General features: G+C 55.6%; 3 protein-coding genes across 4 annotated transcripts; 2 read left to right on the top strand and 1 right to left on the bottom strand.

Moving 5' to 3' along the window:
• Window positions 1-11,342: 11,342 nt before the first annotated feature.
• On the bottom strand, window positions 11,343-42,425 carry RTN4RL1 (reticulon 4 receptor like 1). Of its 2 annotated transcripts, none has more exons than XM_079325111.1 (2): window positions 42,018-42,425; window positions 11,343-15,830 (listed from the first exon to the last, which is right to left on the bottom strand). In XM_079325111.1, the coding sequence occupies exons 1-2, from the start codon at window positions 42,028-42,030 to the stop codon at window positions 14,491-14,493; spliced, it is 1,353 nt and encodes a 450-aa protein (XP_079181237.1). In that variant the 5' UTR covers window positions 42,031-42,425; the 3' UTR covers window positions 11,343-14,490. The 2 variants fall into 2 exon arrangements, with proteins under 2 accessions (XP_079181237.1, XP_079181238.1); XM_079325112.1 differs by lacking the exon at window positions 42,018-42,425 and adding an exon at window positions 22,919-23,704.
• Window positions 42,426-43,804: 1,379 nt separating this feature from the next.
• Window positions 43,805-61,197, top strand: DPH1 (diphthamide biosynthesis 1). The gene is made up of 12 exons (XM_079325081.1): window positions 43,805-43,885; window positions 44,587-44,733; window positions 46,938-47,001; window positions 54,313-54,434; window positions 56,081-56,235; window positions 56,841-56,962; window positions 58,129-58,197; window positions 58,891-59,047; window positions 59,896-59,996; window positions 60,217-60,295; window positions 60,595-60,726; window positions 61,049-61,197. The coding sequence occupies exons 1-12, from the start codon at window positions 43,837-43,839 to the stop codon at window positions 61,121-61,123; spliced, it is 1,272 nt and encodes a 423-aa protein (XP_079181207.1). The 5' UTR covers window positions 43,805-43,836; the 3' UTR covers window positions 61,124-61,197.
• A 36-nt stretch (window positions 61,198-61,233) lies between these two features.
• On the top strand, window positions 61,234-62,286 carry OVCA2 (OVCA2 serine hydrolase domain containing; the record flags this gene model as incomplete). Its single annotated transcript, XM_079325082.1, has 1 exon — window positions 61,234-62,286. One exon carries the CDS (start codon window positions 61,234-61,236, stop codon window positions 62,227-62,229), a length of 996 nt encoding a protein of 331 aa, XP_079181208.1. The 3' UTR covers window positions 62,230-62,286.
• Window positions 62,287-63,987: the final 1,701 nt, after the last annotated feature.

Raw genomic sequence — 63,987 nt, 5'->3', positions numbered from 1 at the left:
GAGCCACAGAGCTTTCCAAAGGTTATCCCTCATCCCTGGGCCATCCTGTCCCCTCTTGGAGCTCAGGATGAGCATGCTGAACCATTGCCATCTTTACTCCTGGCTGGTGGAGCCACCTCTGTATAAATAACTTATGTTATGCAGCTTCCCTTCCCCTCTATTTTCATCCACTGGTATTAATAGTAGCTAATTATTGCTTTTACTATTAGGTCATGTGTTGTAAATACACTAAATGTGGATCGTGTCCCGTGCATGCTGGTTTGGGTGCTAATGCCTGGGTCCTGTCTCTTAACATGCAGCCTAATTGCATTGCTCTGCCTGGCATGCTGTTTTTGGGGATAATTGCTCCCAAAGTCTCAGCATTTTAATGTAAGTCAGTATTACATGGTATGGCTAAAAATTGTTCTAAACAAACATTGCGTCCTATCCCAGAAGAAATCATAGCAGAGCTTCCTAAGGGAAATGGGGTTTTCCTCCTCTCTCTTTCCTCTTCTCTCCCCTGCAGTTCAGTGTGCTGGGATTACTGGGGTGGCAGAATCCCTCAGAGCAGAGCCCTGCTGTCACTCTGCTGCCTCTGCATCCATGGGTGGCAGTGAGATGAGTCGGTGGCAACCTGGCCACTGGTGAAAAATCTTTTTAATTATTTAAGTGGTGGTAAACGCCTGCTCTTATTGGTATGGGCATAAGCTGCAGCTTCTCTAATTTTCCTCTTTAATCTCTCCTGGAAGAGCTGAGTGCCTGCTCTCCTTGGCGTTGTGTTTCCCTAAAGAAAGCTGCTTTGAAGAAGTCTGCTCCCTGCTCAGGATGCTGATGCGAATGAGTCCCTCAGCAAACAAGTTTCAGGCTTTTACACTAAAAGCACTTGAGGGTTATTTGTGAGTGTAATGTCAAGACAGCCTAATGGGAGATATGTGCCCCGCTCAGGTTTAAACCACGCAGCACTGTGAGCTTTCCAGGTGTGGTGTTAGTGCTGATTTTGCCTTTTTCTCCACTTTCCATTTGGGAGATGGAATGAAGCAGAGTCCCGTGTTGCCTTTTGCAAGGAGACTGTCTCCTCTGCTGACAGCACCAGAAGAAACATTCCTGCTGCTCTGTGGGACCTTTGGCTTCCCCCTATTACACCAGGAATGCAGACCCTGCTACTTTGCACAGGGAATGTTTTGTGCATGGATGTGTTCACTCCATCAGCAGCTGGTTCTGATAATGAGCAAGTCCTACACCCTGGGCTGTGCTGCTGGAGAAGAGTTAATTTTCCTCCCTTTCCCACTCTTTGGGGCACAGCAGAACATATGTGCTGTTACCTCTTAATTCTTCTGTGGAGCATTAGGACTAATAAAAACCTTTCAGGGTTTCTGATGTGAGAAGCAGCTGCCATTGCATGCTAAGAGAAAAAGACTGATTAAAATAAAAAGCCCCATGTACTTCTCCCAGTAACAGGGACAGGGAAGGAGCTTGTGACCCCCTCCTGTGGCAGGTGACACTCTTCTTTGCTTGACTAATTGCACCAGGGCTGCATACCTGGGTGGTAACGAGAGACTGAGCTGTGGCTGTACCCTTTAAATAACAGAACATTGAAGTGTCATTGCTTTCATGTTTGTCTACTTGCTTCTAATTATTGAAGGCAGCTGACTTTAAAGCATAGGCCATTTCCTCCCCTTCCTGCAGCGGGGTCATAACAGCTTGTTTATACACTCCTAAGCTGGTTTGCTGCAACAGATTGTGACTTTAAATAGAAGGTTGCTAAGAGTGAGGTAAGGGTGCCGGGAGAAATGAGTTTTCTCCAAACAAGTCACTTGGTATTTCGGGGAGATGGGAGCAGCAGGCAAAAACGCATCGGTGGCGAGGTGCGGGCTGGGCGGCGCTGGTTGGCGTTGGTGTAACAACACAGATCTGTACATATGTAGGTATATCTGCTCTTTTAGAAAGCACAGGGGGGTGTGATCCAGCCAGCCTGTGTCCTGGGAAAACCTCGCCCAGGATTTTCCTGGACCATCTCACGAGACTGTACCATTACTAGTTATTTATTCATCCTCGGCAAATGCCAGTAGCTCCTGTTTGGCATTGGGCTGAATATCAAGAAAGTTGATTCATTGACTTGAAAAAAACAAAACAAAGCCTACACTGGACAAATGCTAGAAAATATGTGTTGGTAAAGAGGTGGACTGAGTGATGAACATATTTTCTATCTCTCATTTCTCTGACTCATGGCCCTAACTTAGCGCAGATTTTATCTTATCAAAGAATTAATTACCCACATCCCTTAATTTCATATATATACAGTTTGAGATTGTTGTTTTTGTCTTCAAATGCCTCTTATCCTCTCCCCAGTAGACTGTTGCTGCTAAATAGATGGGATTATTCTTTTGGTGGCCACGCCAGATTTATTTATACTGCTAAATCTGGATGAGGAGTTGGGGTGAAGACAACTATCAGGCTGTCAAATTTAGCTTTACCCCCATGGATTTAGTCCCTGGCAGGCTTCTGCTGAAGTCTTGGAAAGTAAAATTCATTAGATGAACCTTAGCATGATTTTTCCATGGCTCTGATTTTAATCAAAGTGCGGATTTGAAATTGTTTTATCGTTAGAATCTGTTGACTGAAAGTCAATGCAAAGCAATTCCCCCCCTGCCTGGTGCAGAGATGCATCCTGTGTGCTTAGGTAAATCCCAGACTGAGGGAGTGGAACAGCAGAAAGGGTAGAAATTAGCCTCTGAGGTTTGCAAATGCACTGCAGGCTGATGTCTCTCTTGCATTTCAAGGACTGAGGTTCAATTGCAAGGCTGTTCTTCTGCTTACCCATAATGGGCAAACTAATCAATTAAAATGGTCTGTTCTTAAGCCATTGCAGAAGGGAAACCTTGTTTCTAGTAACTGCCTCGCAGGGTCTGGAGGATGCGGGTTTAACACAACAGCCTTTTATCTCCAGATCTGCAGCGTCAAGGCGCTGGTACCTGGGAGCACAGATTCTGGGGAGCCTCTTTAGCAGGTTACTAAAGAGTGTTTTTGCATAAGGCGGCGGAGTTGGTTTTCTCCGAAGACCAATTTACACAAGCCCCAGTGACTGCAGCGAGCCTGCAACTCCCAAACCTCAGGGCTGCGGCTCAGCATCCTAAAAAGAGATACTGAGGGAGCAGAGGAGAGCTGGAGGAGGGTCACACTCACGCCAGGGTTTTTGTACCTCGAGATAGAAGCCTGTGTGTTTAAGAGCTTGTTTTAAGAGCCTGCATGCCTGTGTTTTCCATACTTCCCGGTGAGATCCGCCCTGGGTGTACGCATTTGAATTTTAAGAGCTTTGCTTTCCAGGTCAGCACGGTGCCTAACTCAGACCCAGCTTCCTTGTGAATGAAAAATAAAAAAACGCCAAAACTCGGAGAGTAAGGCAATGTGTGTGCTGCTCAGTTCTGGGTGTGCTGACTGCAGCATGCTCCTCTGGGTAAGTACAGTGCTCATCCGAGGCTGCAGGTAACTCCCTTGCCTGGCCAAAATCCGCCCTGTGACAGGCGGCAATTTTCTGTGCTGGCAGAAAATGTTCTGTGCTCGCAGGCAGGACGAGGTCAGAGCGTCCTGGCGAGGATGGGGAGCACCCGGGCTGGAGCTGGTGATGTAAGGAGAGGTGTAAGGCAGGGGTGAAGCCAGACCCTAATGACAGCTTCTGCCTGCTCGCAGAATTCTGCATAGAGATCAGCACTTCCAGCAACAAAAGAAAGTAGGTCAGAGGCAGGTCCCCCTCCCGCCTGCGCGCTGGAAGCACATGTGTTGGATTACACGCCTGCGGATTGAGGCAGGACTCAGTGTGATGGGTGTTTTTCCTTCGGGAAGGTGCTGCCGCTCCCACCGTGAGCTTTTTCAGGAGCTGCTGCATTCCCAGTGCCTGGGGAGCTCGGGGATCTATTTGTGTATTAAAGTTCTGGGGGGGAGCTGCCCTCATTCCCCCTGGTTTGGGGATGGGGTGAGGCCAGCAGCAGCACCTGGGTGTGCTCCTGCTCCCTGCCCATGCTCTGGTACCTTCATTCTGAGCCTCTCCCTGCCTTGCCGCAGCCATGAAACTCCAGCTCTACTTGAACGATTACCCGACACGTTAATTGGGACTCCCGCTATGATTAAAAAGAAATTTCAGATTAAGCCCGCCATGCTGTAGAGCTCAGGGAGAAAACATCTCTTTATAAACACAGCAGGAATGTGGGGACTCCATTATTACTATTTTCTTTTAACTTTGAAGAAGCTGGCTCTGCTGTTTAAACCACAAGGAGACGAGTGTGGCCATCTCTCCACCATGGTCAGAGCTGAGTAGAAGGGATGCTTGCAGGGAGATAAAATTGCAGGGTGTTTCTCCTTCTTTTTTTATTTTATCTTAGTGTGATAACCATAATGGATTTATCTCTGGAGATTTCAGATCCTGTCTATGGGAGACTCAGGCTCTGCCACTTCTGGGCAGAGCTCAAAGAAGTTCTGTGGAAACCAGGTGAGTGGGCAAGTGTGGTGCTGGCTTCAAGGAGCAGAATATGGTGTTTAACATGTTTAATTCATTACACAACCTTTGCAGTGCTGTTGTTGGCCAGCTCTGAGGGTGTCTCCAGCTTGCCTTGTCCCTGGGGAACATCCCAGGTGAGCAGCATTTGATTGTTGATCCCATTGGACACCACTGGGCAGGTGAAGTGCTCCAAGACTGGTGATACTCTTCAACTCTCAAATATTTGCTCTAATTATTTTCAGTTTGGAAGGCTGTAATGTTGTTTCCAGTCAAAATCCAGCTCTCCTCCTCCCAACACTGCCTTTCTGATGGAAAACATCAGCTGAGAGTGTCTCCTCCTCCTCCTGTGAAGTTTCTGTGTGCAGTGGCTGAGGCAGGAAATCCTGTTGGGATGAGCTCCCTCTTGGCAGGGGCACAGGGAGCTTCCCCTGCCCATCACACAGCAGGGCACCAACTCCAGCCCTTCCAGGAGATAACTCAGTGTGTTCAATACCCAGAGCAGGAATCTCTGTGGGTCTGCAGCTTCCCAGCCCTGCCTCTGCTCCGTGCTGGACTCACTGAGCTGGGTAGATTATCCCCCGCTCCCCCCTGGATTTTTTTTCCCTTTAAACTTACCCTTTGGTGTTCCATCTGAAGCAGCATGAGGTGAGTAAACTCCACTGCTCAAAATAAGAGTGGATAAGCTCAGTTTACTTGCATTTATTCATGACTTCACCACTCCACTGGGGCCTGAAAATCAGAGCCAAAAGGAACTGCAGTGAAAATTGGCCTACATGCAATGGCTTTAAATAATCTGCCCTTTTGCTCTAGTTCTGGGCTGAGATGTGCTGGAAGCCTGAGGAGCTGGGATCTGCCTTGATGTAGGAACTGCTTTTTGTTTTGTTTCCCTGGTGTTGGTTGCTCTGTGTACAGTGTTACTTGGGGGAAGTTATAAAGTGGGGGGAAAAGAAAGGAAAAAAACACTGTATTTAGTGCACAACTCAGAATTACCAGAATCCGCACAATGAATTAGCTTTTATTTCCAAAGCTGTAAAAAGAGAGAAAATAGAAATAAAGTGAGCAGCTTATGTCCCAAATAGTGACACCTGGGAACAGGGTATTGTATTGGACTAAAAAACACCACTCTGCTGGAAGAGGAAGGGCTCATTTAATTGGGAATTCTTGTTTGCCCTTACATTTGTGCAGACTGTTAAGGCAAATATGATTCCCAGATGAGGTGTGGTACATGCATGTGCCTGACACTTGCACCAGGCAGGGAAGAAGTCACGCAAGCCATGGGAGAGCTGAGAGCTCTGGGTGAGGCTCAGCTTCAGCATCTGAGCAGAAATAGAAATGGATCCATCTGCAAACCAGGTCATCGCCGCTCTTGTGCTTTTCCTCTTGGGCCCCCTTGAATCACATCATGATTTTCTTTTCCCCCCCCCAACCCCCAGCTCCCTGCAGCTGGGATTACTTCTCACGTACTCTGCTCACATAATTGGCTCTAATAATTTCTCAGCTCTCAAGGCAAATATGTCCACCTTGCTCTCCCGTGGCAGGGCTGCACACACCCACTCCAGCCAGCACGTATGCCCTCCTTCCTGCTGCTCCTGCCTCTCCCTTCTCTCTCACTCTAATCTCCAGAATCCCCTTCTTCCTTCCTGGAGATCACTCAGCTGATGGCTTGGTGTGCTGTGCAGATGTCCTTGGCTGGTCCCAGCTCTGCAGGCACACAGGGAGATGGAGCCTCACAGGAGGAGCTGCTGTCAGGCAGGGCTGCTCTGTGCCTCTCTGCTCTCTGGATGCTGGCACCAACATTTCAGGGCAGTGCTGTGTCAGCAGCACATGTGGAGGGGGATTTTGGAGGTTTCCCATCTTTGCTCCAGAGAAAACCCTTCCAGCTCCCCAGGGAAGCTGGTGGCCAGGGTCCTGCCGTGCCAGCTGGAGTGCCAGGGAGCTGAGGCAGGCTGTTAACATCCCCTGGTATATTTAGTTCAGGTTTAACAGGGGCTCCATATGTGTGTGTTCTCTTGTTTCCTTTTGCTTTCTACGTGCTAAGTAGATGCAGGGAAGAGTGAATTCTTCCCGTGACAGTGAGGGTGAGGTTTCACTGCTTTGTGTTCTGTTCTCCTTTGTTGGGCTGCTTCCCCGAGCTGTGCCCTTAGAAAACATTGAGCTGGAGAGGAACAAGTGTCCCAGGGACTCCTTCTATCAGGGATCCCTGAAAAAGTGGTGAGGGACAGGATTCTCCTGGGAGCAGGGCACAGAGCTGTGGAACAGGACCCTGCATGCAGCCAACGCTGTGTGCCAGAGGATTTTGCACATTTGGTCCTCCCCAGGATCCTTTGGTGCCAAAATAGACACAGCTTTTTCTCTTAAATTATTATTTTTTACATTTTTGTATTTCAGAGTGAGGTTAAGGCATGAGCTGAAAATTATACAGATAGCCTGTGATTCCCAGGAGGGGTTCCAGGAGAGCTCATTCTGGGGATGTGGGGGCATGCAAGGCTCTTCATGAGACAGAACAAGCAGGAATGCTTCCTCAGAGATGTGTGAGGAGCCAACACCTTTGATTACAGGATATTTTAGCTGGAGAAGGATTGACTGGGGGAATCATGATGAAAACCTTTTCCAAGGAGAGCAATTTGTATGCACTATTGAGAAATCAGGCCTGAGAGGAGTTTCACAGGGTCTGTGGGGAAAAAAAGAAATAACCAAGCCATGCTGGTAGGCTCAGAGTGAAGGTGTTAAATCTCATCTAAGCGATGGGGAAGGTGCAGACAGGTCCTGTGCTGGGGGTACCTGCCCAGGTGGAGAGGGATGACCTGGTGCAGCTCAGATGGAAGGAAACAAAATCCATCTCTAGGGATGGCAACCCTTGCTGGGAGTGGGATCTGCTTCTCTGGGAAAAAAAGTGTATGGATGTGGGGGAGAAATGGAAATCTTCCCAGGCACGTCAGCAAATAGCCAAGAGTATCATTATTCCATGACAGCCTCAGACATCCTCAGCCTGTCACAGGAACAATTCTGTATTTTAATAGAAGTGTTTTTCTTTTGACCTGCCTGTGTGGCAGAGCAGCCCCTGAAAAGCAGGAGAGTTTTCACTGTTTCCATCAGATTTTTGGGTTTCCTCCAGCTCCATTTGTTTAAACCTCCTGCCCCCCAAGCAGGTTTGGGCAGGTGAGGGGCTGTGTGGATGCTGGAGCCTCACAGGGTGTAGCAGAACCTCGTTTTGGCAGGATGGAGGTGTAAGACACCAGGGAGGTTCTGTTGGCCAGCACATTATTACTAATCACGATTTGATTCTTAGATTTTGACACTCTCTAAGTGTCAGCTATAAACACAAAACAACCCCCACCTCCTGAAGCTTCCAGCAATGCCTTTTGTCCCTCAACAAGATCAAGGGTTGGGCTGCAAAACACTGATTTCTGCCTGGATCCCCAGAGAAGAGAACTCAACTCTTTTCATCCAAACAAGACCAGTAACTTAAAACCCGTGCTTTATCTTGGGTTTGTCCCCTTTTTAGCTGGAAAACACAGGATCCAGAGCATCTGGCGGGTGCTGCAGCGTGTTGGCAAAAGGAGACCACAAACAAATGGAGAGGAGAAATGGCAGAGAGGAAGGAAATTTTGAGTAATGTTAGGAAGTGTTTTACAAAGCAGATGGCAAACAACGCCTGCCTGACCCCGTGCCTGTCTGCAGCACCAGGGTGAGCTGGGACTGCAGGAAACTGTCCATAAATCAAAAACACCAAGACTATCAACTTTGTTTATTACTTGGGTTATTACTTGCTGAGTTTGACTCATGTAGCTATTTTGTTTAGTTTCTTTTTAGCTGTGTCCTCCCCCCAAAAAAAAAAGAATTATTGGAGCGTAACTACACCATTCCCTTTATCCTTAGGTTCTTTCTCTCTTTTTGAATTATTTGTTTTTTCCCCCAGAAGATAGCGAGGGAGCCGTGGTGGAGCTGGTGGTGTTAATGTTGTGCAGCAGGAGTGAAATAGCCTGGAGATGTGCAGCAAGAGCAGGGGCGTGTGCCCTAAATAGGTGGGTTAAACAGGGCTTATTCTGAGGGAAGCAGTAATTGCAGCTTGCATGAAGCAGTAATATTCTTTTGTGCATTATTTACCCAGGAACATCTGCTAATACATATACATTCTCCGGTGCATGTAAACAACTTGTGCAGGAAGAGGATTAGGAGATTTATAAAAAAATTAGAAGCAAGTTAAAAGGGCAATTAGAAGAGCAGAAAGAGATATTGAGCAGTGAATTAGGGAGGATATTTTAACACACAATCAGAGCTCCCCGAGACGTATTCAGAGCAGAGAGAAGGTAAAAGAGAAAATTGGCCAATTACGAAATGATAGCGGGGAATTGGTGACATGAGAGAAGGTAATGGCTGATTTGTTAAACAGTTATTTTGATTCTGTTTTCACAAAGGAGGAAGAGGATGGAGGGGCAGCTCCAGAAAGGACTCAGGCTGTGAGGATGAGGGTGGGGATGAGCCTGCAGAGAGATAAAGATGCATCTGCAGAGTGGCTGGGTGTGGGGAGAATTTCACCCGTGCTAACAGGGTGGGGGAAAAAATGGATTTTAGTGAGCAGCTATTTCCAGCAGGGAGCTGGAGAACGAGGGGCTTGTGTTATAACACCTGCTTTTGTTCACCAAATTGGCTGCCTTCGAGTGGGGACCAGAGAGGTGGTCACTGAGCTGACACATCCTGCTCCCTGCTGAAGGATGCTTCTCTGGGAAAGGGGAGGACAGGGCTGGTTGGGAACTCTGGAGGGGTGCTGCTCCTGGGGCTGCTTTTATGTGGGCAGAGATGTTTTAGGTTGATCAACGTGACACCTTCCCCAAAAACACACATTGCAGAGCGTGAGCACCTGTGTCCTGCTTTCAGAGCTGCTTTTGCTTCCATCTGTAACCCACAGACTCCAACGCAGTCAGGAATACAACAGCATCCCACCAGTGCTGGTGTCAGTGTCTCGTGTTTCTCCAAAGCAGGGGTGAGCTCAGGGGCTGCTGGATGTGGTGAGGGAGGGACAGGGGGATGGTGCCAACCAGCAGGACCTCAAGGAGACAGTGGTGAAAAGGGAAATCATCTTGGTGATGGGAAATGGGCTCTTGGGAAGTGTTCCTGGGGGAGTGGTTGAAGCTAAGACAGGGAAAGAATACACAGGCAGGGGATTAAGGGAAGGATAAACTTGAAGGACTGCAAAAAAAAGTGTTATTTAGCTGCAAGAAATGTGAAGTGGTGCTTTTGTTCTGCTCTGCCCCTCTGAAGGGGAACATGTCACAAAGCAACTTTCTGAGACAAAGGAAATACTTTGGAATTGGTGCAGGGGGGGGGCACAAGTGTGGTCTGGGAAGTGATGGGGAATACAGAGAAACTGCAGTCTCGTGGTGTTGGTTTAGACTGATAAACTAAAAATTTATTCTCAGTATCCAAGAGGTGTTTGGTTTTTCATCCTGCCTGGGAGGATAAAAGAGATGCAGTGTTGCGTGGTTTCTGATTTCAAAGCATGTACGAAAAGCTCCACATTAGCAATTATGGGATGAAACTGTGGAAAAGTGGCACAAAGGAGAGAAAATTGGCTCCGACTCAGGAAACGGGATTCTGCCGCTGGGAGTGAGTTCCCAGAGGCACAGTCTGGGGTCTCTTCTGGGTTCTCTGGTGTTTATTTTTTTTAATGGAAAGGATTTGCATGAACAGCCCAAAGTCAGAGCGTTAAAGCTCACTGATGGAAGGAAGGGGAAAGCTTGTCTCATCTTCCAGAGCAGCACAGACTGGAGAACACTAAAGGAAAGGCAAACTGATGAGCAAATAAAGGCTCAGGGGACATTTTCCCCAGGGGAGCTGTGGGGAGCTACTGGCAGCGTCGGCCCAGGCAACAGGGCCTGTCTGCCCCCATCACAAGAGGGGATTGGGGCACACCCAAAGGATGAGCTTGTGAAAGGAGCATGGGAAGGTTTAGAATTTATAGAATCACAGAATCATTTAGGTTGGAAAAGACCTCTGAGGTCATAAAGTCCAGCAGTTAACCAGCACAGCCAAAGCCACCAGTAAACCACATCCCAAAGTGCCACATCCACAGGTTTGTAAAATCCCCCCAGGGATGGGGACCCCAAGCCAGGTGCCCTTGGCCTTCTTGCCCACCTGGGCACACCTGGGCTCACGTTCAGCCAGTGCTGACCAGCACCTGCAGGTGCTTTCCCACCTCTCCAAACACTGCCCCAGCCCTGTAGTGCTGCATGGGGTTGCTGTGACCCAGGTGCAGGACCTGCCACGTGGCTTTGCTGGCCTCATCCCATTGGGCTCAGCCCACCACTGCAGCCCAGCAAAATCCCATCCCTCAAAGTGACCATGGTGCTTCTCACCACTCTGGGGTTCAGCTCTTCACCCCTGTCAGACACTTTGAGTGTCTGGGAGCAATTCTAATGAGATCCCAAGTTTCTCCAACTTATCTCCAGACAACCTCTGGCAGGTGAGGGTTGTACCCACATTCACTTGACTGGAGAGCTGCTGCTTCAGAGGAGAGGGGATTTCTGGCAGGCCTCAGAGCAGCATTCAAAATGCATGAAGACATGCTGTAGGAAGGAGCTGGGGCCGTGGTGAGCTGAACCACGCAGCTGGGAACTTCCTTATCCAGCCTGAGTGCCAGAGCATGCCACAAAAATTTAGTTTATCCTCAAAGAGCTGTGGTCATGGAAGAAAGGTGGGAGAGGGAGGGATGGCAGCTAAGGAGGAGACAGGAGGAATATCAGGAACCTGTGTGCCCTGGTTTGGGCTGGGTTAGTTGATTTTCTTTCTAGGAACCGTGGTTTGGGTTTGGGATGAGAATAATGATAACATGCTGATTTTTCATTGTTGCCCTGAGTGTTTGGCCTCAGTCAAGGACTCTTCTGTTCCTCTGAGGACACTGTGGGGGGCACAAGAAACTGGGAAGGGACAGCTGATCCCAACTGGCCAAAGGGATATCCTAAACCAAATGGAATCATGGTCAGTATTTAAACTGAGGGCCACTGTATCAGCAGGTGGTGAGAAACTGCACTGTGCATGACTTGGTTAGCATATTCCAATCCTATTGTTGCTATTATTATTTCTCCCATTTTTGTCCTATTAAAACAGCCTTATCTCAAGCCATGAATGTCACTTATATTTTTCCCAATCCTCTCCCCCATTCCAGCACAGCCATGTGGTGTTCAGCTGCCTGCCAGGTTAAACCACAATGCCATGTCAGGAGACATCTCCTATTTAGCAGTGTATCATGTCTCCCTTCTGGTTTTTAAACAGTTGCCTTTATCACTAGGAGTTAGAGCACTTGATTGACAAGCCTTGTAATACACCATGGAGTTGCCTTTATTTTTCCTACATGTTAAAGGAAAAAGATACTAAAAATACAATTACAGTTTTGAGCCAGGCATAGTCTGTTCTAATATAATTCATCTCAAAGACTATCCACCGTGCCTGTTGCACCCAAATCATTTATAAAACATTAGCATCTCCTGTGCTGACATTTCACTCCTATATTACAGGAGTTACACGCAGACTTAAAAAAAAATTAATAAAGTGCTTCTCTTCTTCATTCTCCCACTGAGAGCTTTGATTTCCAGAGTATGAAACGAAATAACCAACATAACAACATGCTCCACTTCTGAGGGACAGTGCCAGACTCATTCAGTTGCTATTGGTTATAGAGAGTAGGACATGAGGGAGCTATTTCAGATCACGGATTATTTGTTCTGGCTGCATTGGACATCCCTTTAGTGGAGCTTTAGAGCCCTGTAGACAGAAAAGTTTGGGTAGGAGCTGGAAGGCAGAGGGCTTGATGAAGTAACCTCTTCCTTTCTCCTCCCAGAATTACTCTTGCTATTCCCCAAGAAGGGTGTTTGAAAGAGAAGCATCCATGCCTCTGGCCTTCCTTGCTTGCAAGACAGAGAGAGGAGGCCGTGCCCCTCCAGCTTCCCACTCTAACATCCACCTGCTCGTAAACACAAGTGCATTGGGGAATTTTCTGCTTCTCTTCTCAGTGGGAGTTTCCCTTTTCATTTCCAGATACCTCCAAGGGATCTGCCACTATATAAATACCCTCTCCCCTTCCCCAAAGTGGTTGGGAGAGATTTCCCTAGCTGGCCCATCCTTCCTGGAGCTAATTGTGTGTCTGATGGAAAACTCCAGCTGTTTTCTTCAGGATTTCCTGCCCCACACCTGAGCCACAGGCTCGAAATGCCACCAGTGAGATACGGAAAGAACAGAAGCCTTTTCTTGTCCAAGATCACTTTTATTTCCCTTGTTTGATTAACTTCAGTGTCTGTTTGGTCTCACATATCCACGCTGACAGGGAATTCACACCAACTGCAGAATTTGGGCAGCAGCTCCCCGAGCCCATGGGCTGCTGTCAGGGAAGCTGCCGGTTCTGCCATGCCCCCAACCAGCAAATTCATCCCTCCAGCACATGGTTTAACCCAGGAAGAGGGGAACAGGATGCCCTTCTCCCTCTCCTCCACCTCCCCACAACCCCCTTTGTACAGCTCTCTTGGACCACGAATTTCTCTCTCCTGCCACAGACCACAAACCTCGGGCACTGTGCTTCTGGCCGGTCCTCTACAAGCTGTAGTTTCCCCCCTTATCTGACTCTTCCAGAATCTGTTCCTTTTAAGAAACAAAACCCCTCCTGACTCTGTCAGGTCTGTCTGCAGCCTGGGAGCTGCTCCTTGCTGCCCCAGTGAAAACCTTAGTCCAGCTATAAAGGTCCTCACGCCACCACCACGGCTGGGAAGCCCCTCTGTGCCTCCAGCCCCAAAACCATCCCCTTTCCTCCCTGGGGCCTCCGAGTGCTCTCCAGAGTCAGAGCTCTATGGCCCTATTTATTTGGGATAATTAATCTCTCTTTAGCCCCCCACACCGGTTACAAATTAGGATGTAAGGGTAAATTTTGGCTCTCTGGGTATGGACTTTGCTGCATCACACACAACCACCCCCCCAGCCCTCCCAAAGTTTAGTGCTCTGAATTGCTGAGAACATTGGTCCGTTGTGGTTCCCCCGCGTGTACTGAGCCCGCCCGATGGCTTTCAGCATCTGTAGGCACTGCTGCCGGTTTGTTTTCTCAAGGAAAAAAAAAAAAAATCATATACTGGTCTGCTATAAATTCAATAATACAATCCTTAGTTCTGAAGATACAGTTTCCATATAGTTTATAAACATTGTAAGACATACATATGGATAATTGAGGGGAAGAGGGAGAGCCTGTGCAATTGTTGGTTTTTTTTTTTTCAGATGTGTGAACATGGTTACAAAAAACACACCTCCTGCAGGTACCTCATTTCTTTATGTGTTGGGTTTGTTGGGGTTTGGTTTTTTGTTTGTTTGATTCCACCTCTACTTAGTCTTTCCTTTGGTTGTTGGCTACTCCAAGCCCAGCAGGCAAGCCCTGTTCTGCTGTAATGCCTGAGATATTCAGGGGTTTGAGATTGTCTTCTAAGAGATTCCCAGCCAACTTTGGCCTCTGGGTTTGGAGCCAAAAGGGCTAAAACGTGGGAGAACCAAATGTCCTTATTACATCGGTATCAGTGTCCTTGCACTCACTTTCAGAGAGAAACAGTGTAGGCTTAATCGGTGATGGTTTTTACAGCAATTATGTTCCTTTCGGTAATTGGAGGGGTCGCTCGGAGCGCTCTCAACGAACGGGATTTCACAAGAGCATGGATACAGTCCATTTGTCCGGGTGTTGTCACCGACAAATCGGCTACCGTCCCCGTTATCTGCTTTTTGTAAGGTTGGCTTTGCTGTTGCTGTTGCTGTAGGTGCTCGGTTAGGCTGTTTGTGACAAGGTGTGATAATGCCTTTTAATCTGCTCCCGCTGCGCTCGGCACAGTCCGGCCGGGCACGGAGACAAACCCTCAGAAGCCGAGACAACGTTCTTCCCTTCGCCAGGCCAACGCTGAGCCACGCACAAAAAAAGAAGAAGAAAAGAAACTCTGGTCCTTTGTAGATTGGTGGCAGTACAGCTCCGCTCCGTCCGCGGCCGGAGGGAGGGGGGCTCAGCGGATGACGGCCGCCAGCACCACCATAAAAACCAGGAGTGACGCCCTGAGCCCCGGGCAGCCGGCGGCCTGCTGGACCCCGCTGGGCGGGCGGATGGGCGTCCGCCGGGTGCACTTACCCTTGCGCTTGGGGGACAGCGTGGGCACGGCCCCAAAGCTGTACTTGTGCTGATAATCAGGCACATAGTCTGGCACCTCCTGCCCGCTTTTGCGCGGCCCCAGGGACTCCGGTTTGGAGGTTCGGTTGCGGCTTTTGTGGCTGGTGCAGTTCTTGCCGGGTTTGCGGTAGCCCGGCCGGGAGCCGGGGGGGCCGGCGGGCTGGCTGCTGTGCAAACTGTTCTCAGCCCCTCGCTCCTTCCCCTTCTCCTTGGAGGAGTGGTGAGGGTGGTGGGATTTGGAGGTGTGTGTTTTCATCTGGTGGAGCGACTCGGACCCTGAACAGTTCCTAAAGTCTTCTGCTCTTAGCACCTTGAGGTCCTTGCCGTGCATCTGCTCGGGGGACTCGCAGATGACGCTGGAGCTGGAGCCTCTGAACCTGTGCAGCCATTCCCAGAGGGAACGGGCTTTGCAGTCGCAGCTCCATGGGTTCCCGTTCAGCCTGAGAAACTCCAGGGCTCCCAGGTGGGCCAGGCAGTCCCCCTGCAGCTCTGAGAGGCTGTTATTGAACAGGAAAAGGGTGGTCAATCTTCGGAGGTCATGAAAAGCCCGCCTATGAATCCACTGCAGCTGATTTTGATGGATGAGCAGCCGATCCAGGTTTATTAGTCCCCTGAACGTGTTCTGATGGAGGCTCCAGAGCTTGTTTCCATGGAGAAAAAGATGGCTGAGGTTAACCAAGTCAACAAAAATATCATCCTGAAGGAACTCGATGTGGTTGTCTTGCAGGTAAAGGTATTGCAGGTTGTGGAGGCCACCGAAAATCCCGCTGGGGAGGGAGCTCAGCCCACACTTGTACAGATACAAGGCGTGGAGTTTCACCAGCCCTTGGAAAGTGTCTGCAGCTAAAGCCCTTAAGTAGCGGTTGTCCCCCAGGTCCAGCTCCTCCAGGTTGACGAACCCATCGAAGGTGTTGGGGTCGATGAAGGTGATGTTGTTGGAGTAGATCCAGAGGGTGACCATGGAAGGGCTGAAGTGGCCCCGCAGCAGCAAGGTGATCTGGTTGTTCTGGAGGAAGATCCTCTCGCTGTCCTCGGGGATGCCCTCGGGGATGGTGACGAAGTTGTGAGCCTGGCAGCTGACGGTCATCGGGGAGGGGTAGCACACGCAATCAGTGGGGCAGCCCAGGGCAGCGGGCACCTTCAGCCCCAGCAGCACCAGCAGCAGCTCCGCAAACCCCCCTGTGCGGAGAGAGGGGAGAGCGGCGTCAGCGGGAACCGGGCACCTCCCGCCCACCCATCGCTGCTGCCGAGACTATTCCGGGTGAAAAACGCCCCCAATTAGCTCAGCCCTCCTCTCCGCTCATGAATTACCCACGCGGCTGTGATGAGTAGGCTCATCACCCACGGCAGTTCAAACGTGATGTATGGAGTACTCCCTGCCTCCCCTCCCTGCCTGCAACAGGCGGCTGCTCGTGTTCCCAGCCCCGAGCAGGCAGGAGAAACTTTTCTCGGTGAGAATTCACGCTGGCAGCGCAGGCAGCAGAGCCCCTTCGCCTGCAGGCAAGGAAACGCCGCGGTGTGAGAGCAAACAGAGGAAATTCAAACTCTCGCAGGTGCCCCCACTCCTGCTGAAATGCATCTGTTAAATCGCCTGCACATATCGGAGAGGAAAAGCTGCAGAGATTCAGAGATTCCCAGCGAGCCACCTAAAATTACACGTGTGCAGTGCATCCCACTCCCCCCAAAGGCACAGACCCATCCCCACCGTCTCCTTTCACTACAGCTGTTAGACACCACCATCCACTCCGAAACCCGAGTGATTTACAGGGAAATATGTTGTCAGCAGTTGGTGGAAAAGGCTGAGCCGAAAACTCCGTTTGGAGGTGGGATGCTCAGACATATTTTTAAAAGGATGTCCTGTGGCAGAGCATATTGCATCCTCTAATGCTACAGTATGTGCCTGTGGCTGGGGCTCTCTCGCAGCAGAGAAGCAGAGAGCCAGGCAGAACCATCCCCTCCCTCTGCTCAGCTCTCAGAGCTCGGGTTTCGCCGCCCCGCTCCCGTCTCGCTCCCACTCCTCGCACCGGGCTTGCTTTCAGGCTACTCCTTCTGCGCCGAGTGGCTTTTCAGACTCACTGCACCAGACTTGTCATTTCTCATTCAGATTTTCCTCCTAGATTTGGCTTTTTCCTCTTACACACGAAATTTGCTCACGTCTAATGAATTCTGCCTCTGGACTTCACGGGGGAAAGGAGTAACAGCGGAGCTGCAGCACAGCTGCCGGTGCCATCCTGCCCACGAGTCCTGCTCAGCTTGTAATAATCTGAAAAACGAGAATGGAAGTGGAGTTCATCTCTAATTACTCCACGTCGTTATCACCAGCTAGTCCAAGAGCTGGGACCCCTTGGGCTTTTGCAGTCCCTCTTTCCAGTGCTTACAGAATAGTACAAGTTGGAGGCACAAAAACCTCAGTGTTTTCTTATTAATTGTGTTTGAAATATGACTGCGTGGTTGCTGTTGTCTTTTCCGTGGTTTGGAGATCTATTGCTGTTTAGTTAACAGCAGGTGACCTGTCCATCTAGACCCATCCTTTCAAGGCAAAGTTGCCACATATTTTAGATAAACTTAGTTATTTAGACTCTCCATAAATCACCAGTCATCACTGACTGGGTGGTTAATAGGGAAAAAAATAGCATCGCTGCCCAAAGCACTGGATCCAGCCTTGCCTGGGAATGGCAATGAGGGGGATAACTTCCAGGCACTGCCCTTCAGAAACGAAGCATGGGCTACCAGCAGGGATGTCTCATCCCTGCACCGCTGCCAAAAAGGGCTGGTGAGTCGGGAACGCTGAATTCGCGACAACTCCTACGGCTGTGTAGGAAAAGGAACATTCTCCAAGTCACCGCCGTAGCATTTTGGCTTTGCTGTCGTGCCTCTGCACGACGAGCATGAGCGAGGGGCTGCGCTGGTGGGAGCATCGTGCTGACTACCCCGAGCTCCCTGCCAAAACGGGAGCCCTGGCTGCCACTCACAGCCTGGGAAACGGCGGTGTCCTGAGGATATGGTGATTATCCTGCGATGGGAGAGGTAAAGCCATGTCTGCAGATATATTCTGCTGGGTTTTTAAACTCGAGGATGTGCTTCACCGAGGTGGGACAGCTCCACGTCCTCCGTCTTACCTCGGTGACACCGGAGCACGGCGCCTTCCGTAGGTCTGATGTTTATTAGCAAAACCCTGCCAGGCACAAGTGCTGTGACGATCTCCCACATGCAGAGTCTGTTATTGCAAATACCAAATCACAAGGGTCTGAATCAATAAACCATCTCCCAGCTACACGCAGCAGGTTGGAAGATTACATATTGCTTCCAAACAACAGTTTTATGCGCTCTTCCGTGACACGACAGTTGCCAGGCTAACGGGATTACTGACGGGAGGTGGAGCTGGGCAGGGATCTGGGAGCATACAGGATTTCATGTATAGGGATGGTGATGACAGGAGGCTGTTAGCAACGCCTGGTGATGGACCAAGGCAGCCCAGGCCTCCCTGGAGCACGGCCAAGGTAGAGGCTCCTGCCGAAAGGGAACGCGGTGTTTAACAGCTCGCTGCCTGCAGGGATAGCTCCGGAGGTAAAGGTCAGAGGGAACTGAGTCCATCTCTTTAATTAACAGGCGGCTGTGAGTTAATGGCTGGAGCTCCTATGGAGAGAGAGATGGGATTCCTGCAGCCAGGGAGGGCGGTGAGGGTAGGCTGGGGTTGTTAGTGGTTCTCAGCCTCCCGAGAGCAGGATGGTGGGAAGGAAAGACAGGGATGTGTTTGCTCTTATTGCAACTTGGGAGTAAGGAGAATGGGAAAACAGAGGGATGGATAGTTAGGGGAAAAAAGGGTGAACAGGGGAGCAGGACTTGGATAGGGAGTAGGTTTACATTAGGTATAACAAAGGAATTCTTCCTTGTGAGGGTGGTGAGGCCCTGGAACAGGCTGCCCAGAAAAACTGTGGCTGCCCCATCCCTGGAAGTATCCAAGGCCAGGTTGGATGGGGCTTGGAGCAACTTGGTCCTAGTGGAAGGTGTCCCTGCCCATGGCAGGGGGGATGGAACTAGATATTCTTTGAGTTCCATTCCAGCCCAAAGCAATCCATGATTCTCTGAAGGTCTGGACTGGCCAGTGGATGCACACAAAGCCTGTGGTGTCATCGAGGAGACCTTTCCTCCAAGCCTGTAAAGCCTGCTGACTGCTTAGTGCTGTGAGAAGCTGCTCCTGGCATGCTCTGGGACTGATCTCAGTTTAGATCTGGAAATGAGACCCCCAAACAGCAAAGTGGTCATGGAGCCATGAAGCTCCTGAGGCTGGTAACACCAGCACTGGGATATCCAGCAGCCAAATCCCACTGGGGACTGACAGCCAGGAGCACTTGGGCCTCACTGGGCTTCCCAGACTGGAAAACACCATGGGAGCCTCCTGAGAGGGCCCAGCCTGCTCTCCTGAGAGTTTGACCCTGTCTAACTTGTTATTCCTGACTCAGCCCTTTCAACTCCACCTTGTAAAGGTTGTGAGGCACACGGAGGGTCACCAGCCCAGCGTCGGAGCTCACCGGGGAGGGAGAGCTTCAAAAGCAGCACGGAAAAATCCTCCAGAAACCTGCTGGTGTAGTGAGTAAACCCAAATCCCTGCTGACATGGATAAAACCAGCAAAGGGGTGTTTATCTCCTGCCTTTCTCCCACTGACGTGCTGTGTCACCTCGGCCTCTGCTCGCCAAGTCCTTCTGCTGCTCCTGCTTCTGACTGAGGTTTCAGTGATTGGAATGAATTTGTCTGACTGTCCAAACCATTTCCCATGTAACATCCCTCTAATTGGGCATTAATTAGGCATCAGTTAATGAATGCTTGAAATAATTTATCTTTGGATGCGTCCAGTTTGCAGTCTTACTTTTAACAGCATTAGACTCATTATTAGATTAACATCGTTATAAATGTTCTCCATTACCTGCTTGTTTCCATTGTCTTAGTCTTATTACTGAGAGTGAAAATCACTCCTCCCACATGCATTATTGATGAGTAAGGACTTTCTATATGTAGCACGGGATTAATTGTTATACAGTGTAATGCATTTAGCATGAAGCCTCAATTTGTGCAAGAGCTGAAAGCAGCCAGAAGAATGCAGACACCCGGAGCCAGCGTGATCAGCCAGACACTGCACATCTCTCTCCAGCCCAGACCAGGTTCCTCCCAGGCCGGTGCCAGCACAGGAAGAAATTTTTTTTAAAAAACCCAGTTTGATACCCAGGATCAAAGATGGATGGTTTCAAGGGTTGGAGCGCTTCCCTGCCACCACGGCAGGGACTCTTGACTCTGCAGTGCCATTTGCTCCAGAGAGCCAGGTGTACCTGCCCTGGCAGTTTTCTTGCTTTTTAAGGTTTATAACACTTTACTGTACCTCTGAGCCAGGCAGGGGCTCGTTTCTTTAGAACATGATGCCACTTACCTTCATTGGGAGGCTCAGACTCGAGGCCAAGACACCCTTTAGGGTGGTTTTGTCCCTGGGGAGGATTCTCCTGCAGGACAACCCCTAAAGGCAGCCCTACCACAAACCCCAGCACCCCCTGCCCATTCCCTCTTGGAGAGCTGCTCCTCTCAGATGGATGTTTTCACCTCTCCACCCAGACAAGCTTATATGGGTCAGAGCCTGTCTAATTCTGCAGCAGGAGAATCCGCTCTCGAGGATGGAGCAGGTTGCTTCTCTTCCAAATCTCTCCTAAACCCACCATCTGCTTTGGGAGACCCATCTTAGCTCATGTCTACATGCAACTTGACTGCCTGCTTACTGTGTCCATTACCAGGGCTGCTCAAGCTGTTAGATTTATAAGCTCTTTAGAGCAAAGCCCTCGTCTTCTGGTTGCTGATTTATGTGTCTTTACTGCCATAAAACACTATGTATAGCTACTACATAATATAAATAATAATACTTAACCAGAGTGTGCTACAAGTGGGGACAAAGCATCTGCTCACAGGAGGGATTATCAAAAAGAGAGAAGCTTCCTCATCACTCACCCTCTTTTGAGGCCAAACTCACACCTGCTCTAACACCAGCACTTCACTGAGCTCTAGGCAGAGATTTTCCTGTCCTGCTCCCACCCTGGATCTATCAAAGGATTTTTAAAAAATCCACCCCTAACAAGCTGGTGCACAAAGACATGACTGCAACCCCCGGGGGGAAAGTACACTTTGAAACTTGGGAACGACCTCAGAATTGGATGTTCACATAGAGAGAAACTGTTGTTTAGGGAGAAAAATCAGCCTCAAATGCTCACAATTTCATCAGCCAAGTGAAGGACGATGAAAGGCAAGGACAGAGTAGCAAAAGCAACTGGGCACGAGCCAAGAGCCAAACTCAGGATCTGGGACAGTTCGACAAAGCAGTGTCAGGCCCTGCTTAGCAGCTGCAGGGTTTATTTCCTCTTATTCTCCTTTCTATTTTTTTTTTAAATTTTTTTTTTTTTTTTTTTTTTCAACACAGAGGACAAAATAAACACGCCCATGCTGACTGTCACAAAGCCTAAATTCCCCAGTGAGCAGCAGCTACCTTTCAGCCTCTGTACAAAACCCCTTAGGTGCTGCCCCTCCATCCTGCAGCAGGGCTGGGATTGCTCCCAAAACATCAGCTGCAGCTCCCAGCAGCAGGACACAGCACGAGGCTTTGCTTTCTGCACGAGCTGCCTTTCAGCCAGAGAGTGGCAGCCACCCATCCACCTTCATCTCTTTTTTATTTTTTTTTTTTTTTTTTTTTTTTTTTTCCGACCGGTGTCATAAATAACTGACAGATCCCAGCTGTTTGGAGTTATGGCTTCTGATGGAGTGACAGCTGCTCCCAATCCCCCAGTCATCACCCCGGCAGTTCTGGAACATTTCAGCAACATAAAAATCATTGGAGATAATTTCGGTTTTGCATAATTTGGTTAGGCAAGCTGTGATTTAATGGCAATTATGACCTCCGAGGCAGAAGATGAGCTTGGAGGCTACTGGCTTCACACGACTTTAGCTCGGGGTGCAGCATCAGGGATGTTCCAGGGAGATGGCACTACAAGGAAAAAAAAACCTTCTCCAGCAGCTGGAAATTGCCTTCCTTGGCTGGCAAGTGAAAACACTGTTCCCACAGGAAGAAGCATACAAGGAAATTTGGAAGGAATAGTGCTAAGGAAAGCTTTGGGAAGAGACTGGTGCCAAAAGATGCATCAGGAGGTACCATTTAAAGAAAAGCCAGGAAAAGGCTGTAGACTGGGGAGTGCCCTTGCAAACCCTTCTTTGTCACCAGTATCTCATGTGTTAACTGGTACAAACATCCAAATCCTCCTCCTGGAGAGGAGATTTGGAATCAGGAATGGGCTGTGCAGCTGCCTGCTCTGAGCACTGCCCTTTGCTCTCCCCTCTCACAGGGCTTCTCCTGCTCTGGGCTGTGTTGCCTCCTCTCCCTGAGTGCTCCTCATCCATCCCAGAGCCCCTTGGTTTGCATTTCTCCAGCTGTGACTGAAAGATGCAAACCCTTGGGCAGCCTGGGGAGGTCAGCTGAGGATGGAGAACTGTGCTTAGGAGCTCTGGGGACACCATGGTATTTCTGGCTGGGGGAAAAACGTGGCTTAACAGCAGGAACAACTTTTGTTTGGAGCTGAGGTGGTTCTATTTCCCCAGTCCACCATGTCTGTCAACCAGCTTGGAGTTTGCTGGGAGCTCAAGCTCAGGGTGGGAACCCAGGGCCAGCAGCACCCCAAAATCAAGTCCTTTAGGGTGTTGCAACTTCAATTTACATTTGCTGACCTCATAACTGGAGCTGTTCACCTTCCCCCACCAAAGCCAAGGCCAAGGTCACCTGGAAGTTTCTGGATGGTGGTCATTAACTCCTATTGCAGTTTGAAACCAGACCATAAATTTCATAGTGTAATAATGTAAAAATCAATAACTCTGTTTGAAACAATAGCTTTGTCTTCCATTTCAGCCGGCTCTGATATCTCCCCACGGACCACGTCCCTCTGAATCACACAAATAGAGAGAGAGGAGCAATGGGTGGCGGGGCTGCTGCTCCCCTGCCAGGTGCCCAGTCCCTCCATAGCTACAGATTCAATTAGTTCATTTATTCCTCTCTTGCAGTTAAACTCGAGGATGATTTAACAGGAAAAAATAAGGAGCCTTTTATGCTCAGTCTCGCTGACATCCCGTCCAACACGGCGTCCCTGAGGCTTTCCATGTGAGAGCTGCCCAAGCCCTTGCTCTCTACTGCCATGGGCAGCAGGGCCAAAACCCAAAATACATCTGGAAAGATGCAGAACCAACTTACACGGGCAAAAAATAATGAAAGTCCATTCTTTTCCAGCTCTGGCTTTCCGGGCGAGGGAGGTCTGGCTTGCTTTGCTTGCTTATTTTCTGTTGTTTGCTGTAGCACTGGCTCAAAATATACATCGAGAAGCAGGATTGTCTTTCACATGTTGGTGGATGTGTGATCCTCAAAAACAAATTAGCACCGATTCACTTCTATATAGAGTGCAGCCGTCAGGGAATCACTCCTGAATTCACAGTGAAGGAAAGTAATAATGCTTCCAGCGTGCTAATCCTCTCCAAGAGCAGCCCCTGAACTCTCTCCTGGTGCTGGAGGCACCACTGGAAATTACAATTGTACTGAAAAAATAATAAATAAATACAGAAATTGGCAGGGTTTGTGCTATTCCAGAGGATTTGTACCCTAATGTGGAACTCCCTGTTTAATTAGCACTTCTCTCTGTCTGCATCTCCTCCTCCTGCTCTCAAGCTAGAGAAAAAGGGGGGAAAAAGGAGGTCAATGGTGGAAGTGGCTGTGGGATTGAAACTCGGCTATAGAAACTTGTTTAATTTAAATGCTTCTTTCAGGATTAACACACGCAGAAGCAGAGGGAGTGTAGAGTGTGTTTTCCCAGCATAATCTGCTCTGCTTAACCCCAGTTCTGAGCACACCTTCCACAGCAGGGATGTCCTTGGTGGAAAAGTGCAGTGGGATGCTGCTGGTCCTGTAGCTGCAGGTACAGGGAACACCCCCAGTACCTCAGGGCAGGTTTAGGAAAAGATTATTTAAATCAGAGGCTGGGCTGGTGCTTGCAGCAGATGGATACAGATTATTGGGATGGGATGGGATGGGATGGGATGAGATATTTCTGTTGGAAGGGACCTACAATGATCATCTTCTCCACCTGTCCAAAAAGCTAAAGCTTGTTATTAAGGGCACTGTCCAAAAGCCTCTGGAATACTGACAGCCTTGGGGAACCAGTCACCTCTGCAGGAAACCTGTTCTAGGGTCTGACCACCCTCTAAGTGAAGAAATGCTTCCTAATGTCCAGTCTAAACCTCCCTTGGTGCCACCATTCCTACATGTCCTGTCCCTGGACATCAGGGGAGGCAAACAATCCTCTTTTCCTGGTCTCCTTTCCCTGCTGCTGCAGGGTTTATTGTCCCTGTATCTCACCCCACTGTGCACCTCAAAAGCCACTGGGACCTTTTTGGAGTGCAGGAATGCTGGAGGGAAAGGCACATCTCTCTGACATGGATGAGTCAAATCCTTGGGTGCTGCTGTGGCTGGAGGTGTCACTGGACACCAGGATGCTCCTGCTTCTCCAGGAGAGAATGGCATGGACCAGGGAACACCCTGAGCAGGATTCCAGGCATGGAGAGGGGTTCCACTGGCTACTGGCACTGCTGCCCTGACCCCAGCATCCTCTGCTGGTCTCCAGCACAGGACAGGGCAGGACTTGCCAGCAGCCTGCAGTGAAGTTGGGATAGAATTTGGCAAAGGATAGGGAGATCTCAAGGTCCTTGAGAAGGGACTAATAATTCCAATTGCCCTCAAGGAAAGAGAAATACAGGAGGATGACTTGAGCTTAGTGCATTGTCTCAGGGGATCATCAGATACTTCCACTCCCTTTTTGTCCTGAGGTGACAAGTTTTCCTTCCCATTCACAGAAATGCAAAGCAGTTCATTCACAGCAGTAATAATAACGATGTCCTTTGTAAAACAGCCGGGGAGTGAACCCTTCGAGGTGCTTTACAGCAAAACAATTGCAGATGAAATGACAAAACCCACCCCAGCTGAGCACCGACCAGATCGGTATCAAACGCTGAACAAGCTCATGTGTAGAGAAAGCAGATTCACCAGCTCGTTTCCCTGCCAGCAGCTGGCCAGGAGCTACGGAGGGTTTCTTTAGGATCAGAAATACAGCCAAAACAGAGCAAATATGAGATGGAAGAGCAAAGTGACAGCTGCCCAGGCTCGCAGTGCACGCTCGGCTGCCCCATCCAGCCCACATCCACGGGAGATGGAAAAACTGGAGGCTGTGGAAAAGCCGGGATGCTCGGGATGGATTTTTACCCGGCTGGAGCTGGGAGGGGACAGCGACCCGACCCAGGGAGGCAAGGATGGTTTCTTGCAAGCATGGCTAATAGGGAGGGCATTAGTCCTATAAACTTGTAATCCTGCTGAGGTCCCGACCCCAGCAGTGTCCTGTGCCATTCAGATCCACAAGCGAATTCTGTACCGTGCCGCGTGGGCTCCCTTTCATCATCTCTTTTCAGCCTTCCTGCATCTGAGATTTACTGGATGTCCTTGTGTTCGGTGGAGAAGAGGGCAAATTGGAGCCTGTCGTGTACCTTCTTCCTCATTCAGCAGCACATCATTCTGCCTGCAGCAGGGGGGAAGGAGACGGGCGGGCAGGCATCAAAGCTGCCGGCTCTGTCACATTTTCTTCCCCCCAACCAAAAAAGAAGTGTTGGCGTCATTTGGAGCCCAGCCCACAGCCTCAAGTCTCTCTCCCACACCCGAAAAGAGCAGCAGCACCTTTCCCTGTGCCCTTGGTCTCCTCTCAGGGCGATGCCATCAGCCCTCCAAGTGAACATCCCTGCGGGTCACCAGCCGAGTGAGCACCGCAGATCCCAGCAAAACCCCTTCCCAGCTGGAGACGTGAGCCATGAGCACTGCTGCCTTTCAGAGACCTCTCCTGTGCTTTGCACTGAACTTTTTACCAGCTCATGAAAAAGGCAGTGATAAAAGCAGAGCAGTGTGAATAGCTGTGCTGTGCTGCTCCTCTGCCCGGCATCCGGGGACGTTCGGAGGCTTAATGAGCCAGTGGGAAATGCCATGTGCCCAGTTGGATGCTGGGCATTGTCACCATCCCACACAGCTCTTAGGGTGTGTGGGGATGTGGGGGACTGAGGACTGAGCAGCAAATGCTTTGTCAACCCCTGAAATCTGGATGTTTGGAGCAGCTGGCTGCTGGGAATTAATGCACAAGAGATGAACGTGGTCAGGACACGGCACTCTGCTAATATCCTGCTTTGTCTAGCTCCAGTGCCGGTATTCCAGCCCAAAATATCCCCCTGAACATCCCTCTGGGAATGGACTGTGTGGAGATGCTGCACATCCCCCAGCACCACGCAAGTGCCTGCATTAAAAGCTTAATAAAAATAGCTTGATAACGGGATGTGTTCCCATCAGCGGCAGCTCCCGAGCCCGCCGCCGATCCCTGAGCCTCCAACACTGCAAGGCCAAGTAATTATGGGATGGGGGCTGCAAGGTCTTGACAGTCTAATTTCTACTAATTACAGCCCGTGCAGGATCCTGTCACTGTGGAAAGGGGAGATGGGAAATCGTTGCAGGGCCAGGAAGATGCTGAAGGTTGGTGAAAACTGGCAGCAGCCAAAACATCTGGACTGGCACAGCAGGAAAGGGTTTATGGTGAGGAGCAACAGGTTGGGCTGGATGGAGTGATGGGGATGTTCCACCCTCCTCATCCTCCTCCTCCTCCTCCTCAGGTTGTGTTGCTCGAATGCACATTTTGAAAAGTTAAGAGAAATCGCAAAGAGCGGAAATCGGCAGTTTTAAGGGAAAAGAAAAGAAAACAAAAATAAGATCTTGGCAGAAGGATAAAGGAAGGCAACTGAAATGCTCATTAAAACTGAGGGGCCCCATTTTGCTGTCCAAGTGGCCACATCTCTGGAGGCTCCCAGCTCCTTTGAAATGCCTTGTCAGACAAAGTCTTTCATCCTACCTGATTCTGGCTAAATTCATGGACCCAGAAATTTTCACTGCAAGCGTGAAAGACGCAGCAACTCCATTCTGACTTTTCACTTCCCATCTGATCGCTGTTGATACAATTTATTCCTATGACAGCATCTGCTGCTTTCATGGGTTTTTTATTCTGAAGTACAACTCGTCTTTGTTAGTCCCATTTTCAGGCCTTTCATCATTTGAGTCACAACATAAAAGGCATTTAAACACTCCTGCTTGGAAACCAGGCTGGGAGAGGCTGGGAGCAAGGAGATGCCATGTCTCCCCAGTCCCAGCCCTCCCCTGGCACGGGATGGGTTGTCCTGGTGTGTCACAACCCCTTCGTGCTCCCACATGCCTCCTGCTGAGTGATGGGAATGCTGTGGCTCCATTTTGGAGTGATGCTGTGAAATCCAGGTTTGCTTTGAGGTGCAGAGCCCTGTAGAGCACATCTCTGTTGAGGCAGCATCTCTCTCACCTAGCACTGACCCAAGGAGTGTTTCCAGGGGCTCTGTGCCCTCCTCATCAGCCAAATCACTCATTAGACAATTAATTGCTTTTTGTTCTGCAGTTCCAGACCAGGCTGGGGTGCTCAGCTCTGCATGTCCCTGTGGCTGGGGGGCTCTGCCACCCCTCTGAACTCACCAGGGACCCTTGTCCCCACCAGTGCCAGCAGATCCCGCTCTGCCCTGGCATCTGCCGAGCTGCTGGAGGCACCAGGGAGTTCAGAGCTACCCACAGAAATCTGGAGTCTAATAATAGCTCCATGGTGTTGCACCAGCAGAGAGCTGGAACAGCCACGTCTGGCAGGGAGAGGCCACTGCTGGCTGCCTGTGCCTGCCCGGGCTCCTGCCTGCTCAGCTGGAAGAACAACAACGCCTTCCCCGGGATCCTCCTCCCTCTGCTCCCCCTGCAGCCCCTGCTGCAGCTCACAGACCACTCTGCTCATTTCAAGGATTCCCTGTCACAGCAGCATGGCTCACACCTCTCCCCCATGGGGAATGGGGCTCCACGCCTGTGACAGGTTTGGACCATGGAAAAGCCACTGGGGGCTGCCCACAGAATGGGCAGGACTCGCCCACCCCACCCCTGCACGAGCATCTCTGGGATGTGGTGGGCTGCCCCCCTCCTGCTTTCATTCCCCTGCCATATTTTCCACTCCAGCAGGCATTGCTGGCACCTGAGCATCCTCCAGCAAAATCCTTCATCCCACCTGGTATCTCTCACCCTGGATGCCATCCCTTGTCCCCCAGCTCCCAGGAAAGTGAGCGCAGCTGGAAACTGTGCTGCTGCTTATTGGAATAACCTTTTTGGATTCATTTAGTGCTGCTTGCTTCCACCCCACCTTTCCATCGTCAGCACTTTACTAATTGCAACTTTTAACTCGTTGTGCCCAGGCAGCCCAAGAGCAGCTGCTGCTGTAAGGAATGGGGTCCCTCTGCACCCCATCTCTCCTTCCTTCTCAAATAAAGGGTCAACCTAGTGAAGAGTGAACACCACACCAGCCTGCACAGCTCCTGCTCCCAGCCCACCCCACAGACTTCCTGCTTTGGGAAAAGATCATCCTGGAAGACCAAAAATCCACGAATGCCAGGCAAAATCCCAGCCACCACCTGGGAGCATAAATCAGTGCACGGCTGGGCAGGGAAGAGGCGAGAGATCCCGACGGCTATCGGAGCTCTGTCTGCTGAGACTTATTAAATTATGGCTCTCCAGTTCAGCATCTGAGCCCGGCGCGCCGGGGACGGGCCGGGAGGGGGGTGGGCTGCAGCCCCCTAATTCAATCACGGGGCAGAGGCGATGGGGAAGAGGAGCTGTGGCTGTCAACAAGGAGAGAACGAGGCTCTCACAGCCTTCCTGGGTGGCTCTGCCCACTGACCCCTCACAGCTGCATTTCCCAGTGCACTGGGAATGGCTCCCTCTCACTGTTAGGGGATGGGGTCTGGTGTGGCATTAGTGCCACCACTCAGGATTGCACTGATCCAAGGCCATCTGCACTGAAAGGTGGGATGATGCCAGCACTTCTGTCCAAAGAGAAAACAAACCAAGAAACTGCATTTTCAGGAAACTGAGGTGCTTTTTACTTAAGTGCAAGAGCAGGGCAGGGGGAAGATGAGACAGTTTCCCAGCTGACACCATGAACCAGCGAGTGTAACTAAAACTTGGGAATGCTTTGCACAGGGGTCCAGGCACTATGGTGATGCCCATGGCACTGCAACCTCCGCAGCTGCTCAGAGGGATGAGGACAGAGGGACACAACCATGTAGGAAAGAGAGGAGAGAGCTGGGAAGGCAGACGCTTTCCCTGAAAGCATTTCCAAGGTCATCGCTTAGAAGTGGAGCAGAGAGAGGATTTGGCTCAGGCAGGGGAGCGGGACCACGCCGGGATGCTCAGTGGGAGGCAGACGAAGGCCCAGCTCCCACGCCAGCACCAAATTACAAATTAGCCAGGCAGGAGCTCAGTGAGGCACCCAGACAAGGTCACGGTCCCACCGGAGCGGCTGCGCCGGCTCCTGCCTCCACGGCAGCAAATTCAATCGTGGCGAATAACAGAGTGGAACAAAACCCAGCAATGCAATAAAATCTCCCCGAGCCTTGTTCACCTGCAGCCCGAGCAGCCGGGGCTCACACAGGACGTGGCACGGCCTCTGGTTGCCTCTGCAGGGCAGCCTCGTGTCTGGGGAGCTGGGCAAGGGGAGGGAGGGTTTGAAATTACTCTGGGTGAGGTTTCAGAGGGTGACAATTCATCCTGAGGCTCACCACGGGAAGAGGAGGATGGGTTTGTGAGCAAGGGAGAGCTGCTGATTCCTTAAGAAGCAGGGAGGTGAAATCCAATTGTGCAGCATCCAGGGCTGCCATTAACCTGTCTGTGTACTCCTGCATCCCTCCTTGCCCAGCAGCCCAGCACTCACTGCCCCAGCACACAGGGATTTGTGTGTGCCTGCCACAGCACACACAGCCCTGCCACAGCAGGCTTTCCTCCAGGGCTTCACACTGCTTCCAAAATGGAGCGCTGGCTAAACGTCCCCTGGTGAGCTGGAACTGATTCCTGGAGAAGGAGAAATGGTGGCAGTGTGATGGGAGACTGCAGGAAGAGCTGCTGGGGCAAACCACAGCTCCAAACTGAGCTTTGAGGAAAGACAATGGCATGGACTTCCTTGCAGGAGGGTCCTCAGGGCATCCCTTGGGGATACCCCTTGGGCATTCAGCTTGTAGTAACATCTCCATCGAGTGTTTAGATCTTTATGGCAGCTTTTGGAAGCACAGATGGGTTTGTGACAGGGTTGCACGTTCCTGGAGGAGGCAGCCAGGTGGGCATTAGAGGGGTTTGCACTGCCAGGCATTCAGCTGGAGCCCCCTCAGATGTGCCAGCAGTGGCTGACAGGAGGGAAAGGCAGGATCTGGACTGGCTGTGCTCAGCCCCACACTCTTCCCAGTCCATGAGAGCAGGCTGGTGGAGAAGGGAAGGGAGAGGAGAGGTGGGGAGCAGGGAGGAGGTGCAGCCAGCCCCACCAACCACCTCGCCTCTCTGCATCCCAGTTCCATTTGCAGATTTATTAAATCGAGAGCCAATTCCGACATAATTTCTTTCAAGCAGCTCCACCTCGCAGGTGTGCGGAATTTATTTGAGATAAAGAAAACCATTACAGAGAGACAGCAATCTTCAAAGACCACCTCGGAGACCTGAGAGAAATAAAAACACTAGCCCGTGCAAATGTGCAATTAAGTTTCAGAATACTCCTGCTCCATGAAAAGCTCCGTCCCTGCAGAGAACAGGCCTTTAAGGCAATTTTCCCAAACCCTATTCAGCATTCACTCAAAAACGCCTTTTTAAAACAACATGTGATTTTTTTTCCCCCTCCCTGCCTCACTCCTCCTCCTCCCTGCACTTGCTCCATCACTTCCAGGTGGGACACAGACAGCTCTGGTGGGGATGTGGTTCCTCCCCATTTGGAGGGGGACATAAGGCACAGGAGGGGTCCCAACCACACAGGCACAGCTCTGTCACAACCTCCAGTCATGTCAGACCCACAAACCAGGAATTTTTAGAGCTACTCTTGTTATTCAAGGAGACCATGACACCGGCATGGCCCCGCCTGGGGACAATTTGCCAACAATTCCCAGTTGAAGGATCTTCATATCCCTTATTCATGGGTCATTCTCTGCTTGGTGATTAATTAAAAATGCATAATTAACCTGTGGAACGCACTGCCATGAGGTATCGGGGAGGCCAGGAGCTTAGCAGGATTCGGGGGAGGATTATATGTTTAAATGGATAATGAGAACATCTGGTGGTACATTAACAGGGATGAAGGAGAATTAGGGAGAAGAGCTTGGCCTGCTGCCGGCACAGGGTGCAGGGGGCAGCCACGGGGCTGGTTCAGCCCCAGACACACCAACACACCCCTGCACCCTTGGGAAGCGTGATTTTGGGAATGAGTGGGTGAATTCTGGGGAACAGGGCAGTGACAGAGGTCACTGTTTGCCTTTGGGTTGGAGGTGGCTGCCTGGGACAGCAGGATGGTCACAGTGCTGCCAGAACACACAACCCAGCAGCCACCTCTTGTCCATGGGCACCAGTGGCATCACCCTGAGCCCTGGAGACACCTTGATAAATCAGCCACAGTGTCCTTAGAGCCCCAGGAGAGCATCCATCAGCTGCAGCACTTCCTGCAGGTGACACCAGGCTTGCATGCACAGTCATCCATGCTGCTGGTGCCGAGCTCTCAAGTCGTGGCACGCGACCAAAAATCCAAGGAAAGTGCAGGAGACACAACACCAAGCCTCACTCAGCCTGGCCTTGCAGGGTATCCCAGCTCAAGGCAGTGCAGCCCATGCAACAGGCAGTTCCTGGGGGTCTCCAGCTTCTGAACATGTGGCTTCCAGGACTGAGTATGTCACACACCTTGTGGCAGCATCCCTCACCCACCCAGGCTCCACAAAGAGTCACAGACACCACCCACCATCCCCTTTGCACAGTGGGCACAGACCATGTGCTCTGCTTCACTTCTTTACCCCCAGAAAAAAAACTCAGAAGTTTTCTTAGAAAAGCCTGGCAGCCAAATCCAGCAGCTCCGAGAGCAAACTCCGGGCTGACGACAGGATTACTAAATCCTGTCAGCAAACAGGGCTCAAGCAGCTGCTCTTTTGCATTGTAAATCTGCAGCTCCACCGTTAGCACCAACTGATGGTTGTGCAAGGCCTGGGAACCACAACTTATTGGGGTGAAAAGCACTGAGGGCTCTCAGCAAAGAGAACTGAGGGTATCCTCAAGACACATCTCCCCAAGAACTGAGGGTATCCTCAGCTCCTCATCCCACTGCCTCACCAGATTCCTGCTTTGCAGCAGCTTGGAGAAGGACGGGATGCCCAGCCCTCCCAGCAGGACTCTGGATGCTCTCCATGTCCCTTCACCATCTTGCAGGTGATGCCACCGACTCAGCGAGATTGGGCAAGCAGAGGGATTTTGGGTGTCGTGGCCCCTCTGGACCTGCTGCTGGTCCCCTGGGACGAGGTGGCTGCAGCACATCGTGCTCAGCCTGCCGAGCACAGCCAGGGCCTGCCGGGCCGGGGTTAATCTCGTTGTCACACTTTCCCTCCTTCTTGCTGGCTCGGCGCGCTTTGACCCGCTGTGAAATTGTGGCCAACAGCACTGAATATTTTAAGAGCAGCAATGCAGTGATGGCCGCACGGAGGAGCAGCAAGGCAGGCCGGGAGCTGGGCTGGGCCCTCACCTCCCCCCCGCCACCACCAACCCATTAGCACAGTTCAGGGAAACCTAAAAAATTCAAAAGACACTGAAATATGCAGCATTTTTGCTCTCTCTGGAAATGACGCGCTTCGCTTCCCAGATGCTCCCGAGCAGGACGTTGTAAATAAGAAGCTTTATGACACAGAGGGTGTTGCCAATGGGGCTGTGGGATGCTGCAGAGCCCAAATTGATGCCCCAGTCCTCGTCCTGCACCCCACTGGGGACAGAGATATGCTTGGGGTTGGAACAGACCTGCATTGCCATCAATGCCCATCCTCATTAGCGCAGTGCAGCCAGTAAAGGAGCTTCCCCTCTCCACTCTCCATCCTTGGAGCTTCCCCTCTGCACTCTCCATCCTTGGCCTCTGCTGGCTGCTCCCTGCCCCTTTTCCCCCCTGGGATATCCCTGGGTGCATCCCTCCTCCCCTCGGCCGGGCGGGACGCGGGTGCCGCAGGACCTGACGCAAACACCTGTCCTCAGCACTTCTGCTATCTGGGGCACAGCAGAGCAGCAGCAGTGAGGAATTAAAAAAAAAAAAAAAAAAAAAAAAAAAAAAAAAGGAGCAGCTCTATTTGCATAAACCTCCCAAAAAAGAGGAGCTGGAGCCTGAGCCTGGAGAGCTGGAATATCAGCTGGAGCTGATAGGAAGTGCAATAAGTATTTGGGAAGCATCACCTGGACCTGGGCATGTTCTGCCACCAGGTCCCTGCATATCCCCAAAGTGCTGCCCCAGGGCTTGACACCCCATCTAGGAGTGACACTGGGACACTTTTGTATGCAGGTCTTAAGAGGGCAGATTAATCGCCATGTGCTGGATCTGTCACGCGCAGGGATATATATTCTTCCCGGAATTTACAAGTAGTTCTGTCTGAGAAATAAACAACTGGAGATAAAAATTACATTGTCACCGTGCAGGTGTGATCGATGGGCAAGACAAGCCCTCGGAGTGCCAGCGAGGTGCCACTGGCACAACCCACCCAGGCAGTGCCAGCACCTGGGACAGCTGGGACATGCCAAAGGGACTCCAAGAAAGGCACTGGGATGTGCTCCACCAACCCCTGTTGTGTCTCTGTCCCAAAAGCCAGGAAAAGTGGGAAAAAGCCACCAAGGCCATCCCCAAGTGAAGCAGATGCCAAACCCTGCAGAAAACAATGCTGGTAATGGTGACAAGAATGCAACTGTGGGAAGATGCCTGGAGCAAAGCAGCCAGTGGCACAGGGGGCTTCAGCCCCCAGGTCAGCTCCTTGTAAAAGCCTCTTGGGCTTTGTCTCAAGCCCCAAATCCTCCTCCACAGTTTGTTCCCAAGGTCAGCAATGGGCAAAACACAGAGCCAGGCTGGCAGCTACAGGATTCCCCAGGGATGTGAGAGAAGGATTGATGCAGTTTACACCAAGCCCCTTTCTAGTTTGGTTTCTCCTTTATGCTTCTCTGCTCCCTGTGGCTGAATTGCCTTGGCCTGGCTTGTCATGGAGTGACAGAGCACATTGCCTGCTGGGGTCACTCCCTGGGGAGGGACAGGCAGTGGCTTCCTCACAGTTTAAATCTGAATTCACACTGAAAGCACTGAAAAAACTCTGCGTGGATCCTCTTCCCAGCCCTCGGCATCCTGAGGAGTCATGACTCGGCTCAGCCTGCAGGGATGGAGATCCCAAAACCATCTGGGGACATCCAGCTGCCCCTGAGGCGGGTGCCTCGCTCCAGGCTGGCACCCAGCAGCTGGTCCAGCAACTGCCTTCAGTCTATTAATAAAGCTGGAGCAGCTGGTGGAGCATCCACCGCACCAGTCCTCGGGATTTATCCACACTGCTCTGCCTTATCAGCCATGCTTTTCACAAGCACTTAAATTCAGGAGGAAAAGGAAAAAGTGAAATCAGATAGAAATGCAGGTCTGTTTGCTGTTTTCTCCAATGAAATGGTTCTGGGTAAACAGCAGACGCCTTTGATGAAATCCCAGCAGGCTTAAACAATAAAGCTGGTTACAAACTCAATCTGGCGCAGATATCAGATCTGAAATTGTTTCAAAAAACATGTCAACATTTTCTAATGCTGCTGCAAAACTTCCTCGGCACTTTGCCACAAGCTGCATCTGTGACGCAGGACCTGCACCGCTGTCCCAGCTCCTGCTGCCACTGCTGCACTTCCCAGGGGGAGTCCTGCCCTGGCACCTCTGCAACCCTGCTGGGACACCCTGAGCTGCAGGAAGGTGCTCAGCAGCATCACCTGGGAGGCAGGAGATGCACATTCCCAGCGCTGTGCTTGGAGCACACTGGGCTGTTTTCCATTTGCAATCCCCAGGCACAGCCTGGGTGAGGCTTTGCAGTTCTGGAGGTCTGGCAGGGTGGGCATTCCTCTCATCACATTTCAGGGGTGGAATTCAGCCATGGGTTCATCCCAGGCACCACCAAGGACAATTGACTTTTCCATGGAAAAACAATTTGCAAAGCTGTATGGTGGCAGAGAAGCACAGCCTGGTGCCCCTCCTGGGTTCTGCCTCCTGTGTGCCACCCCTGCATCCTGCTGGGACACCAGGGCAGGATGAGGCTGCATGGGCATGCACAGGTCCAGCTCATGGGATGTCTGGCTGCAGGCAAAGCTTGGTCCCTCTCCTACACTCACAGGTGTGAGCACAGGCTGGTGGGCACAAGAGGCACTGTCCAGAGCAGGGCAGCTGGGTCAGGGTGACAGAAAATATGTGGAGCTAGAGCACAGTGCTGGCATTGCCAGTTACCTGGCGCTGGTACTTCCCAAACTCTGTCAGCACTCGGGGTCTCTGGAGGACACCAGGGGATGCAGCTAAGGAGGTGAGAGGCTGAGGAGGAGGAGGAGGAGTCACACCTGGTAACACTACAAACATGGACTCTGTCTTTGATCTAGTTAAAAATACCAGAGCCAAAAATACCAGAGTTAAAAATATTGGTCAGCACAAGCTCTAAAGGTACTGGGGTCTCCCAAAGGCTCCCACTTTCATCCACATGGGATCTGCTCCACAAGTGTGAGGGAAGACACACTCATCCCACGTTGCATCCAGCCCTACACACAGCCCATCCCACCTGAGGAAACCCCCAGCTCTGACACAGCAGAACCTTCATCCCTCCCAGGAACTGGAAATGACAAAGGGGACGCAGGAGAGGAAAAACGAGGGAGAGGATGAGGAGGGCAGGCAGCCCTGGGGGCGCAGGGAGCCGAGCCTGAGCTCCGGAGCAGCACGGGGGATGTGCAGACCCGACCCCTCGGCGGAGGTTGCCTTTGCCATCGATCCCTGTTGCACTCAGGCTCATTAGGGCCGGGGAGCTGCTGCGAGCGGCTGCAGGAGGAGACAGACGGGGGGAGCGCTCGCTGTGGCTCCCTGGATCGTATTAAATATTTACTTTGTTTTGTTTTGTTTTTCCCAGCTATATTGATCAGAGATGGAGTGGTGGGGGGGGGAAGCAAGGGGGTGCTGTTGGATGCTGGGAGGGAAAAGCAGAGGCAACGACTGAGCTGGGAAACGGGGACAAACCTGTCAGGGCGTTCCCGAGGGATTCACCTGCTTTCCCAGAGCTGTCACCCTACAGAGATGCTCCCTCAGAGCCATTCATCCCCTTCGGGGTCGGGATGGGCATCACCAGCACACGGGGGCTGCAGTGGGACAGCTCCCACTCCCATCCCACACCATCCCGTCTCCAGGGATGCAGGACGGGGGGATGCCCAAGAGGAAAGCATCTCATAACTTGGGGTATCCCCCCACCCCGGGCCGGGAGGTGCCCCCCGCATCCAGGCTGGGCCCCGGGAGCGGCCGCGCAGTCGGCACTGTTTCTATTTCGAGAGGAGCTCTACTGGAAAAGGAACAAAAGCCGAGGGAAGCTATAAATAGCCGCCTCCTTCACACCAGCGCCTCCTCCGCCCCAGCATCCCGAGGCCGGGGGGGTCCCGCAGCCCGGCCCGGGCTCAGCCCCACCGCCAAACCCCCCTCCACATCTTCGAGCCAACATCTCCATCTGAAAACCAGAGGGAATAATAAGCCGGGGAATATCTGCCGCCGAAGCAGAACTGGCTCTGAGCAGCGGTTTGCCAAGTTACCCGGCGGCTCTGCCCAGCCACAGCCCCGCTCCCCGCGGGATTTGCCGCTGCCCAGCCGGGCTCTGCACCCAAAAACACCCCGCGGGGACGGATTCCACCACCTGGGGATGCTCCTCCTGTCCCTGGCCCTGTCTGCGGCACGCAGGGAGCAGGAAGAGCCGAGTGGCTCGGGAAGACCTACTTTCAAGGCTTTAATCCTTTTTGCTTAAAGAATCTTTTTTTTCTCTCTCTCCCCTCTCTTTCTTTTTTTCCCTTTCTTTTCCTTTCCACGCGGCAAAGATGGGGTCTGATCAGAGGAGAGACGCAGGGAGCTGACAAGCTGCGGCGTACGGAGAGAAAGGAGAAAGAAATACATATTTATTACCCTCAATTATTAAAAAATAGATAGCAGCAGATCTTAGGCCCTGGCAGAGGCACTGCAGAGTCGTTTGTCTGAGGACTATTTTGTTTTTTAAATTCCATTGAAATTATAATACGCTGGGCTTGTTAGCACAAACACCCCGGCACATCCCTGCCGAGGGGGGATCATCCCGACCCCTCTGCTGCCTCTGGTGTGCTTCCCGCAGGGTGGCTGTATCCAGCACCCGATGGGATGCCGAATTTGCAGGCAGCAGGGAGGGAAGGAGGGAGGCTCAGGGAGGCAGGAGCTGGCAGCGGATGCAGCCGGCAGCCTTTGTCCCACTCTGCCTTCACCCCGCGGCGATCAGCAGGGCTCTGCCCGGTGCGAGCACACACACGGACACCTAGCTGGGTGAAGGTCTCACGGACAAGATCTCACCCAGGTCACCTCGGGCCAAAAAAACTCGCCGTGACATTCTCCGCGCCCAAGGACGCGCTTTGCACCCCTCGGGTGGCACCGTGGGGGTCCCGCGGTCACGGGGATGGGGTTTCCCCAAGCAAGCCAATGCAAACGCTGGTGCAAATGCAGCTGGAAAAAAATAGAAAGCGGTTCCCAAGTGCGGCACACGGGGCTGGCGGAGCCGCTGGCACCTCCCCTCCGCTTGCAGGGCTGCTCCAAAAGGAGCCCTGCCTGAGCAGCAGCAGCCAAATTCCCTCCCCAGTAAACAGCGGCTGCATCACTGTGTGATGGTGATGCCGGGACTTGGGGAGCACGTGGAGCACCTCTGACACCCTCCGGCTCCAGCACCGCGCTCTCCCTTCATACGGGATCTGTTGGGATGCGCTGGACCACCACGGACCTGCTGTGCCATCACCTCTCCAGGGCCAAATCCCGCTGCCACCCCAGCCGAGATACACAGCCGTGAGAGGAACCAGCTCTTGGCACCGTGAGCTACCAGAGCGGTCACGGCTCTCCCAGCACAGGCAGGAGCATCACTAAAAGCTGCTCACCAAAGCTGGGCTGGCTCCAAGCTGCCGTGCCGGCTCCGAGCCGCTGTGCCAACACCACCGGGAAGCAAGCAGACAGCGGGCACATATGCTGTTAAATAGGAAAAGGAGCTTTCTACACCAAATGGAGCATTTTCCGCTTAATAACCCCCAATCCTAATCTGCGCAAAGAAGATTGCCCCCCGCATCTCCCCGTCCTGCATCTGCCGCTCGCCCTGCCCGCACTTAACACCCGGGCAGAGCCGGGGCTGCCCCACCAGCACGTGCCCTCGGCAGGAAAAGCAGGAGAAACACCGGCCACTGGGAAAACAGGCGATGCCCAGCACTGGGCTCATCTCCTTTGTCAGCACCGAGCCTCCACCATTTGTCATCTGTAAAAATAATATTCCTAAAAGTGTCCCCCCTCTGATTGCCGGGCGGCAGGCGCAGGGCTGTGGGTTTCCATGGTGATGCTGTTCCGCAGGGATGGTACAGGGGGGGATCAGTGGGATTGGTGCTTCCTCGATTTGGGAGACGGGACGTGGTGTTGACATCCGGAGTGAGGACAGCACCAGCCCTGCTGCTGGCAGAGGATCCTGAGGCTGAGCCAGCTCCTTCCACCTTGGGCTTGAGCAGCATCACCCAAAATAGCAGGGGAAGAGCAGCCCTGCTGGAGAGGACATGGATGCTCCTGTATCCCAGTGGTGCCCCTGAGGCTGTGCCCTGCAACCCTGCCCTCCTCACTGACTCCCACCACGATCCTGCTTGCTCCTGCCCTCATGGCTCTCCCTGCAGCCTCCCACTTGTTGCCTCTGCTCTTAAAACAGACTCCAGCCTCTTTCAGTGGGTTCTGAATGAGGGCAACACCTCACCCATCCCAACCTGCTGGGAACCCAAACAACAGCCACCACTGCGGGGTGTAGGTGCCTGTGCTGCTGCTGCTCCAGCAAAGTGCTCTGCAAACATAATCTACTCTTAATAACCCAAGTCTCTACTGATCGTGGCTGAACCCTGGAATTGCACTTTGCAAACAAAGCCCAAATGTTTGGCTGTTTGGGGGAGACTGGAGCAGCTCCCTGGGGTGGGGATGAGCAGCAGTGTCACCCAGGGGTGCCCCAGTGTGGGGCATAGTGGCACAGGTGGTGCCCCAGTGATGTGGGACTGAAGTGTCCTGGGTCACTCCTTTGCAAGGGGGGCTTTGCCTCTACAGTCCCACAGGGACTGCCAGGAGCAGGAGGTACCCAAGTGGAGACAGCCCTGGTCATACCTGGCCACCACCATATCCCTCCAGGCTCCCAAATTTCCCTGCCCGGTTTTTGCCTTCAAGCAAGATTTTGAAGAGTGATTCTGCCCACTCTTGCTGTCAAAACCCATCAATGCTCCAGCAGTTTCCAGCAGCCTAAGTTCCTGCCCGGCCCCAAGGCAATGACATCCCACTTGTAGCGTCATCCTCAAACCATGGAGCCCCACTGCCCCTGCTGCTGGCATGTGCCACTGGCTCCAGCACTGCCAGGTCCTTCAGGGAAAGATGGGTGTGAAATCACACTGGAAAACACGTATTTGTACATCTCCCCAGCAGGTTCACTGATGTTTTTAGGGCAGTGCTTCAAGGCCACCTGGAGTGTCACCCACAGCTCTGGCACCCAGATGGGACTGCAGGGCAGTGGGGGTGGCATTTTAGGCAAAAGGTGGGAATAACATCCAGCCAAGCATGGTCATGGCTCTGACCTGCTTGGCTCCATCAGTGCAGGTCACTGAGCAGCAATGGCTCCTTCACATCCCGGCTCCAACTCCAGGTCTGGGCAGGTCTCATCTGCTGAGCCCTCCTTGCTCCCCCCAGCACCACCGCAGGGACAGCCTAGGCTGCATCCTGACCCCCTCCCTTGCTTCACCGGGCACAGAGAGCTTGTGGCTTCCTATCAGCTCTTTAGGAAATTAAACTTTTATAAGCAGAAAGGTTTCTAGGCTCTTGGCTCCCCGGCGCAAGAACCGCAGTCCAGCCTGTGCCTGTAGCCTGCCCACTGACTGCTGGCCTGGCAGGGAGGGATGGAGGCTGGACACCTCGTCGATGGGATGAGCAATGGAAGGGACAGGGATGTGGCTGCCCATGACCTTGGTGTCATCCTTGACCTGGAAATCTCCTTCTCCTGCATCGCCAGTGTTGCACTCCCGCCTGCGGCTGCCTGCGGCCACCTCTGACTAGACTGTGACATCCTCACCTGGGACAGAGCTGCACCCCATGCTGTCACCCACTGCCACACCATTAATGCCATCCCACTGCACAGAATCCACCCTGAATCACCCCAGTGACTCCACAGATGAAGCTCACAGAGCACAAGAGGCCCCAAATGCCCCCAGGAATCGCAGCACTCTCCGGCCACACTGCCGCCATCCTGCTGCAAACGGCTTTGCCCGTGTGAAGCCGTCCCCTCGGAGCTGCCTCCCTTGGATGTGTCAACCACAGCACAGCCCCTGCTGCCTCAAGCCCTGCCATGGCCCCAGCCTCAAGCCTGGTCCCAGCAGTGGGATGTGGAAGGTGGCGGCAGTGCCACCATCAGCCTGCGCTGCCACCCACCAGCACAGCCTTGTGTTGCCACCATCCTTGACAAAACCAGCAGCCTCAGAGCCCCGCAGAGGGGTTTGGCCCCAGCCCAGCCAAACACTGCAGCTGTGCCCTTGTTTCCTTGCCTCACATGTAGAGTGTCCCCTCTGCACCCCACCTGGGGCAAATGCTGGGGACAGGAACCCCCTGCCCAGGGACACCTGGCCACGGTGAGGCAGGGAGGGGAGAACCTGTCGGCAGGATGGAGGCCTCCTCTAACTGCCTGTTGAATTATTCAGGAATGGTATTAACTTATAAATGAGTGTGTTTGACTGATTTTGTGGTTGATGTACAGATAAATTCTAATGAAAGACAGCTACAAGATTTTAAATTATTAATTAGACTGCCACTTAACAAAGCCTATTTGGCACTCTATTTCCTTGCTTAACAAGACAAAAACTTTAAGAATAGGTTTTGCTTTAGCCCACAGGCTCTTCAATTTGCATTTTGTTTTTCTAGCTCCGCAAATGAAAGCTGTAGATCTTGACCTTAACAGGCTACCCCTGGTGGGATCCAACCCTGTCGGCAGCCTCGCTGCCTGCCTCCACCTCAGGCTCCCTGTTTCCCAGCCTGGATGATGCTTTTCCTCCAGCTGGCAGCACCAGGGACGGGAATCGAGGCTGGAAACCGGGACTGCTCCAAAGGCTTGGGGTTTATTCTCAAGTCATCCAGCCGGGTTGGGTTAATACACCAAACAAAGCTGAGGCGCGAGCCAGAGAAAGGAGCATCCGAGTGCGAGGCCCCACAGCCGCAAGGTGACATTCCCCCAGTGGGAAAGAGCATCTCTGGGGTGGCAGCAGGGGCTCTGCCCTGCCTGGGGGTTCACACCCCAATGCCAGGGGCTGCACTCACAGCCTTGGTGTCTTCTCCACTGCCCGAGCCTCGTCGGAGAGGGGCATGCAGTGCTGGTGGCAAGGGCTGGGCCTGGGGCTGTGTGGCCGTCCCCTCCCTGGGGCATGGGACAGCAGCGGGGGGTCCAGCCGGGGTCCCCCCGCACGGCACCGCTGTCCCCAGCATCTCCCTGGGACTGGCCCCGGTGCAGCGGGGCCGGGGGTCCTGCCCCCCCCCACCGTCCCGGACCCCCGGGAGGGCCGGCTGGTCCCCTCGCTGTGATGTCACAAAGCTCCTCGATGATGTCCCAGGCGGTTGCCATGGAAATCGCGTGATGTCACAGCGGAGCGATTCTCCTCGGGGGGGGCCGAACGGGACGGCTCACCCCAACTTCCCGGGCGAGCCTCCCGCGCTCCCCGGTGAACCCCGTTTCCCGTTCCTTCGCCCTGCCGGACCAGCACTGCCCGCCCTCCCCCGGCGCCCGCTGCAGCCCCGCTGCCTCCGGGACCCGCCGTACCCCGGTGCCCGCGGGACCCGCCGCGTCTCCGGTCCTGCGGGACCCGGCGCCTGCCCTGCCTCCCTTCGCTCCTCCCGGTCTCCCGCTCCTCCCCGCCGCGCTGCGCTCCCGCCGGTGCCGCTCCCCGGGGGGTGCCCGAGCCTCGGTGGCGGCGCCGGTAACGCGGTGGCGGCGGGGGGCGCCCGGCGGCGCGGCCCCAACTTCGGCGGGGAGACAAACTTCGGGGCCGGCCCCGCTGCCCCCGGTGCCCGCGGCACCCGGTGCCCTCCCGGTGCGGTGCTCACCTTGGCGGAGCATCTTGGAGCCGGGGCGGGCGCGGTCTCCCGGCGGCGGCGGCGGCGGCGGCGCTCAGAGCCTCGGGCGCGGCGGCGGCGAGCGGTAGCGGCGGCGGCGGCTGCTGTACCGGGAACGAGGAGCCGGAGCCCGGGCGAGCGGCCCCCGCGGGGGCATGGCGGGCCGAGCCGCAGCGGCACCGGGGAGCGCCGGCCCCGGAGCACCGGGGAGCGCCGGCCGCGCCTCTGCCCGCCGCGCGTCCCGCCGCCGGCTTTTAGGGGGGAGCCGCCCCCTCGGGGCTGGGGCCGCCGCCGCCCCCCACCCCCTCGGGCAGAGCCTATAAAGGGGTGCCCGGTGCCGGTGCCGCGCTGCCTGCAGCGGCGGGCAGGGCTGGGCAGGGCGGGGCGGGGCAGCGACGGGGCGGGCAGGGCTGGGCTGGGCCGGGCTGGGCTGGGCTGGGCGAGCCCCCCCCGGGCCCCCCCTTCCACCGCCGCCGCCGCCTCTCCCGCCTCCCGTGGACAGTTCGTGAAAGTGCCGCTGCTCCCGTTCCCCGCGCCGCCGCCCTCCCTCCGCCCCACCGGAGGGTACGGCCCAGCGCCGCCCCCCCGGGCTCTGCGGTCCCCCCGGGACCGACTGTCACCCCCGGCACATCGTTGTCGCCTCTGCCGTCGCCGTCCACACGGTGCCCCTCTATCGCACCGAGGCTCCGCCGCGCCGCCCCGCGCCTGCCGTGCTCACGGCTGTCCCCGCTGTCCCACCTGCCCAGCACCGTCCCTGCCGCTCCCCGGGGACCCGCCGTCCCCTCGGCTCCTTATCGTCCCCTCTGCCCGCCGTGTCCTGCTGAGATGCCGCCGTCCGATCCGAGTCTCTGCTGTCCGCGCTGTCCCCTCCGCCCCGGCGCGGTCCCAGTCGCTCCCTACGGTGCTCTCCGTCTCTTCTCGTCCCCTCCGCCCCACCGGGATCCCTGCTGTCCCATCGGGGGCTCTGCTGTCCCCTCTGCCTCCCGGTCGCTGCTGTTCCCTTTGTCTCCCGATTCCTGCTGTCCCCGCACTCACTGCCGTCATCCCGACACCCCACTGCCCCCGGACTGTCCCCACTGTCCCCAAACAGACCCTGCTGCCTCCAGTGGGTCCCTCGCGCCTCCTCCCCTGTACAACACGGGGGGTCGCTCTATCCCACCGGGAATGCAGCTGTCCCCACCGCCCCGCCGGGATCGCCGCTTTCTTCGGGGGATCCCCACTGCCTCCTCGGTCTTCTATCGTCCCCTGGAGGTCCCCGCAGACCCCGGATTGTCCCTCCTGCCTCTCGATGGTCCCTCTGTCCCACCGCGGGTCCCGTTATCCCAACGGGAACGCTGCTGCCCCCACTGCCCCGGGAGGGTCCCGTTATTCCACCGTGCACACCGCTCTCCTTATTGCACCGTCGGGATCCCCGTTGTCTCCAGGGGGTACCCATTACCCTCGGGTCCTTCTTGCCCCACGGCATGGGCGGGGGGGGGGGGACGACACACACGGACCCCCTCACCGTGACAACGACCCCGGTGCCCCCTGTGTTAACATTAGGACCATTAACCCCGGAGCACAGCGAGGGATGCGGCGGCACCACACCCCCGACGTGAAGGGCGGACAGCCCCACTATCCCAGCGTTTGTCGCACCCCACTGCACTCCCGGTATCCCACCGGGACCGCGGCGAGCGCGCTGGGTCCCCGCCGCCCGTCCCGTCGGGGCCCGCCGGTGCGCTCCCGCGCTCGATCTCTCGGCCGGCGGCTGCTCCGGCCTCGCTCGGGGATCGCTCGGCGCTGCCTTCCCGCCCCCACGTGCGCCACAGCCATGGCGGCCCCCGTGCGGGCCGGGAGCGTGGCCCCGCTGCCCGCCAAAGGTGCGCTGCGACCGGCTCGGCGCGGGGCTCCCGGTGCCGCTACCGGCCGCTCTTTGGGTCGCCTCGGCGGGGGTGGCCGGGCCGCTGGAGGGAGGTGGCTCCGCCACCATCGCGGCCGCCCCCGCCGCCGTCCCGGCCCAGCTGGCCCTTTCTCGGTTGTGCCGTGGGCCGTGCGGGGAGGGTTTGGTGGCTCGTGAGCGCCGGTGTTGGGCTGGAAATAGTGAATAATCCCCCTGCTGTCACTCCCCCGCTGCACTCTGGCATCGCCGAGATGTAGGGGGGCGGCTGCTGTCGGGGGGCGGCTTCAGGATGAGGCTCCCGGGATGGATCACCCGGCGCTGGGTGGCTTTTTCCCGCTGGGATAACGGGATCCCGCTGCTGGGGGAACAGGGATGCATTAAGATGTGCTGGCCGGTGAGCCCTGAGTGCTCTGCGTGCTGTCCCCCCAGCTGCACTCACAGGGTTTCACATAGTTACCGCGCTGCTTTCTGGGCTAAAAACAGCGTTCTTGTTCCCCCAAAAAGCGCTCGCAGTCTGTCCCCAGCGTGAAGGGCAGGACCCCATCCTTTTTCCCCCGCTTGTTCCGAGGGGTTTGAGCACAGCGACCCTTCTCCCGCTGGCGTGGGGACAGCGAGGCGCTGTGGCGAGCGGGGTGCGCTGCGCTCCGACGGCTCCTTCAGGTGCCCCCGTTTGTCCCGCAGCCCGAGCACGGCACGTGGCCCAGCAGATCCCGCAGGAGATCCTCGGGAATGTGGAACTGCGGGAGGCGGCGGAGGCTCTGCCCCCCAACTACAACTTCGAGATCCCCAAAACCATCTGGCGCATCCGGCAGGCTCGGGCCAGGAAGGGTGAGCGCTGCCCCGGGGGTTGAGCGGTTTTGGGGCTGGTTTGTGCTGCTGAGCCCCTCGGTGGGAGGCAGGTGAGGTGTGGGGCGAGGTGTTGCTGTGCCCCCGGTGTGTTTAGGCTCTGTCTTGGCGAGCTCTCCTCATCTCGAGGGGGGTTAATAGATCTGTATCTCTGGATTATAATCACATTGGACAGCACAGGTTGAGCTGCGCGGACCTGTCAGCCTGGAGATGTGTCTGGGATGCTGGCCAGGTCCCTGCTGTGCTCCTCTTGCCTCTCTCCCTGCACATTCCTGACACACTGCTGGGGCTGGGAAGGGGGAGCCCCACAGCACCGGGCACCGGGAGGGGCTGGCAGGGAGCTGGGCTGTGCTGCTCTCTGGCCTGAAGCTTCCTCAGAGACTTGTGCAGCCCCAGAGGAGCTGGGAATGATTGTGGAGGCTTCAGGAGTGGTGCCAGGGCTTTCCCTGCACAGCCTGTGCATCCCACTGAGCAATATGTGATCAACTACGGGGGAGGAGGGCACGGAGCCTCCCCCTCCATCCCCGGGTGTCACCAGCGTCCCCACCCCGACTTCACGTGCAGACAAGGGCGGTGTGGCAGAGGCAGATTTGAAATGCTTTGTATCCACCTGGGAATGTCTCTGCCTGCTGCCACCGAGCTGGCAGGGCTGGCAGGCGTCACGGGGGATGTTCTGGAAGCTGAGCTGCTCCCAGCTGCCATGCCCAAGGGCTGGAGGGTGTGAGGCTGTCCATTCCGGCTGTGGTGTGGCAGTCAGGGCTGGATCTGTCCCATCAGGACACAGCCATGCTGCTCTGGCTTTCCTTGCTGTGTTTTGCAGCTTGGCACCTCCTAATTAAATGTAAATATGCGGCTGGGATTTAGGCTTCCGAGCTGGGAGCGGAGCCCATCAGCCAGCCAGCCGTGCTGGGATTTGAAAATCCGCGTGTGCAGAGACCAGCCAGGGGCTCGTTGCTGGGGGAACGCATCCTCCCACAGGGCTGCAGCCAGCCCTGCCTGTGCCCTGCCTGCTGTGGGGCTTGGGGAGGGGGCTGGGGAGCACCTCCTTTCCCCATTGTGCTGTGATGGTGGAGGGCGACCCAGCTGCCTCCTGCCAACCCCCCTGTTGGCAGATCTGGGGTGGAGGGCAGCCCCAAATGGGCCAGAATGGTCTCAAATGGGCTGGGGGATGCTGGGACGTGGAAGCATCGTCCCTGTCAGGTCAGGCAGGGGCTGGCAGAGCATGTGCAGCTTTCCTTGGGCCCTGCGGGTTGGAACAGAGTGGGATCAGCCTAATTTGAGCCAGGCCTTTACACAGCTCCACACTGGCCAGCGAGCTGGGCCTGGCAGCACAGGGATTTTGTTGGAGGGCAATCTGGAGAGTGTTTGGATAGATAGCATGGAAACTGGGATATCTTAGAGGGATTGGGGGGTGAAACAACAACAGGATTAATGGGGCCTCCTCCATTCACCTCCTCCATCATGGTCCCTGCTCCTCCCCACCACCCTGTGGGGGGCTCCTGGCTAGACCCCAGGCACTGGACAGTCTGCTGGCTTTTTAGAGGAAGAGGGATTGTTCTGAGCTGTGAGGAGGGAGCAAATGAGGAAACATAATTTGTTGTTGAATAAATTCCTGCAAGGCACAATGCTGCGGCTGTTGCTGGCCACCCTCCTGAAATGGAGAGAGAAGCTGGGATGGGGGGTGTGGAGAAGGGTGATCAAAGGTTTGGAGCAGCTTCTACATAAGGAGAGATTAAATAGATTTAGGTCTTTTAGCTGGAAAAGAGGTGAATGAAGGGGGATATGATAAGGATGTAGAATTGTGAATGATGTGGAGAGGCTGAACAGGGGATGATTATTCACTCTTTCTTGTACCAGTAGAACTAGGGGCACGCGTTTACATTATAAGGAGCAGGTTTAAAATAAACAGAAGAAAGTACCTTTTGCTGTGCAGCACATAATTAAAATCTGGAAGTCATTACTGCGGGAAGTGGGAGAGACCAGCAGTGTCAGCGGGTTCAGAGAGGGATGAGGTGTGAGCACAGGGAGAATGGATATGCCTCAAGCAGGACAGTCTGCACCCCAGCTGCCAGAGCCAACACCTGGCTGGTTTGGGGAGGGTGGTTTGTGGCTGCACCTTGAGGTGATCCCCACTTCAGGATGTCCCTTCAAGCCCCTCCTAACCCCGTGGCTGTTTATCTTCCCAGTGGCCCTGCAGATGCCAGAAGGGCTCCTCATGTTCGCCTGCACCATCGCTGACATCATTGAGCGGTAAGTCCACGGCTTTTCCCTGTTTTCCTGCAGGGCTCCAGGGGCTATTCCTGGGGATGGGTTGGCCACTGGGCAGGGTGAGGCCCAGGGCTGTGGATGAGGAGGTGCCTTCATGGGGCCTCAGGCTGGCTGGGCACAGCTGGGCAGCCCTGCGGCAAGTCACGGGCACCTGAGGACAGGGACCAGCACAGTGCCAGCCCAACCCTCGCTGCTTGGCTTCTCCTCCCCTCTCTGCTGAGCTGGGAGCTGCTGACAGGCTCAGCATTCCAGGGCCCCCGTGGGGGTGCTGGAAGCGGGGAGCAGCCGTGTTAACAGCCGGCTGCCGCCAGCCCGGTGCCCGCGCTCGCCACGGCAGCGCAGCCAGGGCAGGGCTGGCAGCGGGGCCACCTCTGCAGCACAGAGCCACCCTCCTCCCCCCCGGCCCCGTCCTGCCTCTGCAGCCCTGCTGCGGCTGGGGAGGCTCGAGGCCACGGGAAGGGTCACTCCTGCTGGGTGACCCCTTCGTCGTGGCTCCTCTCTTGATTTTTCTGTGCCGCCCGAGAGGTGAGGCTGAGGCACTGGAGAGGAGCTGGCCTGTGCAGTGGCAGTGGATGCAGGCACCTTGCAGAAATTGGCTGTGATCTCTTTCCTGCCGAGCGCGTCTGCCTCCCTCCCTCCCCACCCACCACAGCCCCCTCCGCAGCCCCTCTCTGTTTTAGCACAATGAATTAGTGCTAATAGCACTTGGTGCCTCATCTGCCATCGGGGTCGTGGCACTCATTAGCAGCTGCCTTGCCGAGGCTGCTGGCCTCCTCCCCGCTGCTGCCGTGCTGGGTGGGAAGGCAGCCGTGCCCGCGGGCTTTGGGCTTTGTCCCCGCTCTGCCATCGTCTCCCCCGGGGGATCTCGGCAGCCCCACACTCGGTGGGAAGGTGGGCGTGGGCAGGGGACGGGCATGGGGGGCAGGGGATGGGTGCGAGTGTGGGCAGCTCCGCGTGGGTTTGTCCCTTTAAGTGGAGCTGCCTCCTCTCCGGCTTTGGCACCCAGCCGCTTTCATGTCTCCGACTTCAAAGGCAGCGGATTAAGGGGCTCTTTTATCTGAATGAAACCTTAAGCCCCGTTTGCCGGTGGATGGTGGATTCCAGGGTGCTGAATGCCAGGGTGCCGGTGGATTCTGGGGTGCTGGCATCCTTGCTGGACTCACCCTCTTTGCTGGGGGTGCTCCACAGGGCTGGTGGGGGGTGCTGGTGGGAGATGGGTGCTGCGTGGGTGGGTGGAGGTGCCCAGCCAAGAGAGGGGATATGGGGGCACTGATGGGATGGTGTTTGGATGTGGGATGGCTTCAAGGCTGAGCAGGAGAGCTGTGTCTTTCCCTCACTGTCACCATGCAGCACCCAGAGACACCCCACTGCCACTCCCTTACTGGGAGCACTGGGTGCCCTCTGTGACCGTGCCTGGGGATGTGGCAGTGCTGCTGTCAGCCAGAGGATTGCAGCTGTGGGCAGGAGTGAGCCCATCCCTGTGTCTGCTCTCTGGGGGACACACTGGGGACCCAGTTACACTGCTGGAGGTGAGGTGTGAATCTGCAGGTGGCCTCGTTAGTTCCTGCCTCTTCCTGCTATTAATATTCATCGCCAGCATTAATGTGGAATCGCAGCTCGGCCGCCGCTCCTGCTGGCCCTCCTCACCCAGTGCTGGGGCCGGATGAGCCTCCGACGTGACAGGAATTGCTGCAGCTCTGTGCTCTGGCTGCTGTGGCCAGGCTGGGGACAGGGGCTTGGGCTACCATCAGCCCCGGGCTGGTGTCCCTTCCTCCTGGTGACAGGGAGGATGTGAGGGCTGAGCGTGACAGGAATATCTGTGTGCCCAGGAGGGGCATTGCTCATGAGCAGCCCCTTTCCCCAGCCCACCCCCACAGCCTCCTGTCCTGTCCTTGCTGGGGAGTTTGGGGAGTGAGTTCCCCTCCCCTGCATTCTCTGCTGCTGGCTGCAGAGCCATACTCAGGGCTAGTGCCCTTGGGGTGACAGTGCCTGCCCCTGTGAACCAGAGCCGTGTCAGCTGCCACTCAGACAGAATATTTATCCCTACTGCTGGAGCTGCCTTTTAATAGAATATTTGTGCCATGGCCTGGTGCTGCTGGGGGGAGCCGAGAGCAGGGATGTGCCTCACTCCCCCGTATCACAGGCAGCTTGCTCGCTGTGCGTCTGTCTGTCCCCGTGCAGTGGGATGGCAGTGTCACCACATCCCTCGCTGCCATGTGGGAGTGAGCAGGTCCCCGGGGGGCTCCGTGGAGTGAGGAGGGGCAGGGGCGGCCAGGTGGGGCCGGTCTGAGCTTCCCAGCCCCGCACTGGCGCTTGCCGAGCCCCGAGGGGATGCAGGGATGAAGATGTAGCCGAAGCATCACAGCAGCCGCCGCCGGAAAGGCCGGTGGGGTTCTTAGCCCGGAGCCTTTGAAATGGAGAGCACACTCGAAGCATTGACCGGTGTGAGGCCAGTTAATTACCGCTAATAGGTTTGTCATTGTCAAAGCTGTGCCGGGGCGAGCGGCCCGGCTGCGGGAGGGGGGCGGCGGGCCGGGGTCTGCGCGGTGCCGGCGCCGCATCACGACGCTCCCGCGGCACCTTCCAAATTGGCTCCATTTGTCACGGCTGATGTAATTCGGCAGAGGGGAGCTCGTGCTGGGGGGCGGCAGCGTGGGGGGAGCTCGGACCACAGCTCGGGGAGGGGCAGTCCCCCCCAGCCCACCCGCTGGCGTGTCGGGGAGGTGGCAGTCGTGTCCCCCCCGTGCCAGCAGCTTGCAGCTGGGGGCTGTGCAGCCAGCAGCGGACCCCCTGCTCCCCTCCCTGCCGGGGCTGGAGCAGACGGATCAGCTGGGCTCTCAGCTGGGCTTTTGATTCCGTGTTAATAAAGTCGGCTGTCAGGCTTCGCAGCTGCTAATCCCTCTGTCTTCCTGTGCCACGCTGGGGTGAGAGGCTCTTGCTAATCAGCTGAGGCTCGGTGGCGGGGATGGGCGATGGCAGCAGGGCCCAGGGGTGTCCTGATGCCCACACAGGCTGCCCTGGCACAACTTTCAACACCTCCCTACTCCCAATGGCTTTTGAAGATCCATGCAAGGCAGTGCTGGAGGTGCACAGGCCATCCAGTCTCATCTTGGTGGCTCAGGAGCATATGGGGACTTTTTAGAGTCCTGCTGAGTCCTGCTTTAGCAATAAAGAGTTAAACATCTGTATGCTTAGCCCAACAGCTATGGCAGAGCTTGAAATGCCCCACTATGGCCAGGACAAAACAGGCCCTGATGGCCCATGTGCCCTGCAGTCCCCAGTGCCATGGCTGGTGTGCCCAGCAGGTTCCCAGTGCCAGCAGGCACCAGGTCCCTTGGCCAGGCAGGTTTGCCACGTGGCACTGAGCAGTGTGGCACTGGATGCTGTGATGGAGCTGGCAGCATCACCAGGAGGTCCCAAAAGGCCACCCTGGGACACTGACACAGACCAGGATGTGGCCTCAGCTGCACAGTGCCGTGCCTCTGCCTGCCAGGGCTGCCTTCCCTTCTCCCCTCGTCCTTTTAGCCACAACCTGGAGGCGCTGGCATCAGTGCACGCTGTGCAGGGGAATTTAATCACTGTCATTAACCACACAACAGCATCATTAGGAGGAATGAAGTTCTCACTTCATTGGAGATATTCAAAGCCTTCTACCCGGGTGGTGGCTGCACCAGGGAGATTGGGCCAAGGGGAATGTGTGGGGTCTGTAAGGCTGTCACCTCCCGGGGCTGGGATGTGCCACTGCAGGTGTGGTGCCCCCATGCCACCTCCTTGTATCCCACAGAGCTTTGTGACCTGGCCATTGTGAAGAGGGGACAGGCACCATCCAGACACAACATGGTCATGGTGACTTTACAACCAACACTTGGTTTGCCTTATTTTGGGTTTTATTTGTTACTACAGGACCAACAAAGCTGGGGTGCCCTGGGACATGGCCCTTGAGATGTGTTTTCCCTGCCACCTATAGTGAGGACAGAGTGGGAAGTCCTCTCAGGGAAGGGGATCTAGCTGGAGGTGGTTCCTCCTGGGGGGCTGTGGGGACACCCACCTCTCCCCATCCTGCCCCACTTGCAGAAGCTCTGTGGGGCTCCATCATATCCCAGCTGCAGCCAAGTTCTTCCAGCACCAATTGCAATAAAATTGCAAACTCATTATTTTAATTACGTGCAGCCTTCCTGTGCTAATGAAGTTGGGAGTCTGGTAATGGGGCTTGGTGATGGGCTTCTCTGCTAATTAAGTGCACTGTTCTCGGCCAGGGCTGGGCTCAGGACAGCAGCACCCCGGGGTGTCCTGGAACACACTGGGCTTGGGTGCAGGGCAGGCAGTGGGGGTGGAGTTTGTGGAGTGATTATGGGGTGGTTGTGGGGTATTTGAAGGGTTACATGCAGGTGAGGCAGGTGGCTGTGAGGCAAGGGACAGTCTGCACTATGTCCCTGTTTCCAGTACAACATGCAGGCCCCCTGGCATCCCAGTGCCTGCTCCATCTTCCCATAGCACAGGGGTGCAGGACTGGCCACTCTCAGCTCAGTCCCCTCAATCCCCTTTCCACAAAGGGCAGGTGGACACACAGGGGCTGAGGACTCGTCCCTGCCAGGCAGAGCAGCTCTGCCTCATGGCTTAAGGACCAGCACTGTATCATTCACACACTGCCAAGGGACCTTGCGCTCCTGCCAGCAGCAAATGCTCTCATTCATTTTTCGAGGGGTTGGGATAAATCAGGGCTGCTCCAGCCAAGTGCCTGTGCTTAGGTGACAGGGACTGGCTACCCCATGCTTGGAGACATGCAAGCCCCATGTGTGCATGTCTCTGAGCCAGCGCTTTCAGCCCCAAAACTTGTCCCTGGATTGCTGCTGCCTCCATCTGTCACTGGGGAGCAGGGCTGGGAGGGCTTGGGGGTCCCACCTGGGATGGGGGCCGGGACCTCACCCATCCTGGAGCACATCCTGCCAGTGCTGAGCATGGCATTTATAAATGGGATTTTGGGAGCCATCTGTTTAAAGGAGCAGATAATGAATTAGGGGGAGATGAGAAAAATGCTAAGGCCAGGCGGTTTTTCAGAATGAGCCGGGGTTTGCGGGACGTAAAAGATGAATAACCTCCCCACGTGTTCAATATTCATGAGCTCCCAGCTGTAATGAGCATCTCAGCGCTGGGTGGGGACATCCCTGTCACCACTGCCAGCACGCTGCTGGGACCCATGCGTGGCTGTGACAACTTCCAGGGACACAAAACACTGACAAGGACGCTGCTGTGGCTGCTCCTTGCCCACGTCCTGGTCTGGGCTGCTTGGTGAGCAGCTCCCCAGCCTGCACTGGAGGCAGGTGGCTGCTAATTGACATTTCCTTCCTCTGTAGTTTGATGAAAGGCTCTGGCGACACCGAACTGATTAAAACATCAAGGGGAGGCTCTGGTGCTTGCCTTTGATTTGTCTCAGGAGATGATTACGGCTCCGCTCGATTGTCCAGCCCAGCCGGAGCGGGTGATCCCGGTGTGTGCCATCCTGGAGCCCCTCCTGCAGCACCACCAGGCTCCTGGCCTTGCCAGCACCCTTTGGGTACCCATTGGGTACCCTCCTCACCAGGCACCATCCCGTGGCCTCTTTGCTCACCTCCATGACCTGCAGCCAGAGGAGGAATCTTGCCCATGGCCAGCGCAGGGTTCAGCCTCTTCTCTCCATGCCCAGCTGCAACCTCACACACTAGGCAGGGCCACGGGCACCTCTGCCCTCCTCCTTCCACCACTGCTATTTCACTTTCTTGCTCTTCACCCCCAGGGACTTTCTCTGGGGTTTGGGCCAATTTGCATACATTTTAATCTATAAAAAATTAAGCGGCGCTGGCTGCCGCTCTGAGTCAGACCTCCCCATCCTGAATCTTAAGGAGCTGAATAATTTTCCACTTTTGCTGAGATGTGTGGAGTCTGATTCATGTTCATCTCATCACCTCTCATTAGAGGAGGGGGCTGGGGGCTCGGAAGGGTGGGAAGAGCCTTCTCGAACCTTCACTGCCTTCCCCCATCCCCACGGCGTGGCCATGTGGGCAGTGGAGGAGCCATCCTCCCATCCAGGCCACTCTGGCCGTGAGGAATCGCGAGATTTGGGTGCTGGCAAGATCCAGCCCATCCTCTGATGCTCCCCAGCTGCATTCCCAACCTTTGTGGAGTGGGAGCTGCCCAGGCTGGACTGGAGAGGTGAGGATGGCTGTGCCCCCTCCTCAGGGATGCTCCAGCATTGCTGCTCCCCTGTCCCCCTCCCTGGGCGCTGATGAAAGGGCCAGAGCTGTTAATATTCAGCACGCTCTGCCATTCCTCCACCTTCTGCCATCTGCCCAGCTCTGCCCACCATTTCTATTCTTGCCGCCGACGTAACGCTGCCTGCCTGGCGCCTGGGGGGACCCTGGCCCCCAGCCAGCCATGGGTGCTGCAGGGGGTGACACTGTGCCAGGGCCCCCTCCCTCCCTGGGGACCCCGCTGGCACCGAGCTACAGCAGGCCTCGAGTAAATAAGGAATTAGCATCTGGTTTAAGCAGCCCCTCCAGGCACGGGGCTTTGTCATGGCGATACCTGCTCTCATCCTGCTGAGGCTCCCTGGGAAGGCAGCCAAGCTAATAATCCCCCAAAATGGTGCAATAAATACCCACAAAGATGGTGGCTCTGAATCATGCCAGAGCCCTGGCTTTGCTGCTCGGTGCTGGTGTGTTTCTTCACCCACAGAAGAGGGTGGGTTTGGACTGGAGCAGTGGGGTAGGGAACAGCACCAGTGGTGGTTTGGTGCTTTCCCTCACCATTCAAGCACCAGCTCTTCTGGAGGTCACCCAGGTCAAACTGGCATCCAGGGGTGACAGAACCAGGTGCAGATTAGATTCAGCAGCTTACACAGTGCCCAGGCATGGGGTGATGGTACCTTGGCTGGCACAGCAAGGGTTGCCAGGACAGCCATTCTGCCCATCCTGGTGTCTCCAGTCCCCAGGGCTGGCTGGTGGAAGCGGTGGCACCACGCTGTGCCGGGTCTCCCTCTGCTGCTCTCCCTGCTGGAGCATTAGGAATCTGGCAGCGTATTGTTTGATGAGTGGATAATCCGCTGAATTGCAAACAGCTTTACCCAATTGAAGAGGCGGATTACCGCTCTCCAGCTTAATCATGTTGACATCTCGGAGAGTAGCCAGTGCTCGTCCTCTTTGGCGCGTGGCTCGGTGGCAGCGCGGGGTCTCCCCGTAGTGACATGCCAGGGGGGTGGGAGGCAGAGCCTGGGCTGTGGTGACACAGCTGTGACCCTCAGCGCTGTGCCTTCCACAGATTCACGGATGCAGAGGCGGTGGTGATGGGGGACGTGACCTACGGCGCCTGCTGCGTGGACGACTACACGGCCCGGGCCCTGGGCGCTGACTTCCTGGTGCACTATGGACACAGCTGCCTAAGTAGGTGACACTGAGTCCTGAGGTGCTGCTGGGGTGGCCGTGTGTGGCACTGTGGAGGCTGTGCCACCGTGCCACACCGAGCAACTCCACACCCCTCTTGACTCCAGCTCCTAGACTTAGTGCCGAAGGCTAATCCCTTCCCAAAGGGCTTCCTGTTCTCCAGCTTCAGCTGCTGGCTTTGGCTGGGGCCAGGCTGGCTGGGTGGCTGCTCACAGGCAGGATTTTGGGTGCAGCAGGGCGTGCTCATCCTGCTGCAGCAGCACACGGATCCAGCCTTGTCCCCAAGAGCAGAGCACCAAGGCCACGGCTGGCAGGACCCTGCTGGCCCAAAGCTGCCACCTGGCCTCTGTGGAGTGATGAGGAAGGGAGTGATGGCAGAGGAGAGTGAGGGCCTGGGGGTGCTGCTGGCCCCGGGGCTGGGGAAGGCTGCTTTGTGGGTACAGTGCAGGCTGGGCGGGGAAGGGAGGAGGAGGCTGTGTGCTCCCCAGGCGGACAGTACTCTGGATCCAGTTGCCATGGAAACTGCGCTGCTGTCCCAGATGCTGCTAACTTTGAAGTCCACCCAGGATGGAATCAGCCCAAAAATAACAATAAGACGCTCTGGGTTTTAAGGTGGATCTGCAGAATTGCCATGGCGAGTAGGACGTGTGTGCATTCCTGCTGCTGACACACTCCCAGCACCTGGCAGCCCTCCTGGACGTTTATGGGGCCCTATAAACGGGTTTGAAGAATTGCATCAGGCTCTGTATGAAATACTGACTCCCCAGTTGAGAACTCTGTCCTGAAAGCCACGTCAGTGTGAGCGTCTGTGGTGATAAATATGTGTGCTAGGTGCTTTGTTATGGAAGGAGGGTTATGGGCACCCCTGGAACAGGGAGTATAAAACTCCTGGTTTGTAGCCTGATGCTCATGAATGAACAGCAGGAAGGGGAGGAAGGGGCTGGATCCATCAGGCTGCTCTGGGGAATGGTGCTCACATCAGCTGGAGCTGCTCCCTGCAGGGACAGGCAGGCACTGCCAGGCTGACTGTCACCAGCCCAGCTGCCATCTGCTGCCAGTGGCCTTGTCACTCTTGCCTGCTCTGGGTGGGTCACAGGGCACCCTGGGTTGCCCACGGGCTGCTGTGAGGATGCTGGGCTCCTTTTGAGCTGCCCACGGTGGTCCTGTCACCAGGGTGGCCGATGGTGAGGTACATGGATTCTTCCTGCTCCCTCCCAGCCCCACGTGCCCTGCAGGAGGGAGTAATTTGCACTTAATTGTGATCAGGCGAAGAGCACCAAAATGGGAAGTGAATGCGGAGCTGCGGATCGATGTGGACTCTGTGTACTTTAATTATTCACTTAATCGTGGTGACAAAGGCTTCTTAGCACCAGGGGTAATTAGATTTGTGTTCATTGATTCCCCAGGCTGCCATTATCTGAGAGAAACGAGCGGGTGCTCTCTGTGGCTCCCATCTGCACCCCCTGCCCTGGGTGCCAGCACAGGCAGAGGGGTGGCACAGCCCACCCTGCCTATGCCAGGGCAGTTTGGGGCACAGGGAACCCCACCAACATGCTTTATCCCCCAGCTGCAGGCAGCAACAGTGTGGGGCTTGCTGGAGCCCTGGGTGTACCCCACACTCAGCCCCTGTCTCTTCCCATCACCAGTTCCCATCGACTCCACACAGGGGCTGAAGATGCTCTATGTGTTTGTGGACATTAAGATCGATGCATCCCATTTTCTCGAGACCATTCGCTTCAACTTCTCACCAGGCACCTCCCTGGCCCTGGTCAGCACCATCCAGTTCGTCTCCACGGTGCAGGTGAGGTGGGAATCCCTGGCTTTTATCTCCATCTGAGTTTTCCTCTGGCTCAGCCCTTCCCCTGTCCCAGCCCCGCAGCAGGAGCTGCCCCGGGCTGCTGGTGGAGCTGGTTCCCCTCTGACGAGTCGCTGCAATAACGTGCTGCTGCCATAATGTTGATCAAGTACTTTATAATAACTCTGATCAATGTTTCATGGCAGCACCCCTCCCCAGCTCCCCCGGGAGCTGCTCTGGAAATGTCAGGGCAGGCGGTGGAGCACTTGGCATTTTGATGCAGTGCCGGCAGCGGCCGGGGAAGCTCCAGCGGGTCTGTCTGTCTGCCCCTCAACGGCCGGCTGGGCAGGACGGGAGGAGATGAATGAGCCTCTTGAGCCGTGTCTATCAAAACACGGGGCTATCCAAGCGTTCAGCCTTCTCCCTTGTCTTTTAATTGATACGGTGGTTGAGCCTCGCTGAGCATCCTGGCTGAGAGGGGGCTTTTCCTGGTGCCACCCCCGAGCGGGCTGGGTGACAACAGCTGGGGTGCCAGGGCTGGGGTGTCCCCAGAGGTGCTCAGCCAGCCTTTGTGCCATGGCCTGTCCCTGCTGACCCCACGTCTCCCACAGGCAGTGTCACAGGAGCTGCGCTCCCAGTACAAGGTGTGTGTGCCCCAGTGTAAGCCGCTGTCCCCAGGAGAGATCCTGGGCTGCACGTCACCCCGGCTTGCTCAGGACACTGATGCCATTGTGTAAGTACCCAGGTCCTTCAGCACCTTCCTGCCTGGCCCAGGCTTGCCATCCTTCCTGCACCCCCTGCTTGGTTCTGTGCAGTTTTGGGGGGTGGTGAGGGACATCCACAGGCTGGGATGGGCCCCCTTCAGCTCCTCACACTGCTTTAAGTGGCGTGTGCTTGTAGCACAGAGGAAATAATTGAGTCATATATCAGAATAGATAATAGATGGAAGGGCGGGTGGATAATTGGAAAAGACAAATGGCCGGGGCCCAACATCACAGCAACATTAATTTTATTTAAGGACAGCAAATTAGAGGGAGCACTTCGCTTCCTATCACCTAATTATTTTAGGTAATGGAAATGCTTAATGTACTGTGAATACAGTGTGCTGCAGAATAAATAAATACAAGGACCCCACCCTTGGGGGGAGCTGGGGAGCCCAGGTGTGGGTTTGGGCCCTGCTGAGCTCCTTCTTGTGAGCCAACAGCACTGGTGCCTTTCCAAGCATGGCCATGCAGGGAGCTGGGCATGGGGTAACTGGGAGCTCTGGATTCATCCTGAGGCACTTTCCATCTCTCCCAAGGACATCAGGAGCAAGCAGGGGCAGCCAGGCTGGCCCTGCATTGGTGAGTGGGTCCTTTCAGCTGGCAGAGGAGCAGCAGTGCAGTACCAGCCCGCGCAGGTGCACTCGGCCTCACCTGCGTCCTCCCTGCGTTATTATTTTCTTCTTTGCACCGTCTCTGGGGCTAACTTCTGCAGACAAATTAGCTTTGATCTCCCAAAATGTCATTCTCCAATTAAGGGCAAAATCTAGTCAAGTTTTACGTCTGAATTCATTTTCCAAGCCCTCACTCCATTAGGGCAGCTGAATGAAAGGCTTTGAAATGTAATTGCTGACTGGAAATCCGATTAGAAATGGAAGCAGCAACGTCTAGAACCAGCCATTGAGATGGAGCAGCTCCCAGCCACCCCGTGCTGGTGTGAGCACCCCTCCTTGCTGTGAGCATGGCTACCTCTGCAACCCTGCCATGCCAGAGAGCCCTGGCTGTGCCTGCTGTGGGTCCCAGCACAGGAGCCTGGATTCCTGGCATCTCCACTGTGCTGCAGTTTGGGAAACCAGTGGACACTTGGATGGGGTGCTCCTGTTTCCCAGTGCCATAGCTCTCCCTCCCCTCTTGGCAGGTACTTGGGCGACGGGCGCTTCCACCTGGAGTCCATTATGATTGCCAACCCAGGAATACCTGCATACAGGTACAGGCACCCCCTCCAATCCCACCTGTCCCCATGTGCACCCCAGAAACACCCCTGGGCTGGGCAGGTAACTGCCAGCAGCAGGCACGGGCAGGTGAGAGGCCACGGGGTGGGTGAGGAGGTGCTTTGGAGGAGATGAACACCAGCCATTTACTCCAGCTGAATATAAACATTTTGACAAGTACCTGTGGAAGCTCGTGGAGGTGCAGCCATTAAAGCCCGGCTGCTGCAGGCAGAGGCCATAAAGCGCGATGATGAGGCCGCTGAAAGCAGATGAAATATCAGGAGTGAAAGGCTGGGCCCATTTGGCGGAATCTGAATTTCCTAGTAGGTCGTTTGTTACAAACGGGAGGCGCACGTCAGGTTTATGGCGCTGGTGAAGCTGCCGAAACCCGAGTGGGATTTGATTAAAATTCTCCTCGTCAAACAAAGCAACAAATCAAAGAATTCTTCATAATTGATGAGCCAGGATGGGGGGGAGTTGAGTGTGAAGCTGTGCACGGAGCTGAGGCTGTGCTGGGTGTTGGTGCTGTGGTGGGACACTTGTGCCTATCCCTGTCCTTGTCCCCTAACGGGTCGGCTGAGTCCTACATCAGCCAGGAGCACAGATGCTGTGGGAGGCAATTAGTGCTAATGAGGGACGGGCATCACCGGGAGGAGGGCAGGTGATGGAGCACTGGCTGTGCTTTGCAGGTACGATCCCTACAGCAAAGTGTTCTCGCAGGAGCACTACAGCCACGAGCGCATGCACCGCGCCCGGCAGGACGCCATCCACACTGCCACCAGTGCCCGCTGCTGGGGACTCATCCTGGGCACCCTGGGACGTCAGGGCTCCCCCAGCATCCTGCAGGTACCAGCTTCCTCCCCAGGGTCCCCACCACTTGGGTGGGAGGAAGGATTGGGGAGAGATGGCACCGTCGCTGTCCTCGCTGCCAGGGCACCACTGGCAACCCATCAGTGGCCACTGGTCCTGATCTGCATGGGCAATTAGCAGCAGATGAGGGAGGCTGGTCAAGGGCTCATTAAACTCGTTCCTGGGGAGAGCTGGCCAGTCTTGGAGAACCCCCCCCTGCCCAGACAGCTCAGCAATTAATTGGCTGGGTTTGTCTTAATTGGATGAACTTCCGATCAGGTTCAGCATCCCTGCTCAGCTGCCGTGCTGGCGCTTTCTGCACCCCGGCTGGGTGAGGGGAGCAGGACAGCAGAGCTCTGCTCTCTGAGCGTGGTGGCCCTGCCCACACACAGAAATTCTGGGGTAGCCACAGGTGAGATTTGAGGCAGTGCAGGGACCAGTGGGCAGAGCAGGGCAGCAAGGTCCCAGAAGCTGCTCTTCTACAGCGGGCAGGACACGGGCAGGGGGGTGATTAGTGCTGGCTCTGGAGGACAAGGACATCTCTGTCCCTTCTCCTCCTGAAAGCTCTGGCTGCAGCCAGCCCATGACAGGCGGGTGTCCCAGGGCAGGCAGCCGCTAACGAGAACAGATTGTTGTCATTGAGCAGTAATTACTTCATTAGGCTGAGGCACGTGCTGGGGAGAGCTGGGCGCAAGCCGGAGCCATGGCCACAGTCTGGCCTATGACTGCCAAGGGGGGGCAGAGCTGGGACCCACAGAGAATCTGATGGCCAGGAAGGGGCTGTGGGCAGGCTTGGGGGGCTTGCTGGGGTACCCTAACCCTGCCAGCTGCTTTTTCCCCCGCAGCACCTGGAGCTGCGTCTCCGTGCCCTGGGCCGGCCCTACGTGCGGGTGCTGCTGTCTGAGATCTTCCCCAGCAAGTTAAAGCTCTTCCCAGAGGTGGATGTGTGAGTGCTGCTGACCCCCCTCCAGCCCCAGGGTGCCCCATCCCTGTGCAATTCTTGCTTGAAGCTGTCCCTGACATATCTATCCTGCTGTCACTGTGCAGGGAAGAGGCATGGCTGTCCTTACCTGGCACAGGAAGCACCTTCTGGAGTTCTGCTGAGGAGTGTCATTGTGGCTTGTTCTTCCCAAAATGCTCATGCCACTGTGACATTTCCCTTCCAGGTGGGTGCAGGTAGCCTGTCCCCGGCTCTCCATCGACTGGGGAGAAGCCTTCAGCAAGCCACTGCTGACACCCTATGAGGTGAGCACTCCTCTCTGTTTTGGGGGATACAGTCCTGGCTTGGGATGATGCTCCAGAGCAGGCTTGGGGATGTCCCTGCACCCAGTGCCTGCTCCTCTCTCCATCTGTGCTCTGTGCACAGTCCAGGCATGCTGCTGGGATATCCAGTGTTTTGTGAAACCAGTGGGATTCGCAGTGCTCGAGCTTTTCCCCAGCAGTGCCCTCCCCAGCACACCAAGCTGGATGCCGGGACCTCTCCCAGCAGCACCAGCTCCCCTCTGCGGGCACGGCTCGGGACTCATCTCCGGTCCTCTCTGCAGGCTGCAGTGGCTCTCCAGGACATCGAGTGGCAGCAGCCTTATCCCATGGATTTCTACGCCAGCCAGTCCCTGGGGCCGTGGACGGTGAACCACGGTGGCACACAGCCCCCGCGCCGCGGGCGGCCGGCACAGGTGGGCGGCGAGGGGTCACCGGGTCTCCGCTGAGAGCACCGGCACGGGCTGAGCCGCCGGTGCCGCTCGGTGCCCGGTGCCGCGTACCCAAAGCGCCACCCCGTGGTGTCACTGCCACCGAACAGCAACGGGGACAGTGCCAGCCCGGCCCGGGCAGGGACACGCGGCTCCCCCAGCCCTGCTCGGGGTGAGCGCCTGCCGAGCGCCGCGGCTCCCCGGGAAACCGGGGTGCCCCGCAGTGCCCATGGGGTGCTGTGGGCTGGGCACGGAATGGCTCATCGCGCTGGGGCTGGAGCATCCCTGACCCTCACTCTCCCTGCAGGAGAAGCCACCCGCGCCCCCCGCCCCGCCGGAGGGTGGGGAGCAGCCAAGCACCGGGGACCCCACATCCTCCTGAGTGCCGCCCGCAGCTGCCGCGCTCTGCGACCTGGCACGGGCAGCGGCGGGGGCACCGCCGATCCCTCCCACCGGGGTAAGCACCACCGGACCCCCTCTACCGTCACTGGAATGGATGGGGTCTTACCCGTAACTCGACGACACCACTGCCCGCAAGGACTGACCCCGGCTGTGCGCGGGGCGTTGCGCCTCACCAGGCCGGGCCGTGCTGGGCCCTGCCCGCGTTCGCCGCCATCGCACCGGGGCTCCCGTCCCGCCTCGTCGGGGCTGCCCCGTCCACACCCCCCGGTAACCTCCCGCTGCCAGGGGGCGCGCGTGCTCCCCCGAAGACGCGCCGCTCGCTCTCTCCCCTCCGGCCAATCAGCGCGCGGCGTTCCGGCGGGAAGGCGGAAGCGGCGCTGCCGGAGCGCGGCCATGGCGGCGGCGGAGGCGCGGCCGCTGCGGCTGCTGGCCCTGCACGGCTACCGGCAGAGCGCCCGCCGCCTCCGCCAGCGCACCGGCGCCCTCCGCAAGGCCCTGCGCGGCCGCGCCGAGCTGGTGGCCATCGACGCGCCGCACCGCTTGCCCGCCGGCGCTGAGGACGACCCCGACGGGGACGACCCCCCCCGCGGCTGGTGGTTCTCCGGGCCCGGCACGTTCGAGGCGGGCGAAGCGGCTGCGGCTCCGGCGGGGCTGGAGGAGTCTCTGTCCGCCGTGGCGGCGGCGCTGGCGGAGCACGGGCCCTTCGACGGGCTGCTGGGCTTCAGCCAGGGCGCGGCGCTGGCCGCCATGGTGTGCGCGCTGCGGGCCCGCGGCGACCCGCGCTTCCCGGTGGCCTTCGCCGTGCTGGTGGCCGCGTTCGCCAGCCGCGCCCCGGCACACGGACACTTCTACCGGGAGCCCATCGCCCTGCCCACGCTGCACGTCGTGGGCGACACGGACGCCGTCATCGCAGCGCCCCTCAGCAGGGAGCTGGCCCGGTGCTTCGTGGAGCCCGTTGTGCTCACGCATCCCGGCGGGCACTTCATCCCCGCGGCCGCGGCGCAGAAGAAAGCTTACCTGGAATTCTTGGAACGCTTCTGCCCCCAGCAGGGCCAGGCCGAGGGCCCAGGGGCTGGGGAGGTTTGAGAATAAATAGAAAAAGGGCTCCGGTGAGCCACGTGCAGCCAGCCATCCTGTGAAACATCACTGTTGCCATGCCTCCAGAGGGACCAGAGAGCTGCTCACTGCACATTCTGCTCTTCAGTTCACCCAGGCCAGGTTCTTTATCTCCCTATTTCACGGCTTTGTTTTACACATCTGGATAAAATATATACATATATATGTATATACAGTTATGTGTATGACAGGTATGAATGTGACACGTCAGTGGGGGGGGTGACAGTGAGGGGGTTGAGGGCAGGAGGGTGACACTGCTCTGTGTGCAGGGTGCTTTCAGAGGCTCAAACACCTGCTCAAAATGAGAGTCCTTCAGCTCAGCCACAGAAAGTGTGTGCAGAGCACAGAGCTGCAGTTTTACACCCCAAAGACTCGGGATTTTTTATATCTCTTAAGCCAAGCTTCCAGCTGCTCTGGGCCTGGAAAACCCTCTCATCCTTGGCAGTGCCAGGGCTGGTGTTTCCTTCAGGAATGAAATTCCTGCTGACCTGATGTGCTTGTGTTGAATCTTCCCAGCACAAAGTGCTTCCATGAACAAGAAAAACTTGTCATTTTTTGTGGCTCTGCATTATCCAGAAGCACACGAAAATCTTTATTGCTGTAAGAGTTGCAAGCGTTCTGCCCAGCTCAGCAGTGGGCACCAGTGCTTTTCTAACCATGGCCTTCCTTGGGCGTGTAGAGTTGGTAAAAGAGGGAAATTGGGTGAAAAATGTGAATTTTCCCCCTGCTTGAGCAGCGGGGCAGCACTGTCAGCTCTGTGAGGGCTGGAGGACACTGTGCTGCTGGAGTCCTTCCCTTCCCCTCGGCTGGGAGCTGCCGTGGGTTAACCCAGCACAGCAGGAGTGAGCAGATCTCACCCCCATCACCTTTTCCCCCCGGTTTGCAGGTGCTGCTGGTGGCAGGAGGATGTGGCTGTTCCCCTGCAGCCCAGCCCTGCTCTGCTGTTGCCCCGCGGGGCTGGGAGGGCTCGGGCAGTGCTGGCCGTCTGTGCCACTCCACGTTGGCTGTGTCACATCTGCTGCGAAAGTGTGTCTGCACCCCTTGGTGACCACATCGGGGACACCACGGGCTGGAGTGTTTTTGGGGGCTGCACGCGCGGCTGCAGCTGTGGCTGAACACGGCGAGCAGCTGTGACAAGGCGGCGGAGCTTCTGTCCCTGCGCCCCCGCCCCCCGCGCTGCCCAGCCCCCGGGAGGCACCGGAGGCACCGCAGCCGTGGCCGCCCGCCCGCCCGCACTGCGGCCCCGCAGCACCGGCAGCTCCCGGGAAGAGGGAAGGAAAGGGAAGAAGCGCAGGGTGCGGTGAGTGAGCAGCACGGTCCCACCTCCCTCGGGTGGGTCGGGGAGGGATGGGTGACCTGAGGTGGGGTGCTGCAGTACCTACCCCTTTTCCTATAAAGGTGGCTCCTGCCGCGTATGTGTTGTACCGGTTTAAATGAATTAATAAAAACAGATAAACGCGACCTTTGTCTGCAGGAGGTGCCAGTGTGAGCAGCGGAGGGAGGTCCTGCTTGGTGCCGGGGTGGTGGGAGGAGGGAAGCGGCTCTCGCGGCTGTCACGGCGCGTCCAGAGTGGACGGAGGGTTTGCCATTGGAATCCTGCCCTCTCCCTCCTGTCCGCGGGCGAGATGCCCTCGGGCTGGTCCTTGTCTCGCACATCCAGGTCTGTTCCTGGGATGCAGCCATACTCCTTGGCTGCCCGCAGAGGTGAGCCTGGAGACGAGACTGGCT

The sequence above is a fragment of the Erithacus rubecula genome (assembly GCF_903797595.1).
Source record: "Erithacus rubecula genome assembly, chromosome: 22".
NCBI lineage: Eukaryota > Metazoa > Chordata > Aves > Passeriformes > Muscicapidae > Erithacus > Erithacus rubecula.
This window is presented reverse-complemented; position numbering and strand designations above follow the sequence as displayed.

Excerpts from the sequence above, each read along its gene's own strand:
- DPH1 (XM_079325081.1), top strand. The coding sequence starts at position 43,837 with ATGGCGGCCCCCGTGCGGGCCGGGAGCGTGGCCCCGCTGCCCGCCAAA. Across the intron at positions 43,886-44,586 it reads GGCCCCGCTGCCCGCCAAAG|CCCGAGCACGGCACGTGGCC; the intron begins GTGCGCTGCGAC and ends TTTGTCCCGCAG. Across the intron at positions 44,734-46,937 it reads GCAGGCTCGGGCCAGGAAGG|TGGCCCTGCAGATGCCAGAA; the intron begins GTGAGCGCTGCC and ends TTATCTTCCCAG.